The sequence below is a fragment of the Chenopodium quinoa genome, unplaced genomic scaffold (genome assembly GCF_001683475.1).
Source record: "Chenopodium quinoa cultivar QQ74 unplaced genomic scaffold, ASM168347v1, whole genome shotgun sequence".
Taxonomy (NCBI): domain Eukaryota; kingdom Viridiplantae; phylum Streptophyta; class Magnoliopsida; order Caryophyllales; family Amaranthaceae; genus Chenopodium; species Chenopodium quinoa.
In genome coordinates this window covers 1,443,233-1,515,321 of record NW_018744362.1, presented here as the reverse complement: position 1 = coordinate 1,515,321, position 72,089 = coordinate 1,443,233, and the positions used below count along the sequence as shown (strand labels likewise).

At 41.7% G+C, this 72,089-nt stretch overlaps 1 protein-coding gene across 4 annotated transcripts; it reads right to left on the bottom strand.

Moving 5' to 3' along the window:
* Positions 1 to 41,316: 41,316 nt before the first annotated feature.
* On the bottom strand, positions 41,317 to 70,639 carry LOC110696396. 4 transcript variants are annotated; one of them, XR_002506283.1, is made up of 5 exons: positions 69,758 to 70,639; positions 65,557 to 65,669; positions 65,316 to 65,481; positions 64,988 to 65,233; positions 62,987 to 64,888 (listed from the first exon to the last, which is right to left on the bottom strand). XR_002506283.1 is itself a non-coding variant. In XM_021873683.1 (3 exons), exon 3 carries the CDS (start codon positions 45,155 to 45,157, stop codon positions 44,021 to 44,023), a length of 1,137 nt encoding a protein of 378 aa, XP_021729375.1. In that variant the 5' UTR covers positions 45,158 to 45,458; positions 69,758 to 69,840; positions 69,960 to 70,639; the 3' UTR covers positions 41,317 to 44,020. The 4 variants fall into 4 exon arrangements, 2 of the variants coding, with proteins under 2 accessions (XP_021729375.1, XP_021729374.1); XR_002506282.1 differs by lacking the exons at positions 62,987 to 64,888; positions 64,988 to 65,233; positions 65,316 to 65,481; positions 65,557 to 65,669 and adding exons at positions 41,317 to 43,269; positions 43,372 to 45,458; XM_021873683.1 differs by lacking the exons at positions 62,987 to 64,888; positions 64,988 to 65,233; positions 65,316 to 65,481; positions 65,557 to 65,669 and adding an exon at positions 41,317 to 45,458 and having other exon boundaries at positions 69,758 to 69,840; positions 69,960 to 70,639.
* Between the last annotated feature and the right edge of the window lie 1,450 nt (positions 70,640 to 72,089).

Below are 72,089 nucleotides of genomic sequence, written 5' to 3'. Positions count from 1 at the left end.
TTTTCCACCAACCAACAAAACACAAATCCCCTTGCAAACGCTCTCAAATCGAGAAGCATTTATTGTCTTATTTCCTCATTTAGAAAGAGACTAACTTAATCTTCGGAGGCGGAACACCCCAGCCCCAGCCGGAGTATTCCGTTATTTGTGTAGGTACAGGCAAAGGAAGGAGCATACTAGGAAATTGTAACTCTCCCGTAGGACACATAAAAAACCCCCTAACAATTTCCACTGATTGGTGGGATCTGCGGGGGGCTGATGTCGGTGGGGGTGATGGCCGGTGATTTTGCCGGTGAAGGAAGGGGTTCCGGCGGCTGTGGGGGTCTCCAGCGGTGGAGTGACTGAAAAGAATGGTGTCCTTCCAACAAGTGTATTATTCTGATAGAGGGTTCAAAATTATCAGGAAGCTAATTCTTCAGTGAGATCAAGTGATCGGAATACCTAGGTGGAGGCCGCTTCCGATCTATAATATTAGTGAACAATTAATATTACAGCTTTGTCTTGACTGAACCCTTCGGGTCAAACCCAAACGAACTGCCAATCCGAACCGACGAATCAATCCGAAGGATTTGATGAGTCACTAGAGTATTACGAACACAGACGTCGGATATCGAGCCTAGGGCGTCGAGACCGATCGTCGCAAAATCAACAAGCAACAAGTTCGAGCAAAGCCGTAGCATCACATTGGCCTAGCCATGTGGTTGCTAGGCTAGCTCGAGCTAGCACATCACTATCGCAGCACCATGGGTTTGCGTGCGTGCGTGCATCGCTAGCACAACACCATTGCAGCACCATGGGTGTGCGTGCGTGCGTGCATCGCTAGCACAGCACCATCGTAGCACCATGGCTGTGCGTGTGTGTGTGCTTGACTTCGCATAGCAGCACGCTGTGCTTGCTTGTGTGTGTGTGTGCCTTCGCATGGCAGAACCAAGCACAACGCCCAGCACTGCTATGCGCCCAGCAACATGCGTGGCTCGCTAGCAGCACGCATGTGCTGGGGCATGCTGGCTGGCTGCATAGCCTTGGTGCCTGGCGCCAGCTGGCAGCCTTGGCAGCCAAGCCAGGCTGCCAGCCATGCCTTTGTACTTGTTACCGGTTTGGAGGAGTGGGGACCAAAGCTTGGAGCAAAGCCTTGGGGAGCAAGGCAATGGTCCCCCCCCCCCTTGGTTATGGTCATCACCTAACCTCTCTTCTCCTCATGCCACTTGTTGATTGTTGATTGCATTGTTTTATAATTTATTTTTTATGTAAATAAATTAGTAGAAAATGCACAAGATCCCACATTGATCATGAATGGGGATGCAAGTTGCTATTTTCTATAAAACCCCATGATTGGGCATTTGGAGAACAACTTGAGTGGAAATCAAAAATACATCTCTTATTATTGAGAAAACCTTTAAGTTCGTAAAACTCTAGTTTTATATTTGGTCAAGTCTCGACTAACCCTCGAGACGAAGATCGTTCGGGTCGGGTCGTGGGTACGAGCCGTTGGAGGCCGTCACGCTTGTGAGGCTTTAAGCTTTGAAGTAAGATCTTGGTTTACGAGCGAAGCACGCTTCAAGGGTATTACTTCTTTATCCCTTCTCTTAATTATTGTTTAATTATGTTTATACATGCTTTATTGCTTTAATTATTGGGGCGGGTCTTGGACGGGTTTCTCTTTCGCGTAGCTTTGGACGCTATGAAACCCAATAGTGACAGCCGCTGGTGGTGGGGTTGGTGGCTAGGTTAGGGTTTCAGGTTTTTTTTTATTTTTTTTTAATTTTACTTTTTATTTTTATTTATCTTTTTTTTAAGCCAATATCGTATTGACACGTGTCCCTAGTGGGTCCCACTAACGGTTTCCATCCAAAATTCCGTTAGTGGGTGGTGAAACCAAAATTTTGGGATTTTTGGTGGTGTTATAATAATTTTTTTTTTGAGTGGTGTTATTATCAATATCGGGATTTTTTTTAGTGTTATTTTCTAATTTAGCCTAAAAACAACACTCTAAGTTAATATATCAAATTAAAGTGAAGATCTGAATCAAACAAATAAGAAGGAAAAAAAAACTCATGTTATACAAAACTATACGAATATCAAACGAAAATATTACCAAATATAAAATTAAAATAGAACATAAAATCACTAACAAAACAATGTGAAATCACTAATCTGATTACAAATAACCAATGACGAAAATCGATGAACAAATTAATCAAACAATAAACAACAAATGAAAACCCTAATTTCAAAATTTAAATAATTGAAATAAAAAAAAATCTTGAATAATAATAAAAGAACGAAGAAAATAGAAATTAAAAAAATTACTTGATCTAAAATAATAAACGACGGCGATCGAAGAACAAGATCAAGAATTCGAAATGTGAAGAATGAAGGAAAAATTTGCAAGAGAGAGAATCAGAATGAAGAGAGAGAAAGTTTGAAGAAGAGATAGAAAGAGAAAAAAGAAACTGAGACAATTCTCGATAGTCATTCGATTTTCCAAAAATTACATTTTCACCCTTAATGAAGCCGGTGAAATGATGACCGTTCGATGATGCACGATAAACAGTTCAGATGAGTTCTCTATTTTTCTTATAGCCCTTGGTTTTTCACATGATCTCAATTATATATATATATATATATATATATATATATATATATATATATGTGTGTGTGTGTGTGTGTGTGTGTGTGTGTGTGTATATAACATTTCATAATGTTAAGGGACCATGAAATCTATACTATTATTAAAACCCAAGGATTACATGCTATGATGACCTTATGTCAACATGACATATCACACATAAATCGTTCTTATAATAAACTAAGGCATGTCAGGAGGCTAATTAGCTAATATTATTTAACATACTTTATTGGTATTGGATTATCTCATGCCTTAGTTTATTATCATACTTTGGTTGCAAGATTACTCCCTTCGTATTTCATTACTTGCTCCACTTTTCTTTTGCGGCCGTATTTTATTCTAAATGATGATTATTAATGGAAAACTGTTCATATAACTTCCCTATTTTTTTTTCTTAACTCTTTAGTAATTGCATAATAATAAAATCTAATTAGCAAGCCGCATCAATGGAGATTCATTGGATACTCATAATCTAGTTTCAATAAGCATCACACAATTTTACGTACATAGCTAAATTTCATCATTTATTATTTTATTTTGTAATGTAAAATGAATACAATTTACATGTTATTAATCTTATTCTTTTGTTTCTCTAACTCATATGTCCATTAAAAGAAATAAGATGCCAAAAGTTTTTATTTTGGTACTTTTTCATCAATCTTTTGTATTGGCTTGAGTTTTTAATTAGTATGTGCCTATAATCTATAATTTTCATTCATAATATTTAGGTAATATAGTTTCAATTACTTTTATGAGTTAGTGCTTTTAATTTACATGTCTTATTTATACTATGACAGTAGTAAGTTTCAATTATTCTGATCTCTTACATTGAAAATAATAATTTTTTTTTATGGCACATTGCACATTCAATTGATTTGGGACATCGTCCAAGCCAATAACTAGTTTATATATCAATGTTTTTTTTTTTCTTAAGCTAAAACTTATTTTGTTTATCTAGCATGATTTTTAAAAGAGTTCATGTTTCAAATATTGTATTCTCTGTGGTCAATTGGTCAACATCACTTTGATAGATTTTTGTTTAAATATTAATTTATGATCATTCATTTATTAATAGATGTTCACTTATAATTTGATTAATGTTTATAATCACATTGATAGATTTTAGTTTATATTTATCTTACATTCATTTTCTCATTGAAAATTGAAAATCATGCTCATATGAATTTTTAAAACTTGTACATTCTAATATTGGAAGATGATCATTCTCTTATAGTTCGTCATTTTTTATTTGCATGAATGCTCATTACCATATTCTAAACTGTTTATTTTTGTTTGTAGTGTGTTCACAATTATTACTTTTTTTTTCAATTTTGATGTCTTATTTTACATTATCAATAATTAAGGTAATGTATAGAATGGCGTCGAGATTATAATTTGGGATTTGTTAAACATCGCCCACAAATTACTACATAAAGCCCACAAAATTCACTTGGTTTGCCAAAATTTCCCTTGACCTTAAAAAAAAAACACTCACACTTTCATCACTCACACTCTCATCACTCACACTCTCATTGCTCATCTTCTTTCAACCTCTCTAAAAAAAAAAAAAATTCAAATAACGGCAATGTCGAGGCGGCAAGGCAAGGAATTGGCGGCGGCGACGGAGGGAAGGATGTCCCAAGGAGGAAAGGTACATTTTGTTTTTTTTTAAAAAAAGGGAAAAACCGGCGTGAACGCGGTGGGGCGCCCTGGCTGGACGCCCAGCCAGCGGTGGTGGCGCCAGATGCAGACGCCGCCACCAGTTGGCTGGCGCCTGGGCTGGACGCCACAGCCACGGTTGTGGCGTTTATTCTAGGCGCCGCAGCCGTGGCTGTGGCGTCTAGCCCAGGCGCCAGCCAACTGGTGGCGGCGTCTGCAGCTGGCGCCACCACCGCTGGCTGGGCGTCCAGCCAGGGCGCCCCCCCCCCCATTTTTTTTTTTATTTTTTTTTATTTTTTTGAAAAATTGTTTTTAATTTTTTTTTTTTTTTGTAATATAATTTTGAATTGTTTTTATATTTTGTTGTTTATTTTTATAAATTTTTTCAATTTCGTTGTATTTTTTCTACGTTTATATGTTGTTTACAATTATTTGTATGTTTTTAGTTTATTTGATTTGCGATGATGATTATTTATCGTATAAATTTTTGTATGTTTATATATTTTAAAATTTTGTGTAGAATTCACTGGGTCGTCATGGTGCGGGGAAGAATATAGAGCTTCTTAGTAGAAGTTATTCAGTGGAGAGGTCGGGGCATAGACATGTCAGATCCCGTGGTATTTCGGCCTCAGTTCGTAGAGAACGGATCCACCGTCGGGATGAGGATGACGATGACGATGATGATGCTGAGGAGGGTGACCAGGAGGAGGAGCAGGAGGAGGGCGCAGATGAGGATGAGGATGTGGACGATGACAGTGGACCGTATGATGATTACGGTCCATTCAGTCAGAGGGTTGATGACATGTACGAGACGCATATGGTGGAGGTGCGTAAGGGTAGGGGTGGTAGGTTTGTTAGTAGATCTGGCACATCATCTGCGTCCACTGTATCTGGGGCAAGCAGGAAACGGTCGAGGGCCGGTAATGATTCTTGGGTTGTTAGGAGTGAGGTGCCCGGTGGGCCTGTTGACGGGAGTGTGATTCCTAGCTTTCTAGGACACATAGCTGCCCGTATTTGGGAGGACCAGGAGAGGCCTTCAGTTACGGGGTTGTTGAAATGTCATACCCGGGAAAAGACTTGTAGCTTTTTGCGTACATGGGCTGAGGCCTGGCCGGCGGAGAGCGAGATGTTCGAGCGACTGGAGGGCACTGGGGTGAAGCACGTTCCTGCCACCATGCACGATAAGATTGACAGTACGCTGATCACGGCTTTCATTGAGCGATGGCAGCCGGATACAAACTCTTTCCACCTTCCGTTCGGTGAGATGACGATCATGTTACATGATGTCGAGGCCATTCTGGGGATTCGTGTTGAGGGTAAACGACTTTGTGCTGTGGCTGATGCGGATCAGGCAGATTCGCTGGCGGAGTTGTTGGCGGTGGACAGGGCTGCACTATACACCGAGGCGCTAGGTGTTTGGGAACACGGAGGTGTGAAGATCGCATCCGTGTTGCAGTGGTGTTTGTACCCGAGTGCACGTAGGACGCCCGACGCACAGCTGAGTGCTTATGTTTTTCTACTCCTCGGATGTACCTTGTTTCCGGATAAGAGCGGCGGAAACAAGCTCATGCCACACGACATCGTAGAGGCGTGTGACCCCGACAGTGTAGGCCAGTTTTCCTGGGGATCGGCTACGTTGGCGTATTTGTATCGCCAACTAGGATTTGCGAGTCGGGCTGATGCGGTAGGTATCACTGGGTGTCTGACTCTATTGCAGACCTGGATATACGAGTACTTTCCTGCATTGCGACCACATCGTGACCCAGTTCCTATTGATGAGGGGATGCCGCGTGCTTGTGCGTGGAGTCCGCGCTCGGAGAAGAAGTCCGTTGACCGCCTCCGATCGATACGGTTATTGCTGGACAGGCTGTCCCCCTTAGAGGTAACGTTTATTTATAGAGTCTACATTTTATTATTTGCACATATTATATTCATGTTATTAAATTTTATATGTTGTTATTGTACAGGTGAACTGGATGCCTTTCGGCCCGAACCCTAGTGTTAGGGTACCCAGGAACCTGTACACGGGACTCATTCAGTATCGTGACATCGTCGAGGCGTACATGCCCCAGCGTTGTCTTCGCCGGCTTGGATTTGTCCAAGTTGTCCTTCCTCCCCTGGCGTGCCCGATGAAGGCGGTCCGACCTGCATCGTCGAGGGACTACGTTGTGGAATGGCCGGATATCATGACCGGGACGTGGGACCAGTTTCCGATGGTGGCCCGCTTATGGACTGCGGAGTTGCAGCGGCCGCCCTCTGGGGTTACTCCCATGTGTGACCATTACTACATGGAATGGTTCAACCGGTATTCGCACCCGAGGTTGATCGCTGATCTCGACCACAGCGATGATGATTATGTGCCACCGCCTACTACCACGGAAGCGGTATGTCTTTTATTATATTTATCGTTGTCTTTTAATTAAGTTTTATTTGTTGTTATTGTATTTCATCTTCTGTTTTTTGTTGTATGCAGTGGATGGGAAAGATAATGCAAGACAGTTAAGAAGGCAGGAGTACGACATGATGATCGCAGGTATCCTTCCTTGTACGGAAACTGATCAACATCGTTTCTTCCTATTCACCATATAATTAATTATAGACAGTTAAGAAGGCAGGAGTAACACTTTAAAACTATGTGCAATAAAAACAACCAAAACGTACCAGTTCTCAGGGGCATATTCACAGACGATGAAGATTGACTACGACTAGATGACGATGTCCGACCACGAGAACGACCACGACCAAGACCACGGATATACTCAAACGCACTCCTGTTCCGCCGTTGTCGACCTCGAGGACAGTCAACTCCTTCGGGTTCCTCATAATCTAAGTTAGACGGGTGGAACATGTCATGAAGTACATGAGTAGCGTCACGAATAATAGAAGGATGGCTGGAGGAAACTCGGTCGTACATAGAACGGAACTGCTCCAACTCCTCCTGTTCACGGTCGACCGTTTGATTGTCTGCATGCTCACCAATAACAAGCGTCCTCCAGAATGAATGGACCTGATCAACATGTAACGACGCCCTTTCTTCTGTAATAACGCGGTGAATGGTGCATGCGCAAGGTAATCCATGAGTTACTGAAATAGTACACCCACACCAAGTATACACTTCGTCAGCCAAGTCCCTCACCCTGTTCAGCTCAGTGAGAATCAACCCCAAGCAGTAGTGCGACACACGACCTTGGAGAATCTTAAATATAAAATGGCTATACATCGTACCATGTCGTCGTCTGGAGTCCTCTAGAGAGTTCCTGATGTCGTTCTTCTGAGTTTCAATTGACTTGTTCAGTCTAGCGAACAGTGTATCCAAAGCAGCGGTCGATGAATCAATCCAGTCCTTGGTAGCTCTATGAGCGCTCTCAACTCTACATGTTATAGTGTTCCCAAAATGAAGTACCTGGTTTGTCCAATATTTGACAAACTTTTCCCTGTGAGGGACCCATTGATGCATCACATAGTCCACCAGTGCCGGACACCACTGGTACGAATCCCTGAAGTTAGCCAATGCTCGCTCATACGCTTCCTCTGTGGTAGCCTGTAGGATCTTCCGCCACTTACCATTCACCAATCTCTCTGCCATTTCCAAATTCTTCTTGAAAAGGTTGTAGGCTTTCACTTTCACGCAGTTGTTGATGTGCCATGTGCACAATAAGTGGTTCGATTCGGGAAACAGCTCTGCTATGGGGGCAAAGAGACCTCCCTCACAGTCGCTGACGATGGCTGCTGGATGAACATTAGGCCCGATGTAGTTTCTCAGCTTCTCCAACACCCAATAATAACTTGGAGCTGTCTCATCCCTGATGATTGCATGACCAATCAGAAAGTTCTGGTTCGTTGGAGCCATCCCAACCATCTCAACCAGAGGGAACTTGTACTTGTTTGTCTTGTACGTTGAGTCGATCAAAATCACAAATGGCCAAGACTTGATCATATCAGCACAATCAGGATGCACAAGGAAAAGATGAGTCACCTCCGCTGTATCTTCATCAGAATCAAACCAGAACAGGTAACCACGTGATTGTGCCTGGTGTAGCAGCTGCTGTATAGGGTTCCTTCCCTCTGACCGTTCAAACCTGAGTTGCTGTCTGACGTTGTAGATGTGTCTTCGGTTTGGATGGTCTTCTGGAAATTTCTCTAACACAGATGCTAATATTTTAGCAGGCTTCACTTGAGCATCACTCATTTCTTTCACAACTAGTTTCGCAGCAGGACGTAAGCCGCTCAGTCGTCGATGGCCCCTCTTCATATACTATCATCTCATGGTTGTGATACCCCCATTTAGAGTAACCTCTCACTTCCCAACCGTCACGACTCCGTAGTTGTCGAACCTTTACTCTAAACTCACACCCACAACCTTTCCGCTTTGTGTCAAACCGAGTGGCTGTACGAAAATCTCTTTCTTCTCTTTTGCGATAACGGTCACATCTCAAAATGCGATCCATTCTACCATCCCGTTGAGATTTATGAGTTGCTACTACCAAGCAAAATCAAGCTGCAATTGCAACCTGTTTTTCCCAATCAATCGCCTGTTGAGCTTCTTCGAATGGACCATCATGTCCAAATATCCCACTGTAATCATTTCCGTCTCCACCATATTCCTACATCAATTATATATTACAATAAATACATTTAACGGATAATACATTTAATTTCTATATTTCCACAGAATTAACACAAAAAAAAACATAATTATATATAATCAAACTTAATTTTTATAAAAACCCAATTCGAATTTTCAAACTAAATTTAAAAATATACCATTTCGAATTTTCAAATTTAATTTTAAAAAAACCTATTTCGAATTTTCAAATTTAATTTACAAAAAACCCATTTCGAATTTTTTTAAAAAATCATTTTCGATTTTTTTTTTTACAAAAAAATTAAATAAAAAACAACAACAAAATCAAAAAAGAAAAAAAAAATTAATTATTAAAGGTGGCGTCTGCCAGGGCAGCCACAGCCACTGGACTGGCGCCTGGCAGGGCCGCCTCACCCAGTGGAGTGGCGTCTGCCCAGGACGCCAGTCTGGTGGTCTGGGCGTCTGGGCTGGACGCCATTCTGGTGGTTCTGGCGTCCGGCTTGGACGTCCAGGCTACGGTTTGGGCGTCCACCCTAGGCGCCGGAGCCACTCCGACGGTAAACCGTGAATTTTAACGGTGACTTACCTCGTTTTCCGTCGACGACGACGTACCTCCGGCGTCCCCCACATCTCCGGCCTGCCATCCGGTCTCCCCCGGCGAGCCAGTACGGCTCCACATTTTTTACACCGAGATTATTTCAATTTTAGAAAAAGGGCATAATGGTCAAATCATATCATATTTGTGGGCTTTATATGGTAAATTGCGGGCGATGTTTAGCGTTTCACTATAATTTTCAATGAAAACACGCAACAACATTGGATTGTGGGTGAAAACGGAGGAAAACTAGACATTACTAGATGTGTATTGTTTTAAATTAATCAAGCATATGTACATTTGGGAAGTTAAAGATATTTCCTTTTAAGCCTAAGAAATAATGGGTATGTAATAATTTAGAATGGTATTGTAATTGTACTTGAATTAATTTTGTATAATATTGAAAGATATTTTTCAAACAAAATCTTTTGTAAATTAATTAAACAACTATAGTAATTAATACAAAAAAAAAATCTAGAAACACAAGTACAAAAATATAATTATTTGAATATTTCACGTCGTATTAGCATCATTGAACACCTAATAACTATTCCAAAAAAATGAACATTTGATAATGTAGAAGTGAACATTTTTTATTTTTTTTTGGTAAATAGAAATTTATTACCAAGAGAAAAGGTTACAACTTACAAGAGAGCTAAGCTGAAACCACACAACACCAAAAGATCCTAAATGACCACACAAATGACCACCAAACACCATAAGCCCCTCAAAGGGACAACCAACACCCAAGGAGCAAAGGGACACTCTGGCCACCTTCTAGGAAGAGTTCTAGGCTGCCAAAAGCTCCAATCTCTCTTACTTCCAAACTTAACTGGTGTTACCTTCTAGGAAGGGCCCACCAGAAAAGACAGGAAGCAAAAGAGAGGAGGACAACAAGACATATGCTGCAAACTGGCAAGCACCAAACCAACATAAAACCAAACTAGCCTCAAAATAAGCAGACATTGACTAAGAGGTGAGCTTACTAAGGACTAGAACAACAGCCAAAACAAAAAGACTACCAGACCCTACTATAAAATGAGCAAACTTCTATCAGCAGCAGGGCATCTGCAAGCAACAACAAATTAAATAGGACATCTCTAAACACCACATCAGCAGGCTTGCAGCCACCAGTGAAGATCAAAGCATTTCTCTAGAGCCATATGCTGTAAATGGCTTCAGCAAAACACATACCAATAAGCCTATATTTAGGTCCTGACTTCCTGCAGACCTTAGCAATCCATTGAACTTCAACATCAAAAGAACAAACAGATCTTCTATAACCAAATAAGTTCAACACTTTCTGCCATATACTCTTAGCAAAGGGGCAGCTGAAAAACAAGTGTTGAACAATTTCCAACTCTTGAGAACATAGAAAGGAAATAGGGTCACACTAGACGTTCCAAGAATATAACCTATCCTTAATGATTAGTCTATTTCTCAGAGCAAGCCAAGTGATGAAATGACTTTTTGGAGAAGCAGAATTGTTATAGATTATCCTTTTCCATGCAACTCTGGGCACTTGTATAACAGTTTTCTAATAAACCCTTTTAATTTTCAATTTACCACCATGCATGACTGTAGCCCATCCTCCAATCTTCTTAACAATATCTCTACATTTCAGAATTTTTTTCAGTACCCAGGAACTCATGAAATAGTACACATGAACCCACTTCACCAATAAGTTGTCAGCCTTATGAGCAAGACCCCAGAGTAATCTAGTAATAGCAGTAAGGTTCCATTTAGGTAAGGAGATGAGGTTCCAACCACCACTAACCTTAGGAAGGCAGACCCGAGACCAAGAAACAAGAGATTTCTTAGAGAGATTAGCCTTCCCTGTCCAAAGAAAGGCTCTAAATCTAGCTTCAATCTCCTTTAGAATCCTCTTGGGTAGCACAAAGATTTGAACCCAATATGTCTGAACTCCAAACAACACACTCTTCACCAATTGCAGCCTACCAACATAAGAAAGAAGCCTGGCTGACCACCCATCAATTCTTGAAGTAACCTTCTTAACAAGGGGCTTACATTGACTAATAGTAAGCTTTTTAGATGAGAGGGGAACACCTAGGTATCTAAAAGGGATAGAACTAGTAGTAACCCCAAGTAAACTTCTTAGATCATATTGTTCATCAGCAGTGAGCCCACCAAAATACACTTCACTTTTGTCAAGATTTGCTGCTAAACCCGAGGCTTGAGAGAATTTAGTGAAAGCTTGAAAGAGTAAGGTTACAGACTCAGTATCAGCTCTGGAAAACATTAGCAAGTCATCTGCAAACATCAGATGAGTCAAATGGAGTTTCTCACATCTTGGATGATAACTGAAGTCATGATTTAAGTGAAGATCAGCAAGGCATCTAGTGAGATACTCCATCCCTGTTGCAAAGAGGAAGGGAGACATGGGATCACCCTGTCTAAGACATTTTTTAGCAGGAAAAGGCTTAGAAGGAATTCCATTAATGAGAATAGCAAAGGAGACAAAAGTCAGGCATCCCATAATTCAGGCTACAAATTGAACAGGAAAGCCAAGCTCATCCATAACAGCTTCAAGAAAACACCATTCCACAGAGTCATAAGCTTTTTTGAGATTAATCTTCAGCATACACCTAGGAGTGATAAACTTATAACTATACCCTTTGATGAGCTCAGTTACTAAAAGAATATGATCACCAATATGCTTACTAGGAATAAACCCAGCCTGAGCATCATTAATAATTTCATTCAGCACCCAAGCAAGCCTAGCAGTCAAGATCTTAGAAACCAACTTATATTGGACAGTACATCAGGCAATAGGCCTAAACTCCTTGGCATGAATAGGAACTAGGGTGACAGTAGTGCAGTTCTATTGCTTTAACATTTTTCCTATAGCAAAGAACTCCATAACTCCAACATAGATCTCAAGTTTAACAATATCCCAGGTCTTCTTAAAGAAAAAGGAGTTGAAACCATCAATTCCAGAAGCTTTAGAGTTGTCAATACCTTTAAGAGCCAAATCAATTTCCTCAGTAGATACAGGAGCAATAAGAAGCTGTTGTGTCTCTCTAGAGAGCTGTCTTCCTCTTTTCATAGTTGAAAGATCAATTACAGGAAGGGAGTCCACTTTAGACCCAAGGAGCTTTTTGTAGAAATTGGTAATTTTTACTCCAATATCATTAGGAGTTTTAAGGAGTTCTCTTTGATCATTGCAGATAGAATCAATTTTATTCCTTCCTTGCCTATGCTTCATCACAGAGAAGAAGTACTTATTGTTACCGTCCCTAAGCTGGATCCAGTCAACCCTAGACTTCTGTCTATAGATGCTTTCTTGGATGTTAGACCAATATTTAATCTGTTTAATAGCTTCTATCTCCTGAGAAATAAGAGCTTCATTATTCAGGTCTGCAGAAATCTGGCTCTGGATGTTGGGAAGATGATCCTAAGCTGCATCAATCCCCACAGAAATGTCACCAAATTTCTAAGTGTTCAAAATTTTCAAATCTTGCTTAACCTTCTTAAGCTTTAAACAAACATTCTCCATAACATTCTCTGCTCCAAACTCTTGCCATGACCTTGTAACAATATCAGCAAAACAGTCATGGTCTGCAAGAAAGTTAAGAAATATAAAAGGTCTACCCTTCTCTAGTTGAGAATGACAAATATCAAACATAATAGGACTATGATCAGAAAGAGAAGGAGGCAGATATATAGCTTCAACATGCCCATAACAGTCAACCCACTCTTGATTCACCAAACCCCTGTCAATCCTAGCGTAAGTTTAGGGACCGACACGAGCTTTGTTACACTAAGAGAAAAAGGAGCCTTTACTCTTGATCTCAGTCAGAGCCAAATCATCAATACAGTTCTGAAAATCCCTAGTCTCATAGTCAGTAACAACAACTCCATTTATCCTGTCTTCAGATGAAAGAACAGAGTTGAAATCACCTGTACACAACCAAGGATGAGAGACACCAATAATACTTTAAAGGCCATTCCAAAGCTGCATCCTATCATGAATAGTATGCAACCCATACACAAAAGTAACAAACAGTTGAAACTACCGATCCTTAGAAGTAAGCAAACAATGAACAAATTGTTCAGCAAAAGAAAGAATATTGAGGTTTATACAGTCAGCCTTCCACCCTATCTAGATTCTCCTTTAGGGGAACTAGAATAATTACAGTGCCAGGACCAAGCTGCCCCAAACTTTCTCTACACCAAGGCACTCTTATGCTGTTTAACTTTAGTTTCAAAGATACTAATAATATCACATTTAGAGTTGGAAAGAAGCTTCTTGATGTCAGCTACTTTCCGAGGGTCATTAAGACCCCTAATGTTCCATGAAAGGATAATCATGACCCAAGAGGGGGATTACCTTCACCCCTGATAGGTAAGAGATTAGTAGTATAAGACCCTTCATCAAAATTAGCAATTAGAGCTACATAGGGATTAGAATTTGCCACACCAGGCACAATTTGAGAACTGCTATGACTTCTATGCTTTCTTCCAACAATTCTCCAATCCCTGTTAGAATTGTGCTGTTGAACAGTTGGGGCAGGAGTGATAGTAGCAGCACCATGAACAACATTATCTCCAGCAGCAGCAAGAGCAGGAACAGGAACATCAGCAGCCACAGGTTGAGCTTTAGGAACCCAAACCCTAGCCTGCTGTTTCTCAGTCTGCTTCTTCTTCTAAGGTTTAGCAGGTTTATCACAATCATGGCCAACCTTGCTGCACTTCTTATAGAATGGAAGAGCCCATTCAAACACTATTTTTTTCTCAACTAAACCCCTGCAGGGCTCTCAACCCAAACACTAGTGGGAAGGGGTTTAGTAGCATCAACTTCAATAAGGAGTCTAGCAAAAGAAACCCTCATCTGCTTAAATGTGCATTCATCTGCACAAATGGGAACACCAATGACATTGCCAAGTCTGCTCAAGGTCTCAACACCCCAGCAATTTAGAGGAAGGTTTGGGAATTTAACCTAAAAAGGTATCTCAGCACTTCATCATGAAAGTTAAATTTCTTACACCATTGTTTGACAATTTCAGGTCTACCATTAAACATGTGAGGACCAAAATTTAATATGGTACTCATATCAGCAAAATTTTGCAATTTAACCAAAAAATAACCATTATCATGCCAGTATATATCAGGTTTAATCGTATTGCTCCAATTATAAGAAATGTACCTGTGAATTGCAGCAATGGTTGGGTAAAACCCTAGAACATAGAATACAATCACATGTTTCCATTTGTTTCTTCCTTCTTCTAATTTAGAACTCTTTAACTAAGAAATAGTCTTACCATCTTTGATTACTGGAGCAACAAAAGACAGAGTAAATCCTTTGTCAATAAGCTTCCAGTGAGACACCCCTGTCCATGAGTTCTCATTTTGAGCTTAATTAGTCTGATCTGGCTATTCAGGAGGATCACCTGACTTATCTGCAACATTCGCATCAACATTTGATGAAGAATCGGGCTTAGGATCCAATGGAACAGTAACCGGGGAAACCCTAGGTAATGTTTTATTGGAAACCCTCGAAATCGAGCTAAAATTGATTCCATGAGCTTTAGCATCGCTACAAGGAATCAATCCAGCTGATGGATGAACTGTTCCAGGGATTGGAGTAACCAGTTCATCTACTTCATCAATCGCAATTGGGCCTAAAAAAGGTCCCTGAATTCCTTAGATTCTCAAGAAATTTATCAACTAGAGCTATATTTGTTTGTTTAGGAGCAAGTTGGGGGAGAGGAGTAGAATGTTTCTTCTTTCTCGCCATTGTTATTGATCTCAAGGAAAAAAAACCATCAAAATCGGGTAACCATGGAAGGAGAGAGAAGAGAGAAAGTCAATGACCCTCCATTGATTCTGATTCGATTCAAATATTAGTTTTTACAGAACTGAAAATTTACACTGATGAAAATAAACTTTTTATAGGTAATTTAAAAAGAAACTGTAAAACAACCAAGATGACATCATTAGGAGGGTGTGGGGGTGCATGCAGCTGTGCCTACTCCAGGGTATAAACAAAAATTTGTATGAACAAACAGCTTAGGCTGCCCCTATTCTCAAGGATAAGTTAGTAAAAAAGCGGTAGTCCACGACGCACAAAAAAGAAAGTTTTTTCTATTAATTGGGCTAAATATGCTGAAAAAAAATTAAAGTTAGTAGGATTGACATGAAAGCCTATCTAGCAAGTCCGTTTCGTTGACAGCCAACACGAGTTCACTAATGCTCAACAATTTTTAAAGCACAAGAGTAAACACTTGTTTACCGATGCTCGGTAATTTATAGAGAATAAAATAATGAAGTTCGAGGGAAGCTTTGGACACGACATCCACGCCATCCATGCTCGATGCGTCTTTCCAAAATAGTTTTTTTTGTAAGACAAGTGCATATTGGGAAATCAAGCCAAAGGAATACCCCTACTCCTTCTTTGTCACTCAGCCAACCTATGCCTACTGGGCATCAACAAATGTCGATGGTTCCTGTTGAGATATATATTGCTCTTTATCAACAAGTCAAATACCATATCTTGTTTTAAAATATTAAGGGGATACCCCTATTGCTACTGGTTTCAGAATTGATAACCTACCTAACATAACATAACAAAACAGTAAAGAAGTTATCCACAATGAAGTTTTAGAAAAGTTGGATTGCTAAAGAAACAAACAAACATATGACAAAAGACACAAATGGTTTCCATTAATTGAAAGATAAATTAAAGTTAGGACTACAATTAGTACGTTGAAAGAAAGGTTACCTCCATAATTATACAATTGGAATAAACGATTGATATGATGTTCAATACATGCTACATAAACTATCATATCATATCGATTGGCTACTAAGCTAAGGAAAAACTAAGAAAGCTGTAAAGAAATGAAACACTTTGTGTTGATTGATTTGTTGATGTTTAACTTCCACACTCACTCTTTTTATAGGAAAATAAATTACAGTTTTTTTTTCCATAAAATCCCCATAACCGTTGGTTGGTTATAACTCTTGGCGCCAACTCTATTTGAATTTAAACATTTTATCTGCTCAATTCGACCTTGTTTTACCTCTTGGGCCTTCTCTTTGAAATTTTGCATTTATCTAGCTTTTTTTTTGTCGCTGAACCGTATAGACCATGTAAAATGATATTTCTTTTAAATTCAACTTTGTTGGTCAAATACTATAGTCAACACAAGTTAAAGAAATTTTAATTTTGGGTGTAACGGTTCCACAAAATACATATAGTCCCTACAGGCCAATGTATAATCATATAGATCATTTGCAGGCGGCACAACCGCAACTCTTAGACTGGCAGTTAAGGTTGATAAACTTATAAGATCGCCCAATGGCGTTTACTAAGGAATACTAGAGGTCTTTTTATATATAAAAAAAAAAGTGGCACAAAAGGTCCTCTTATGTAATTTTTTTGTTGTAAAGGTCCTTTTATAAAAATAAAAAATAAAATAAAAATAAAAAAGTGGTGCAAAAGGTTCTTTTATCAGACTTGGGTTCTGGAGACTCCGACCATTGATTTTTTTTTTTGGCCAAAAAAAGTCACGTGACCAATTGAAATTCGTTTTTCCCCTTTTGCCTTTATTAAACCCTAATTTCTTCATCTTTGATCTCTATGCAAACCCTATTATGTGAAGGAAAATCATCAAATTCCAATTTTAGTCCCTCACATTAAAATTGAAGGCAATTCAAGGCAAATCGAACCACGTAAAGTGAAAACCCCTTTGTTAATTACATGAAATAGGGTTCTTATATAGGTTGAAGATGAAGATTTTAGGGGTTAATAAAGGGAAAAGGAAGGAAAATTGGGGAGAAAATAATTATAAAAAAACAAATGAAGTGGTCACATGCAATACACGTGACTTTTTTTGGTCGGAAAAAAAGTCAATGTCGGAATTCGGTCAAATGACTCTCGCCACAACCCAAGTCCCATAAAAGGACCTTTTGTGCCACCTTTTTTATTTTTATTTTTTATAGCACTTTTACAACAAAAACCCCTATATAAAAGGACCTTTCTCACAAATTTTTCTAAAAAATATAATAGATACTAGATCTAAAAGTTTACAAATGGATTTTTATTACCCTTCCCATCATTTTCATCTTTATTTTTTTTTTTCGGCTCAATTAACTAAACTCTACAAATTGGAGTAACGCGTTGAAATAAAGCTTGACCTTAGTTAAGAATTAGTGGCGACTAGGGGTGTCAATTTGGGTAAATAGTTCGAGTTTGGGTTGAGTTTATCAGTTTCGGGTTATAACGGATTGAAAAGATTAGCGGGTCGGTTTGGGTCGGTTTTGAAAATCATTGGGTTAGTTCGGTTTGGTTTTTTTTTTTTAATTTTTTATTACGGTTTCTATTTGGGTCGGGTTGTAGTTGGTTCGAGTCATAATCAGTTTGGGTTTAGCTAGTTTAAAGTTGGTTTCGGTTCAAAAACAGTTCGGGTAATCGGATCGGGTTGTAATCAGTTCTGGTCTTAATCAGTTTGGGTTAAAATGGGTTTAAGTTCAAAGCAGATCGGGTTAAATCGGGTCCTATCATTATCGGTTCAGGTCATAATCGGTTTGGATTGTACTTGGTTGGTTTGAAAATAGGTTTACCCTATTTAAAGCGGGTTTCAGTCCAAATTATATTGGGTTAAAATCAAGTCGGATCATTATCGAACCGAATTAGTCAGATAATGGGTGGGAATGGGCCATGTTATAATCAAGTTAAGTCATAAAAAAGTTAGGTTTATCGAGTAGTGGGTTGAAAAGGATCAGACCATAAACTATTAAGTTACGGGTTGTAAACGACTCAGTCATAATAGGTTACCGGTCGTAGACGGTTCAGTCTCAACGGGTTACGGGTCGTAAACAGTTCTGTCTCAACAGGTTACTAGTTGGAAATGGTTCGGTCACAATGGTTCGATCACAACAGGTTACAGGTTATAAATGGTTCGGTCACAACGGGTTACGGGCTGGATCGATTCAAGTTTATCGGATTTTTGACGGGTTTAAATGATTTTCGGTTTATAATGGTTTGGGTTACTTTTGGGTTCAGACGTGATCGATTCAGGTTGTTGTCAGTTTTTGGTTGTAACAGTTTGGCTTGATAACGGGTCGGGTTAGTAACGGTTCGCACAAATTCGGTTCAATTCAGTTTCAGGTTAGAAAAAATTGGGTCGGTCAGTTTTCAGTTTCCAAAAAAAAAAGGTTTTTTATGGTTCAGTTTCTTTTCAGATCGGTTCGAAACAGTCGGATTTAACGGTTCGGGTTAGAAACTGACAACTGGTGACGCTCCTTTTCTTGTCTATAATAATTAGTGGCGACACTCCTTTTCTTGTTTAGTGGTGACACTCTTTTTCTTATTTATAATCTATAGATGATTACTTGTTTAATTTTTTTTTATCTCGCTAGTAATCAAATTAAAATATAGTTCTATTATATATGTATAATTCTCGTCCCCTAGTGGATGTTGTTAGGATCTTTCATTTGGTTTGTACGTGTCAAATGATGGAAGAGGAAAAATCTTACTTCTTTGAAATCTAACACAAATTCGCGAGAGGATGTTGCAGATTGGGTAAATGAGATGAATATTCTCTTTTTCTTCCCTTTAAGAAGGATATAAAGGGGTTTGGATGGTTTTGAACTTTTATTAGGGTTGCATAGATTATTAGTATGCACTTTTGTACAAAGCATAAGTGGTGAATCCTGCACTAAATTTGGATGAGTTTGCACTAAAGTTGGCATCTCTTTAATTAATATTGATTGTTATACTTTGTGGATCTCTATATATTCACGTGAATGAGTATTATATAAATAATTTATCATAATCAAGTGAATGATATATAAATATTCAATAGTGATATATGCAATATATAACAAAATTGTTTTAGTTATATATTGCCTATATCACTATTGAATACTTGTAAAATAAAATATTAACAATGTATTAGAAAATGTAACGAACTTTTAGTTGAAAATAAATTTAAGATGAAAATTATTTTTTGAGAAAATATTCTATATGTTAACAAATGAAATGATGTGTTAGTCAATTTCAAGATATTAAATGTTATTATTTTTAAAATGAACCTATAAATCTATCTAAAAATAATAATTACATAAAGTCATTAAAGAAATAACAAATACATGAAACCACATTATGTATAAAAGTAACCTGCAGCTTAAGTCACTACAAATTGAAAAAACAAACCATAAGTAATTCAACTTAAACCTAAATTATTCACAAACTTACCAAAAAATTTGACTGAACTTACAGGCGATGTGGTTCCACCACTTTTTTTAAGTGATTGAACGTTTAGATGAAATATTTTTCAATTCGTTGTTAAAATAGTTTTCCAATGTCTACACTTAATCACTAGAAAAGGTTGAGTGTTATCTTGATTTCTAATTACATTCTCACACTTAACAGTTTCTTATCAGAGGAACATAGTGTGTGCAACATATTGAAATTCTTAATCAGAAGTGGAGACAGGCTCAAAAAAGATTTGATGACTAGATCATTAAAATCACTTTCTAGTGTTTCGCGACACAAATCACCAAATAATACAACTTCAGAGGTTACTGTGAACTTAAAAAAACCAATAGTATAAAACATGTTAGGAACAAAATATAAGATTATCATAATTCCATGACAGCATGTATTAAATTCATAACATGTAAAAAATTGTAATACTTCGTATTTTTATGTATTTTATAAATTATTTAATTATTTAAAAAATGTATTTTTAAGGGCTCAATTATTTTAATTAAATATCGTAAATGGCTTAAGTATTTTAATTGTAAAGTTTTATAAAAGTAAAATATATTTGGACTTGTTTAAATCATCGTATGTAAACTATTCCTACATACTCCTATTGGACCTACCCTATGTTATTTACCTAAGCCCAATTCCTTTATTTGAACCCTTGTAGGTCAAATATTTTATAACTAAAGCCCACTTATTTATTAAGCCCAAACCTACCATCTATTACTTACTCTATAAATATCCCTCCAAATCCTAAAAATTTGCCACACAAAGAGGCTCAAAATCAGATCTTGCAAAGTAAGTACTCCTTTTCTCTATTTTCTTTTCCTTTTTCTTTTTCTTTTTCTTTTCTTTTCTTTCTTCCTTCTTTTCTATTTCTTTCCTCCTTTCATGCGTGGATTTTCACGCATGGACTACCATGCTCACCCACCTTATTCTCTTGCTGCCACATCACCACCAATGACCTTTTTTCCATCCACCTGAGCGCTGCCGACGAGTAGTCTGGCTAGCCACCATGTCCACCACCGTGAGCCCACACCTCTCTCGTCCTTGTTTAATTAATTATTTATATAATTATATGCTTTGGGGTTTTGATTTTCACTATTGAAATATGGCTAGTATATTTTACAATTTTATGTTTTTATGATTAAAGAGTATAAATTTCATATTACAAGTATTTTAATTTCTTATTTCATAAATTATTAAAAAGTTGGGGTTTTAATTATAAGAGATTTGATTTTTTAGGGTTCTAACTCGCAATTAATTTGGGGGTTTTGTATACCCATTAATTGTAAGTGATATTAAAGCTTAAAGACTATATTTTTATGGAGTATTAATGACTTTTTATTTAAATTAAAATGCTGGAATTTTGTTTTAAACACTACTTTTGTGTTTTTAAAAAAGCATTAATACCGTTTTTTAATCCCAACTTTTACCAATTTAATTTCATTAATCCCAACTTTGGATTATTCTTCAATAATCCCAACTTTAAGGTGGCCTATCATTCTTCATACCCAACGGTAACTAAACCTATTATATCAGGTCATTTGACACATGTCAAGTCCTGATTGGTCTAAAAATTAAAAAACAATAAAACAAAAAAACAAAAACAAAAAAATAAAAAGCCACAAAACACCACCAGCCCTCCTCCCTTTCCACCACCGGCCCGCCTTAACCCCACCATTGCCCAGCCCGTCGCTGCATTCCTTGCCGGCCAGCGTCGCCGATTTCCCCCTACCTCGAAACACTATCCACGCAACACCAACCAAACCCCTCCCCCACTCCCAGAAACTCCAAACCGCTCCTCCACCACCCCAAAACCTTAGCGGCTAGGGTTTTCAATGGTGGGGGAAGGGTGTTTGGGGGTTTTCGAAAGTGGGGAAGGTGGTTTTAAGGCATATCGAGTGTTTCAGGGAGATTTGATGGTGGGGAAGGTGTTTTCAAGGCGTTTTGAGAGTCGGAAAACGAGGGAAGGAAGGCGATGAGTTGGTGGGTTGCATCACCGGCGTGGAGGAAGAGGGGAAACGGGCGCTTGGGGAGTGGGAATGGTTGGTGTTGCGTGGTTGTGCTCAAATGGATGGTTGTGCTCAAATGGATTACATAGTAATTGTTTTGTAATTCTAACTCAATTTTCAAGAAAAGATTTGTAGATTGATATGATCACGATATGAGATGTAATTATATTATCAAATTGACACACATTGACTTAAGGAATTTGAATATTAGACACTTGTCTCAGACAAGTGGGAGATTGAAGGATTTATGTCTTCGTCAAGTGCAATTACTAGTTATTTCAAGGGTCGTTATTATGGAGATAATTAGTTCATTCTTGGGGTCATCATTATCTGTTGCTAGATATGATAAATGATCTTTGGGCTAGTCAAATAGTCCAAAGCCCAATATAATGGATCCTATAAAGTCACACATAAGGGTCATGGATTGGACAAAGAATGAAGCCCATTCAAGGGCCTCATGAGGTAATGACAAGCCACATAAGAAGTAAGGCTAGAGTAGTTTGGGCTTGGTTTGGACTCTAATTATACATGTGATGTATAAATACCAGCCTTGCCTAGGGTTTGCATACAACACTTAAGCAGTCCATTGAGAATTGATATGCAAGTAACCAAAACCCTAAAGTCTCTCACATGCCTCTCTCTCTCTCTCCCCTTGTTCGTACGTCCGTACGGACCACCCAAGCAAAGTGGTTGCTCGCGGTGGTGGTGGTGGTGGTGGTTCGTGGCTTGTTCGTTTCTTCCCCTCTCTATAGAAGGTGGCTCGAAGTGTTCGTGCTTGACTAACTTGCATTAGTAGAGGTTCAATCCTAGCCCGTGGACCAAGTAGAGGAGCAACACTTGGGGCTCTTATTCTACTAATCGTTCGTGGTCGATCGCTTATGGAAATCACGCATTAAAGGTATGAATTATGAATATAATTCATGCAATTCCGCTTATAGTACCTAAAACCCTATAATTGTATACCAAGTGTTTATTAATAAAGCATGCAATACGTAAATTATTATATGTGAGCTTTCAAGATTGTATGATTGAACACCGAACTTAATTTCCTACAAGAACTATATTATATTGTTTCGGGAAGGGTTTTCTATTGGTAGTTTGCTTTATTGTTCTTATTTGAGATGTATTTTGGAAGAAATAATGAGATGCACATCCTTACATAATTGTGATTATTGTGTTTTGGGATAGTTTGTTGCTGTGACACCTTGCCTAGTTATTAAGAATGAGTACTTGAGTTTTGTTCACTTGTTTGTGGAGACACCAAGGTAGAAAACTAAAGAGATTGATGTTAATGGTTAAAGAACTTGTAATCGGGAGCATTTGAGATTTTGTACCCATTATGAGGGATATGTTTTGTCTTTAAGCACGAGTTTGAGTTGAGAACGAGATTAAGCAAGAGTCCATCAAAGATAAACATAAGAATTGTGTAGAGATGAGCAATGATGAAAGTTATTATATGAGCTAAGGGATACTTAATTCGAATCGATTGGAGTTTGAAATTGTGAACTTAATGATTTATAATTTCTTATGATCATGAAAACGTATCTATTTTGGGATGGAGAATTGAGCATATATTTTAATATATGGTTGGAGTCTTGAGAAGTTATGATTTTGTTAGAATATTGAGGACTGTTGTCGTGTTGAACCTCAAGAATATTTTCATATGTTATTTAGAGTTATGAGTATTTATTATTTAACCTTGAGTTATGGGAATGATTATTTTACTTCAAAAGGTCATTATATATAGCAATGCTACCATTTTGGGAGAAACTCTTGAATTTATTCACCTACTTTTTTGGAGTTGTTTAACAACCTTACTATTTATCCTAAGTGCTATTCATTTCTTCCTTCCTTTCTAGTAGCAGTCCATGGGGATTTTTTTTAATTTTTAATTGTTTATTTTGTTTAATTATATGAACTATGGTTGTTTATCAATCAAGGTTTTATGCATTCGAATTATTGAATGAGGATATAAATATTTTACCTCAAACCTTAATTCGAATTAATTGTTGATTGCTTCTTGATTAAGTTTAAGTTTAGTAGAACAAGGAGATGCTAACTATTTTGACATAACCTGTATAACAACCAATTTTATCATCAAAGCAAGTATGGTGACAAGAAATAATTCCAGTAATGAAAATGATCTAAGCAAGGTAGTAAAACAGTCTTGATAGCTTGCCAAGAATGATATAATCACCAATAATCCCATGGTAGAAATGTGTAATAAGATAGTGAAAACCACCGATATGTACCAAAGGGAACTTGATTCCAAGTTTTTTTGAAATTAAGTTAAAGAGGTATGTAAGTTATTTAAAGGCAGTGGATGCCTTGAGAAATTGAGAGTGAATAGAAGCTTGTATGGTAAGTAAATTTGAAGTAAATTTTACCATGTCAATGGGAACGAATAAGTTGTGAATACACCAAATCTTATTTGAGAGACGTTTGGGATAACAAACCCGAAATAATATTTCCAGTCCTTCATGCAGATATAAGGAAAAGTAGTAAAGTTTATAGTTGAAATGGTTGTCTGTTTTGGAGTTGTACTCCAAGTTACCAAGATCTCTAGGTTTTCAAGGAAGTGGTACTGCTTAGAAGCCCAAGGAAATAAGTTGAGGGATGGTGAACTATGAGCTTCAACGGTAGTTGATAAGACATAAAGTTTAAGGACTTTGATTGTTTTGTAAGAAAGAGTAATCAATTCATGTATTTGTTGAAAGAAAAGTGGGACTAAGATTAAAGATAAGAAATCAAAACAAGAAAGAAGATAGGTAAAAAGGCCAACATTATGGCTAAGGGAGTTTTAAGGAACTGTTTTAAGGTGAGAGAAGCATGTAGATGACATAATTAGCTCTTGATAGTTAATGATTTCGAACTATGAAGATGTAGTACACTTGTAATTATTGAGACTATTGAACTATGAATATGAGAATGTCGTAAAGAGGTGAAATTCATGACAAGATTTAATGAGTTTGATTTGAGAAACCTTGATATAAATTAAGTATGGATTGTTTATGAGGTAATTGTATTTGAGATTAATTGTGAGTCACTAAAGATTTATTCAAGGAGTATAAGAGGAAAGGTGATGGGTTATATGGAGGAGAAATGTAAGCAAAGGATGAGAGGTTAAGTGAAGTTTGAGGTAAGATAAGGACACTGTTGTGTGTGGAGAAAGGATAATATAGTATTGCTTAGAGGAGTTAAAGGGTACAATTGCAAGGTCATTGAAAAATGGTTACATCGCCTTGGTGGGGGGGGGGGGGCACATGTAATTGTTAAAGAGGAAGGATAAAAATGTTTGTAAAGTGCTTATGGGGAATTAATAAAGGTGACGATAAAAAGTAACTATCTTTTTATTTGTAGTGATGATTTGTTTGATCAAACATAAGGAGCAACAATATTTTCGTGGTTAGACTTGAGGATAGGAACTACTAAGTAAGAATATCCAAAAGAGGACATTTTGAAATTGGCGTTTACGACAAGATTTGGACGGTTTGAGTTTTTATTTTTGCCTTTTGGGTTAATGAAGCACTTAAGGAATCAAATGTTTTCATTAAAGATATTTTGGTAAATTCTAAGTATGGAAAGGAAGGGACAATGTGAACACTTGTAATAAACTTTGTTGATGTTGAGAGAGAAGTGAATGCACGCAAAGGTTTCCTAAGAGTGAGTTGTGATTGAAGAAAGGGCCTTGGGAGACCTTGTGGCAAAGTATAGAGGTAATTGTTGGTGTAGCAAGGATAGAAATTGTGAATTGTGGACTATGTTATAAATTAATTGACATTTGAGGTTTTTTAAGTTAGACAAGGTGATGTAGAAGGTTTGTGACGGATTTTCAAGGATTATTCACAATTTAATGCCTTGGCGGAGAGTAATTGGAAGTTCATGGAGAGTAATAAGTGTGAAATAATTTGTATGAAAACATAATTATATTGAGTGAAGTGTTGTAGTATATTCTTACACATAAGGATTTGAATGTGTAATAAAAGAAATTATTAGAGTTGATAAAGGACTATGGGAAAGACATCTAATATCATGGAAAGGAAGGCAATGAAATGGATGGATGCACTAGTGATACTCAAAAAAGTGAATGGGAATTAAGGAAGTTAACCTCCTCGAAATTGTTAGAAAAAGATAAGTAGAGAACATGTTGTGCAACTAGAGTATGCGGTCAACAATATTTGAGGAGATGAAGGAAAATCAAGTAAAGAATGCAAATTTCGATTGAATTCGTGAGAGGATGATTGATTTTAATATTCATAGAGATAAAAGCATGAATATACATTGTAAGAGTAAAAGTTTGAAAGGAAAACTAATGGAGGAAAGGCACAATACACCATATTAAAAAAAAAGGACAAGTTGTATAAGGATTTGGTAAAGGAGTATTGATGATTTAGAATGAAAGTGATATCATTTGGATTGTGGTGGATAGATTGTCTAAGTCTACGATGTTTAAAAATCAATGGAGGAGACTTAGTGGATGGAGCAACTTGCGAAGGATTACATCAAATTCGTTGCGAGACTACATGGAGTTCCTATGAATATCATGTTAGGTAGAGATTTCAAGTTTCTTTCAAGATCCTGGAAGGTATACAGGAGAACATTGGTAATACATTAAAGACGATTACAACATCCACCAAGCGTTAAATGGACAAACAAAAAGGAATATTTGACATTGGAGGTCATGCAGAGAGCATGTGTATTCAATTTCAAAAAGGATGTAAAGATAGCTTGGAGTGAAAACAAACACTAAGTCACCATACAAGCAAACATTGGGATGACAACATTTTGAATTTTTGTATAGGAAGAACCATGCATGAAAGTTCACTATGTCGAGGAACATAAGTAAGATGACCGTTTTAAGGACTTAAACGAGTAAAGTTATAGAGAAGCAAGTGAAAAGTACCCAAGAATGAATTTGAGTGGTGCAAGTTAAACAAGGGACAAGTGTTATACGAGAAATAAAGGATGACCCAAAGTGTATAGAAATATATAAGTTTACGTAGAATTGGTAAATTGACGAATAACTAAGCCTTATCATTGGACCTTGTAAGGTACAAGACATTTTTCACAAGTCATTGTAAAAGAAACTATTGAGTTTAACCAAGTTGCTACGAGACAAAGGGTATGAGTTGTAAAGGAAACTATTGAGTTTAACCAAGTTGATCTACAAGAAAGCTAAACTAATCAAGGTTTGGGATAGCAAAGCGCTTATTACTTTTATTAAAGGATTGGTAAAAGATGGTTTAGGTGGAAATTAATTATTTTTAGTATGATGAGTAAAGGATTGAAAATATTATTAGTATTCACAACAAGGAATGAGTATAAAGAAGTATTATGATTTTACCAAGGATGGAATGAGAAAGAGATACCCTAATTCTAAAATTGAGTTAAGTGGAGTTACGGGGACGTAACTCATTTTCTTTAAGGGGGGTAGAATTACGCACTTTTTCCTTAATTTTGGCGGTAGAATTAAGTGCTTTTTCCTTAATTTTGGCATTTTAAGTGCTTTTTTTTTTTCAGTTTTACACTGATTTTGCTATTAAGTTTGATTATCTTACACACAAGGATGTGTAACTTTATTAGCAAGGAGGAATCTTACACTACTGGTAGCGTTGAGTTGTTAGCTAGTTTGATAGTTTATACATTATTTTGTGTAAGTTTGTTAGTAAAGTTGTTATTTTACGCACTAGGTTGTGTAAGTTGTTGGAAAGTTTGTTATTATACACATAAGTTTGTGTAGAAATAATTAAGAGAAATAGAAAGTATGTGTCACAAAAAGTACATCAACTAAAAGTATCAAGGAAATTTTTTAATTTTTTTTTAAGTATTTATTCATCTATAAGCAAGTTTTTAAAATTTTTGTACCTAAGTTTCGGGGACGAAACTTCTTTTAAGGGGGTAGACTATAATACTCTGTATTTTAATGTATTTTATAAATTATTTCAGTATTTATAAAATGTATTTTTTAAGGGCTCAATCATTTTAATTAAATATTGTAAAGGGCTAAAGTATTTTTATTATAAAGTTTTATAAAAGTAAAATATATTTTGGGCTAAACGTTTATTAATTATTTAGACTCGTTTAAATCATCATATGTAAACTATTCCTACATACTCCTATTGGACCTACCCTATTAATTTAATTAAGCCCAATTCCTTTATTTGAACCCTTGTAGGTCAAATGTTTCATAACTAAAGCCCACTTATTTATTAAACCCAAACCTACCGTCTTACTCTATAAATATCCCCCAAAATCCCAAAAATTTGCCACAAAAAGGCTCAAAATAAGATCTTGCAAAGTTAGTACTCCTTTTCTCTATTTTCTTTTCCATTTTCTCTTTCTTTCATTTCTTTCTTCCTTCTTTCCCTTATTTTATTTTACTTTCCTCCTTTCATGCGTGGGTTTTCACGCATGGACTACCATGCTCACCCACCTTATTCTCTTGCTGCCACATCACCATAGGTGACCTTTCGTCCGTCCACCCGAGCGCCGCCAACGAGCAGTTCGGCTTGCCACTATGTCCACCACCATGATTCCACTCCTCTCTCCTTCTGGTTTAATTAATTATTATATAATTATATGCTTTGGGTTTTATATTTTAATTATTGAAATAGGACTAGTAAGTTTTACAATTTTTTGTTTTAATGATTAAAGAGTATAAATTTCATATTACAAAGTATTTTAATTTCTGATTTTATAAAGTATTAAAAAATGGGGTTTTTATTATAGAAAAAATTGATACTAATAATCTCACCTTTTGATTATTATCTAATAATCCTACCTTTATATGAGATTTTCTTTTAATGGTCCCTTGTGAGTGATTACCTGCACAATAGGTAAATTTTTTTAAAATTTTAATTTAATTGACACGTGTTATTACATGATTGGTCAAAAAATTTTAAAAAAAATTAAAAAAGCTTTAAAAAAAAAGTAAAAAAGTTTAAAAAAAAAGAAAAAAAATACCAAGCAACCTCAACCCCACACCCCATCCCAACTTCTGGCAGCCATCCTTTTCCACCATCGCCATCCTCCGGCAGCCCCTTCCCCACCCCCACCACCACCACCACCGGAATCTTCCTCTCTCCACGACCCACCCAACGAAAACACCCCACTCCCCGGAATCCACCACGACACCCTAAACCCAGCCTCGAAAACCACCCCTTCCCCTATACCCCACCTCGAAAACCATTCCTCTGCCCTTCCCCAGCGTAAAAAAAATATTCAACAATACCAAATATTCTCCAAATTCAATAATTCGGACCCTTTTATCATCAAATCAAGGACACCTAACTTAGAAAAATTAAAAAAATGAAAACATATAAATTAATATGAAGAAATTGAATAATCTGGAATCAAATACAAAAAAAAAATAAATAAGAAAAAAAATTAACCTTGAGATAAGTGAGGAGATTATTGCAGCGAAATTGCTGGCGGCTACGCGAGGAGAGAGAAAGAGGTCGGAAGTCCAGAAAAGAGGGGTTGGGTTTAGGATTTCTTGGTGGAATCCGTGGGGAGGGGGGGCGTTGTCGTTGGGTGACTCGTAGAGAGGGGAAGATTCCGGTGGTGGTGGGGGTGGGTAAGGGGGCTGCCGGAGGATGGAGGGGGTGGGAACGGACGTTTTCTGGACTGCCGGAGGATGGAGTAGCGTGGGGGTATTTTTTTTTCTTTTATTATTTTATTTTTTAGTTTTTTTAATTTTTTTTAATTTTCATCAATTTTCAACCAATCACAAAGTGACACGTAGCATATTCACCTAACAAATCCGACTACCAACCGGTGAGGGACCAATGGAAGAAAATCGCCTATTAAGATGGGATTATTAGATAATAATCAAAAGGTGGGATTATTAATGGCGAACCGGTCAAAGGTAGGATTATTAGAATTAATTTTTCCTTAATTATAAAGGAGTTGATTTTTTAGGGTTCTAACTTGCAATTAATTTAGAGGTTTTGATACCTATTAATTGTAAGTGATAATAAAACTTAAAGACAATATTTTTATGGTGTATTAATGAGTTTTTATTTATATTAAATTTCCGGGATTTTATTTGAAGCACTACTTTTGTGTTTTTATTAAAAGGGTTCAATTACCCATAAGTAGAGAAGATTTTAATTGGTTTCAATGGAATTTCAAGATTTATTTGAAGGGTTTAAACCTTAAAAAGTGTGCTGGAATTTTTATATAAACACTACAATGAAGTTTTTACTTTGTGGTTTTAATTACCCACTTAAAGAAAGAGTTTTAAAGGTTCAAAACCATTATTTCAGCTTAATAGAGAGGTTTTAAAGTGTTTAAAAGTTGCTGAAAATTTGTGTAATCAAGGGATTAATTGATTCATGTACATGGTATTGTAGGAGACTTTAAGTTTGAGAAATTTCTAGCATTATGGCTAGTTGGAAAGACGATCTAAGATATGTATGCGTATAGGATGTGTTAATTATGCGTAGTGGCTTGTTTGGAAGTTAACTTTGGTATCAAGTATGAGATTAGTATCGTGTTAAGTTGTTGTTGTGATACTTGGAATGATTGATTGATTGATTATTAAGCATGTGAGTATGTTGATCGAAATTATTATCATGAGCTTGATACAAGTTGAAAGAGGTTCAATCATGTATATTATTTATTACTCATTATCAAGAAGGCATGAATTTATTAAGCAAGGCTTATATATGTTTAAAAGAGCTAAAGTTATATTTATTGAGCATGATTCATGATTTTATTCTCACCCATATTATTTGAGTTGAGTCAAGAAAGTTAGTTTATTTATTTACTCACCCACATAAGTCGAGGTTGAGTCAAGGAAGTTAGTTTTTACTTACATAAGCTGAGATTGACTCAAGGAAGTTTAAAAGTGCACTTTATGCACTAAGGTAGTAATCGTGCATTTTTGTGCACAAAACTAGGCAAGGAACCTTAATTAAAATAAATAGTATGTGCTCACTAATTGATTCAAGAGTGAAATGGAAGTATGTGTTGATAATTTTAGTGTTTGTTCTTAATATTGATTGGTTGGAGTCATCACAAGTTAAATTGTTGAATCACGTAAAGTGTAAGAGGATACGCATTCAAACTCTTGGAACGTATATACCTTGAGTATGAACACATGGGGGGAGTTATGTAACTTTATATTTGATCATAGTTTCTATAGGGGTACAGGACGGTGTACTTTCTTTTATTATTAATGCGCTGGAATTCCATCAGAAGTGTGACATTGTAAGTGCCAATTGAGGTAGCTCTGATCCCTAATTGGGAGCTCAATATTTTATTGGGCTCTTTTTAAAGAAGGAAACTCATTCAATGCGTTATCCAAAATTATATATTAATAAATTAAAGTAGAGTCATGAGTAAAAGGTAAGTTGACTTGTGTTGAATGGCAAGCATGTTTTATTTATTTATTTATTGTTATGATATTCATGTTAGTGTGATTGTTCCTATTAGTGCATATGTACTCAACTTTTGCTAATTCGTACTTTGTTGTTTTTGTTTGGCTTTTCTTTTTATTGGCCCTACTATGACCCATTATATATGGCGAGTAGTGGGGTTGAAATAAAGAGAAGTACAAGTAGAAGGAGCATATCAAGCATGATGGGCGAAGAGGGTTATATGTTTCATTGCTTTGTTTATTTCTTATTGTATTAGATTATTTATTTCATTGTTGACACTAACATATAATCATAGTTGTAATATTTTAATTTGTTTTAAAGGGCCTTTAATGGTTCCAATTTATTGGTTTAATGTAAGTTAGTTTTGAAGGTTTTTTTTTTGTTTTGTTAAAATTTATTTTAATTGAGTTTTCGAAAGTTAGTCTTCCGCTGTGTGACTTTGAAAATAGCCTTAGCCGTTATCACGGTGGCGGTAATATTTTGGAGATTTCCTAGAATGAGTTTTATTTAGAGTAAAAAGAGTATTTTTAAAAGGTGGAAATTTCTAGAGTATTACAAAATACTCCATAGTAAATCAATTTCTTGTTTTAATGTATTAGTTAAGTGCCCTATGATTTTTGCAGAATTCATCAAACTTGATTTGTAGAAAGCTTAAGACACAATAGGATGGGGGTTTATAATTCCCAAAATAGAGGCTTTGTAATTCCCAAAATAATTTATTGAGCTTGTCATGATTTGTGTTTCTCTTTGATGATTAACGGTTCACTTCATGGATATTTTTCTTCGAAAAGAGGTCTAAGACAGGGTGATCTTCTCTCCCCTCTCTTATTTGTACTGTGCATTGAATATTTGTCTCGAATTTCGAAGATTGTGAGCAAAACAAAGGATTTTATATTAGCTTTCACTGTAGATGGGTTTGCCTCATCTATTTTTTGCTAATGACTTGATATTATGCTGTAATGGAGAGATGAATGAAGGAATTACATCTTCATCAAGTGCAATTACTAGATATATAATGGATCGAATTATGGAGATAATTAAATTTGTTTTTTTTTAGGGTCGTCGTTATATCATATATAAAGGTACTAATGATCTTTGGGCTAGTAAAATAGGCCAAAGGGCCCATTACAAAGGATCATATAAGGTCACACTATGTGCAAAATTTTCCCTACACCCTTATGTAGGAAATGCTGCCTAAACCCCCCTCCCCAGTTTAATTTTTTTTTTTTTGACATCAACCCTCCCCAGTTTAATTTTTTTTTTTTTTTTGACATCAACCCTCCCCAGTTTACAATGGCATCATTTTGTTAGTTTTTAGCTTCTTTTAGTTTCGAATTACTTATAATATGTTCATTTGTGTATTGGTAAATGTTCATTTTTTATCCAAAAATTTTCATTATAGTTTATAAAAGTCAATTTTTTTTTAAAAAAAAAATGATAATAAACAAAATATAAAATATAATTGATAGATCACTACAAGAAAATTACCTTTTTGTAGCGATTATTCTAGCTTTTGGTATCGATTGTATTTACTACCAAAAGCTTTCCCAACGAATAGTTATTCGATACAATATTCGTCGTTACCATAACCTTTAGTAGTGTTTTTCGTTATCGCTAGGGTTGTCCTTAATAATCGATACGAAAAACATGGTTACATTGAAGGTAATATTTTTTTAGGTAGCATATAGCAACATTAATTGATCTGGGGCATCGCCCGTGCCAATAACTAGTTTATATATTCATTATGCCTTTTTCCTAAAGAAAAAACTTATTTTGTTTATCTAGCATGATTTTCAAAAGAGTTCTTGCTTTAAATATTGTCTTACAGTGGTCAACAGCACTTTGATAGATTTTTATTGAAATATTCATTTATGATCATTCATTATTAATAGATGTTGATTTAGAATTTGATTAATGTTCATTTTAAAACTTGTTCATTGAAAATCATGTTCATATGAATTTTAAAACTTGTAAATTCTTATATTGGAAGATGATCATTCTCTTATAATTATTTGTCATTTTTAATTGGAAAATTTAACTTGAATAATCAAACCTTTGCCCCATTCTCTCAAAATGATCCAACCTTTTGATTAATCTTGAATAATCCTAAGTTTACCAATTATTATCTCCTAGCAAACCTATTTTACATGCAACCGGCTGAATAAGTCAACATTAGTTTTTTTTGGTTTTTTCCTTTTTTTTCTCTCCTATTCTCTTCTCCTTCTTCCTCCTTAGTTCCAATTTTTCCAACTGACATCAATGGAGAGCCCTAATCCACCTCCTTTAAACACCATCACCACACAACAACCTCCCCCCAACCACCCCCTCACCCTCCCCGGTCTGCCGCCGCTCCCACCACCGACCACCAATGACACTAAATTTCCCTACCTCCGTGCAACCCCCTTCACTCCCTTCCCCACCCCTAAAACCATCGTTACTTCCTAATAGCCGGATAATAGGTCGTTACTACTACCCAAAATCAAATCAAACAATTTGTATTCCTACACTTACACTACCGAGATAACGATAAGTAAAGGGTCGAACCACTTAGGAAACGGGGGAATTGAACGATTAAAGTGAAATCATGAATTTATTGCAAGGTAAAAAAAGGGCATTTTGAATTTTTGTTGTTTTCTATGAGGAATTAAAGCTACCACAATTAATAAAAGCAGCTAAATAAAAAGTGATTAGGGGATTTTTTCCTACCAATCATCATCTGACAAGTGGACCAATCAGGCCCTGCCATGTGTCCGCCACATGGGCCAATAGAAGCCTGCCACTTGTCAGGAGCTGATTTGTCCACCATGGACCACTTGCGTCTCCGTATGCCAAGTAGGCCACCTAGGCCCAATTTCCAAGGGAAGCCCAGTCAGCCCTAGGTTAACCTAAAAACCTAGGGCTTGACACGTTTTCCAAGGTTATAAATACTTTAATTAATCCTCATTAAAGGGGATTGAGCAATTAATTACTCTCGCCTAGAGAAGCCAAAACACATTAATCACCTTTACTTTTCCGCATTAATTACTCCTAAAACAAGTACTAACTTGATCGTCGGAGGCGGAGCTCCCACCACCCGGAGTTTCCGTTGTTTTGCAAGTACAGGCGCACGGTTCCAGTCCCGAAATTGTAACTCTCCCGCAGAACATAAGAAAACCCCGAAACATTTTGGCGTCGTCTGTGGGGAGGGTACTTTCGAGATGGCCTCAAAGTCTGAACCGAATCCAGAAGAGAGGCGTCCAGTGGATGACCCTCAAGTCTACTTAGACCAAGATATTGAGAATGAGGTCAAGGTTGAAGCACACACGACCTCAGACGGGACCCTAAGGGCCCGACGCACCTGTCACACCGAAAGGAAAGAACGAGTAGATTACCAAGATGGACCCAGCAATCTAGCCGGCCAACCGCCTGATCAACAACAGGCGGCTGAAGGATTCGCTCCCATTACAAGGAACGAACTCATGACTTTCATGAGGGGGTTCAAGGGTGAGATCCAAGAGTTGATAAATAAGAAGACGCCTGCTCCCTCCAAGGAGCAGTCGGCTAGAAAATCTTCTCAGTCTGGAAGGAGAAAGCATGTACAGGGTCGAGAGGCGACCCCCCACCCTAACTCTAGGAAGTGGGAGCCGCCTGTGATTGACTTAACAAAGTACTGCTTCCCCTCACCAGGAAAAATAAAGCCCATTCGTCATATACAAGCGGACGGGTCAAAGAAAACATGCTCAGATGCTCGGCTGTTGCTAGAGTAGAAGAAGAATGACCGACTGTCAGAGTCGGCCTCTACTTCGGACTTTCAAGATAGTCTGCATAATACCTCCATGAGGTATACTCAATAAAATTATGAGAGTCAGACAGGCGGTACCTCCTGTCGGTCTGGAATTCATAAAGATCAAACGGTACCAAACATGCCATACGTACCGCAACAACAATACTTTTTGCGGCCTTCTTTGTTTAGAGGGCAGGCGGCAAAAAATGTCCAACCTTTAGACTGGAAACTACGATTGCTGAGACTTGGAGAACAACCGTCCGCCTTCTCCAAGGAAATTACAAAGGCCGCCCAGCCGGCCAAAGTTAAGAATGTGTTAGTAGGCGCCTATGATGGCACTACTAACCCTGAAGATCATTTAATGGCGTTCACCGACCTAATGTACCTCCAAGGGTTGGATGATCCCACTTGGTGCAAGTGTTTCCCAGCAACTCTCAAAGGAATCGCACAACAATGGTTCGGCAACCTGCCGACTAGTTGTGTGAATAATTTCAGGATGCTTGCTTACTTGTTCACCTCCAATTTTGCTATGAACATTCCTACAAAGAAGAAGACCCTTGATTTAGGGACCATTCAGCAGGGTGAGAAGGAAGGACTCCTGTTTAGGGTAAAATTACCCCTAAGACACGTGGCCCTATAAAGGCTTGCCACTTGTCAAGCTTGCAATGGTCCGCAAAGGCCTAATCCTTTTGCGACTCGTGTCATTGCACCCAAATTGAGGTACAGCTCTCCCATACTATAAATAGTAGGGGCAGACCTCATTTATGGGGAGCGACAAAAAAATTCCAACATCCAACCAAACACAAATCCCATTGTAAACGCTCTCCAATCGAGAAGCACTTATTGTTCTTATTTCCTCTTCAGAAAGATTCTAACTTAATCTTCGGAGGTGGAACTCCCACCCCCCAGCCGGAGTCTCCGTTATTTGTGCAGGTACAGGCGAAGGAAGGAGCATACTAGGAAATTGTAACTCTCCCGTAGGACACATAAAAACCCCCAAACATCTGGCGCCGTCTTTGGGGAGGGTACTTTCTAGATGACTTCAGAACCTGTACTGCCGGGTAAAGGTAGCCAACCTGCTGGTGAGGTTGAGGTCCACTCGGACCAAGATACAGCCGACAACTACGAGGTTGAAGTTAAAACAGCTGCCGATGGTTCTTTTAGAATCCAGCATACTCATTCCAAAGACAAAAGGGAACGGGCAAAGCAGCAGGCAGGCCCAAGCCATCCCATCAGGGGACCGCTTGGATTAACTCCTGCTTCAAAAGGGGCCACCCTAGTCTCCAGGGATGAACTCATGAGCATGATGATGAGTTTTAAAGGGGAAATCAAAGGCCTTCTAGATAACACAGCCAGCCCCCGTAAGGGTCAGGCGGAAGAAAGGCGTCTTGGAAAAATGACGGCCAAGACAGTGAAAGGTAGAGCATCTACCCCACACCCGAAGTCAAAGGTGTCGGATAGGCCCATTGATTTTTCAAAAATTCACACTCCCATGGATGGAGCCAGAAAACCCGTCCGGCACATACAACCGGATGGAACGAAGAAAGTCTATTCTGATGCTTGGACGCTTATTTAGGATAAAAAGACTCAGCAGCGCTCCGAGTCGGCATCAACGTCGACCTTTCGAGACAGCTTACATGTCACATCAGGGAGGCACTCGAGAACAAACAATGATAGTCGGACGAGCGAGGTTTCCGCTCGACCCGGCCCTCATATCATCCAATCGACATTACATGGGACACCATACACGCCTTTTGGATCTCCTTCTTCTCAGCCGAGTCTTTTCAGGGGGCAGCAGCAGCCGCATGTCCAGCCTTTGGACTGGCAGCTCCTACTACTGAACCTTGGGGGACATCCAACGGCGTTCTCTAGGGAAATCACCGAGATGGCCCAGCCGTCAAATATTAAAAATGTGTTGGTTGGTGCCTATGACGGTACCACCAACTCGGAAGATCACCTCATGGCATACACCAACCTGATGTATTTGCAGGGTTTGGAGATGCCTTATGGTGCAGGTGCTTCCCGACAACGTTTAAAGGGATTGCTCAACGTTGGTTTGGTAACTTACCTGCCGGATGCATCAATAACTTCGAAACGTTGGCCTACTAGTTCACGTCCAACTTCTCTATGAATATCCCTGCTAAGAAAACAAGCCTTGATCTGGGGGCAATACAGCAGGGAGATAAGGAAGGGCTCCGGTCATACGTCAAGCGGTTTAACCTGATGAGGATCCAAATCCAGGGGTTGTCTGATAATGTTGCCTATACTGACTTCTTCAAAGGCCTAAAAGACGGGCCAACTTTTAAGTTTGACTTGGTTAGGAAGAGGGTCTCTACTCTTCACGAGGCATTAATGAAGGCGGAGGCCTACATCCAAGCAATGGAACTCTGCGCTGTTAAACTTCCAGCGGATTACAAAAGATCCGATAAAAGAGAGAGCCGGCCTACCCAGCCGACCAAAAGGGAGGAAAAGAAGCGGAAAGAGGTCTGGGCGGCAGAGCCACCTGGACAACAATTCCAAAAGAGAAAGAGGTCGGATCCGTATGTTCCAAAATTCGAATTCACATAGGATTGCGCATCCATTCTAAAGGAAGTTAAAAACCGGCTGAGTCTTGAAAAACCGGCACCAATGAAGAGTCCCGTGAGCAGTCGGGATAAGAGAAAATATTATCTGTTCCATGAAGAAATAGGCCATGATACTGAGGGCTGTTTCTGCCTCAGGCGGCTCTTTGACCGTCTTGCTGATGAGGTGCTCTAAAAACCTATCTTTCTAAATCAAAGGGTCCTCCCAACCAGGCCAAAGGGCCACCTTCAAAGACACCGGCAAATCAATCAGATACAGATGAGGATACCATCCTAACCATGGCCGGTGGATTTGCAGGTGGCGGGCCTACCATCCGGGGCACTAAGGATAACATTAGGAAGCTGGTCAACTTAGTGGATGAAGGCCAGTCAATTAAAAATTCATTCCCGGAGGTCCATATCTCCGAAAAGGATAGAGGAGAGGTCAGGCGGCCCCACGATGACCCAATAGTCATCGAATGTAAATTCGCCAATCAACGAGTTGGCCAGATCTTAATTGATACCGGGAGCTCATCCGACCTCAGAAGCTACCGGTACTTGGAAAAACTCAAGTATAAGCCAAGTACAATGCATCCAGCCCCATATCCTCTTGTTGGTTTTAGGGGAGGAGTAGTACATCCGGTGAGTATGGTTGACCTACCCATCCGGTTAGGAGAGAAGGGGAAGCCCGACACATGGTTGTCAAGTTTCTTGTTGTAGGGGAACTGACGGCCTACAATCTGATCATTGGCCGCCCAACCCTTAATGTTTCAAAGGCTGTGATCATCCCGTCTCTAATGTTGATTAAATTTGAGAGGGATGATTGCACAGTCGGCTCCTTGAGTGGGAACCAAAAGACGGCGAGAGAGTGTTACCTCTCGGACGTCAAACCCACATTGGTCACAGACGGCCAAGACAAGGAAGTAGTTGAACTTGACGAGTGTGATCAAGAGTTACCGGCTACTAAGGCAGCCAGTAAAAAGAGAAAGGCGGACCAGCTACTGGCCCCCGTCAAAGAAAAACAATAGCAATCACTGTTAGGGGAGAGGTTAGACGACCTCCGCCCCCAGCCGGCAGGGGAAATCATTGACATTGTCCTAGAAGACAGCCGACCAGACATAACCGTCTAAGTTGGTACGGTTGCATTTGACAACTTAGGAACCGATTGCTGAGAGAGTTCAGAGATGTGTTTGCCTTTGAAGTAGAAGAAACACCGGGAGTGTGTCCGGATCTTGCTATTCATAAACTCGCTGTGGATCCTAAGAAGAAGCCGGTCAGGCAAAAGAAAAGGAACCATGGCGAGGAAAGGTCCCAGGCGGCAGCAGCTGAGGTCAAGAAACTCTTAGATGCCGGGTTCATTCGGCAATGCTTCTACCCGGATTTGGTAGCCAATGTTGTCCTTGTGAAAAAGCCGAATGGTACCTGACGGATGTGTGTAGATTACACGGACTTAAACAAAGCTTGTCCGAAAGATAGTTACCCGCTTCCAAAGATCGACCACCTGGTCGACTCTACAGCCGGTCACACTTTGATGAGTTTTATGGATTCCTATTCCGGCTTCCATCAGATACCCTTGTGGAAGAAAGATCAAGAAAAGACGAATTTCATCACAGATCAAGGGTTATACTATTACACGATGATGTCGTTTGGGTTGAAAAATGCGCCTGCTACCTTCCAACGAATGATAAACTCTGTCTTTTATGATCAGATTGGGAGAAACGTAGAGGCATACATTGATGACATTATAGTCAAGTCCAAGTTGCAGGCGGATCATCTAGCAGACCTCCGAGAAACCTTCACCACCCTCAGACGGCATAAAGTCATGCTTAACCCAAAAAAGTGCGTCTTTGGTGTTGAGTCTAGGAAGTTTCTCGGATTTTTGATTGACCAGAGAGGCATAAAGGCCAATCCTGACAAAGTAAAGGTGATGATTGACATGCAGTTGCCTCATACCGTCAGGGAGGCTCAAAAGCTTACCGATTGCCTGGCGGCATTGGGAAGATTCCTCAATCGGTCAGGAGACAACTGCCTCTAGTTTTTTCAAGCAATAAAAAAGAGTTCAAGATTTGAATGGGGTGAAGAGGCTGAGGCGGCATTTCAGAGGCTGAAACAACACTTGCATTCTTTGCTAAGATTAGTGAGTCCCCTACCCCAGGAGGCTCTCTATATGTACTTAGCCGTCTCAGATCATTCCCTAAGTTTCGTTCTCCTTGCTGAGAGAGACGACAACCAGCTCCCGGTCTACTTCATAAGCCATGTCCTTCGGAACGCTGAACTTCGCTATCCCATGATTGAAAAATTTGGTCTAGCCTTGTACAAAGAATTCAAGCGGCTGAAACCTTATTTTCTGGTTCATCCGGTGACCATCTATATTGATCAGCCGCTCAAACGGCCTATCACCACTTTAGAGTCATCCGACAGAATGATTAAATGGGCCGTGGAGATTCAAAGCCTGGAAATCACTTTTGAACCTAGGCGGGCAGTGAAGGGTCAAGCTTTTTCCGACTTCATTGTTGAAATGACAAGGCCGGTATAGCCAGATAATACTGATCAATTTTGGAAAGTATACGTAGACGGGAGCTCTACTATGCACAGTTGTGGGGCAGGCGTAATTTGTCATTCCCCAGAGGGGGACAAATACGAGTATGCTCTACTGTTCAAGTTTCAAGCTTCAAATAATGAAGCAGAGTACGAGGCCCTACTAGCCGGTATCCGCATGTGTAAGGCAGCCGGGGCAAGGAGGGTGGACGTCTGCTTTGATTCTCAACTCATCGTTAACCAATACCATGGTGACTATGAAGCCACCCATCCGGTCATGATTAAGTATCTTCAGGCGGTTAAGGAAGAAGCCGGGGCATTTGACGAATTCAATTTAAGTCAAGTACTCAGGTCTGAGAATAATCAGGCGGATGCATTACCAAAACTGGCGTCATCCGCCACTTGTGATATGCCTAGGTCAGTCTTCTAGGAAGTCATGGAAAAGAAAAGCATTGAACATGATCCCATTGGAATTCTAGATCGAAGCGCTACTTGGATGGATACCATCCGGGACTACTTGGTAGACGACACTTTGCCGGGTGCATCTTTAGAAGCGGCTGCCCTCAAGAGACGAGCATTAAGTTTTGTCATGCATAAGGGTGAACTCTTCCGAAAGGGTTGCCTACAGCCGTTATTCAAGTGTGTAACCCCAGAAAGGGGAAAGGAAGTGCTAGAAGACCTTCATGCCGGCTTCTGTGGATCACACATTGGCGGCAAGATTCTTGCAAAGAGGGCCAGGCAGCAAGGATACTTTTTGCCAACTCTTAAGGCAGATGCACTAGATCTGGTAAAGAGATGTGACAAATGCCAGAGGTTTGGCCGGCTAATCCGTCAGCCGGCTACTAATCTAACGGCTATCTATAGTCCTATTCCGTTTTCCAAATGGGGCATGGATATTTTGGGGCCATACACACCTGCCCCAAGCTGCAGAAGATACATTTTAGTAGCCCTTGATTACTTCAAAAAGTGGGTTGAGGTAGAAGCGGTAAAGGGCATCAAAACTAAGGATGTCATCTCCTTCATCTAGAAAAATGTCATCACCCGGTTCGGTGTTCCTTTGTCAATGGTCTTTGATAATGGTCCGCAGTTCGAAACGCCTGTCCTCAAAACTTGGTTGCAAGACCAAGGAATTTCACATTATTTTGCATCCGTAGGTCGTCCCCAGGCAAACGGTCAAGTAGAAGCTTTTAACAAGCTCATCTCAGGCGGAATCAAGAAAAAGATTGAAAAAGCAGGCAGTCTTTGGGCAGAGGAGTTGACCCATGTTCTTTGGTCTATCAGAACGACTGAGAAGGGGTCAACCGGTGAAACCCCATTTCTTATGGCATACGGCACGGAGGCGGTGCTTCCCATTGAATTGTATGAACCAACACTTCGAATCATGCTATATGACGAAGACGCAAATTGGGAGGCCATGCGTCTGGCTTTAGATTCTCTTCCTGAAAAAAGGGGCAATGCCGTCTTATGTCATGAGATCTACCGTCTGAGAATGATGAGAGCTTACAATAAAAGGGTGCGCAAAAGACCCCTTAAAGTAGGAGATTTTGTACTGCGTAAGCTTGAAGCAACCGGTAGGGCGAATGAGCAAGGGAAGTTAACTCCCAATTGGGAAGGACCCTACCGGATTTTTGGAGAAGTTAGAAACGGCACTTACCGCCTGGAAATCCCAGACGGAATGTAGCTGCCTTGTACCTGGAACGTAGATAACTTGAAAAAGTGCTACTACTGAGGAATTTGTAATTTTTGAAAATTGTATTGAAATGTGAAAGTATATAATTTCCATTCATCCAAATTGTATTAGCACCTGTCTAGTGCAAAAACAAAGATGGAAGAACACTTATAAAAAATCACTGCTCCAAAAAGAGCAGTCATCCGGCGACACCTATCCGGGTGAAATTGTCGAAGAGAACAACTCCCTTCCGGGTGATACACTGTTCTGGCGGTCATAAGACTCGAACGACATTACTGACACATCATTGTAGGTAACAAACAACCGTTCAAAATGATCAATTGCACCGAGGATTCAGCCGGCATATACCAAAAAGTGGTCCATGCGGCAAAAATCAAAATCCTAGTAAACACACCAACCGGTTTTTGCAGCAAAGCATTGCACACGGCTAGGTATTTCGGATAAACACATTTAAAAAGAATGATGTTACTTCAAGTATAAAATCTCACGTTAAATAAATATGGGTTAGGAAAACCGGGCCTTATCCAAAGGATACCTAGACGGTTTACCGTTGATAGATAAACAACCATTCTATTTTTTTTGTTTTGTTGTATTAGCTGGTATGAGATAGATGTATAGTTTGATGCCTTATCCGGCAGACAATAGGACGACTGCTTGTTTATCGTTGGAATAAACAAACAGCCATTCTATTTGCGTTCCGTTGTATCAGCCGAAATGAGAACAAAAATACTTGTAGAAATAGTGCAAAACATTAACTGATGCAAGTATATGTAAAAGGAAAAATCGACTGAGTTGGTTAATAGATTAGAATTAATGAATGTTAACCGGACCCATGTCCGGGAAAAGTACAGATACCTACACGGCTCGCAGGCCGGTAAAAGAAGATTGTTTATAATAACAGAAGATGGTTTATGATTGTTGTTGCTGCTGAGATTGCTACTGAGGTTGCTGATCCTCCGGCTGCTGAGTTTGCGCTGTTTGAATTTAAGCCGACTACACAACAGTTTTTCCAGGCTGGTTTTTAGTCTGGGTCTCCTGATGCACCTCATCCGGCTGGCTCTCCGTATTCCGTTCGACCCACTCCTCAAAAAGGGGAGGAGGGTCAGAACCGAGTACCTTAGCCTTGTATACTTGAGAAGCATACAGGTACCGGAGATTGAAGTACTCGAACTCATAGTCCGGATGAATGAGACTCCAAGCCAGCTTCATGCGCTCCTCGCAGTCGGCCTCGTTCTCTTTTATCAGGCGGACTTGCTCCTTTTCCAGCTTTTCTTTATGAGCCGCCTGATTCAAAGAAAGCTCACCCTTCAGCCGGCTGACGTCCTTGCGAAGATCAACATTTTCTTTATCAGCATTTTCCAGAGCTTTAAGATCTGTTTGAAGGTCTTTGACCTTCAACTCAAGCTCATCAACTCTCTTCATTGCAGCCTCCCCAGCCGCAACTGCTTGTCTTAGTGCTTCCTCCTGTTCTAACGCCTTTTGTTTAGTTTCAAAGTCAAATGAAAGAGCATTGGATTGGCAGACGTCAATAAGCTCAGATGCACGTCTCTGAGCGTCTCTTACCTCCTCCTGCTATTTGCGCAAGGGGACATTAATCCCATCCACTCTAAGCATCACCTGTGATATTAACCGAGAAGAGTGTTAGAAAAATAAGGACAAAACATTTGCATCCGGTAAATAAAGTTCATTGCTCAAGCATATGTTATCCGGTTTAATTACCTCAGCAAGGAGAGAAGTGATTCGGTCAATATTGACCGTGTGCACAGCCAGCACAGCGAGAAGAGTGTTAGAAAAATAAGGACAAAACATTTGCATCCGGTAAATGAAGATCATTGCTCAAGCATAGGTCATCCGGTTTAATTACCTCAGCAAGGAGAGAAGTGATTCTGTCAATATTGATCGTGTGCACAGCCGGCACAACCTCTTTTTCAGATCGGGTAAGAGTCTTATTTCTTCCACCACCATTTCGAAGTGGGGAATTGATTGCAGGCTCTTCCCTGCTGTAGTAGGCCAGAAGCAGCCGGGGCAGCCACTTTTGGTGCCTTAGAAGCCGGCTGAGGTATGTTTCCAGCCGGTCTTTTGTGCATACTCGCTAAAGAGCGAGGAATGACTTGGCTCCCGGCCTGAAAGCAGTCAAGTATAATACATCCGGTTAAGAAATCATTTAAGTGTAATACATCTGGCAAAGAAAGTAACAATGCAAAGAAAAATGGCTAAGGAAACGCAGACTACCCCGACATTCTTGGCGGCCAGTGCCGCCTTCTTCTCTTCAATCTGCTTCTTCCTTAGAAGAAGGGCAGATATAGTAGGTTTCTTCTCCGAAGGCACCATTCCTTTATCTACTTCGGCAAAGAGGACAAATACTGGGTTAAAAATCTGATAAACATATGCATCCGGTAAATATTCGGTCATGTGGCAACCTACCCTTAGTAAACATAGTGCTAAGATTACAAAGAGACAAGAAACACTCGTCCTTAAACCAATCCGGATGGAGAACCCATAATTGGGGGACTATAATTTCACTCCCATCATCCAGCCGGGCTGTTGTCTTAAGAAAGAGGACTTTGTCCATTATCTGGTCCCAAGCCTCAGCTTGCACTTTTGGGAGAGCACATTTCCTACCCAGCAAAGCTGGATGCTTATTGTATCTACGCAGCCGGTGGTTAAGTTGGGGGGATGGGGAAAAGACGACATAAAACTTGCTCTTCCAGTTACTCCATTTGGACGGCTTGTCCAAAGTCATCATAAATTCCGGGACCATAGTTAAAGTATACCACGCATTACACCCACCTGGCGCTCTACTGAGATAGTGCATGTGCGCAAAAGCTTCCCAGCTTGGCCTAACATCCTGCAACTCGCAGGCGGCAATGTATCCAAGAATGTTGACCCATGAATTGGGGGTCAACTGCCATACACCCAAGTCATACCCCCTTAGTATGGCTTTTACGCAGTGATGGAGGGGGAACCGGAGGCCGGCTGTGAATGCGGCCTCGTAACAGCCAAAGTAATTGTCGGCGTTGTCCACGTCGTCGGTCCAAACGACGCTTGCCTCTACAGGCGGTACAACCACTTCCCATTTCTCCCCAACCGACTTCTTCTTTAAGAAAGCAGGAAGAGTGGCGTTTAAAGTGACCACATCCCTGGCGGACATAGTCATATCGGTTGGATCCCCCTTAGCCGGCCATTTATAGGCTTCCTCATCAATAGGGGCAGCCTTTTTAGAAGACTCTTCGTCAGAGCCGGACTCTTCATCATGCGATCCCTCACCGGATCCCTCACCGGACTCTTCGGCATTAGAGCCAGAACTACCCAAAATGCTATTACCCGGGGTGCTAGGTATACCCGGGGTGCTAGGTACACCCAGGGAGTCTTGCGGAGTATCCTCGTTTGGAACTCTCTCAGACGGTTCCGCCGTCTGCTCTTCATTTAAAGGGTCAGCCGGATCAACGGCTGCATCATCGGACTTGTAATCAGGATCTATTTCCGTCCATCTAGTCCGGGCCATTCTGTCCTGCACATGAACAGAAACGGTCGGATTCGAAGAAGGTGAAGGTTATCCCAAGCACCCCAGACGACATTCCCAGTCCTAGACTCAGTCGTCCCTGGTGACCGGCTGACCACTGTCGTAGGCTGTGCCGTGTTTATATTGGTGGAGTCCATATCCTAACTCTATATGCACAGCCGGAAAATAAAAGGAAAAAAAATAATAACAAAGGGTTTAGACGGTACCTTAGAATATGAAGCTTGGTATATAAAAATTGGCTTGAAGTCACCTTAGGCAGAGAACTCCACGAATGTGTTTAAAGCTGAAAAGACAAAAGCACAAGTTAGCCGGTTATTCATAAACTCATTCAAAGACACCATAGACGGAATTATCCGCCTGTGTTAGCTAGACGACTGACTAAACAAATGTGCGAAGTTCATCCCAAGATATCCTAGACGGTATTCAGTGGGTAGGTTCAAAAAGACCCCATGCGGTGCAACACCGGATGTGGAGTTATGATTCAAGAAAGCAAGTTGCTCTCAAAAACCCCAGGAGGAGTAAAAGACCGGTTGGGAGATTATTACACATTTGTAAAAGCTAGCTAGATTAAATTGTAAAGTTCACTCCACGATACCCCAGACAGTATCAAGTGAATTGGGTCAGAATTACCCCAGACGGTTTAAAGACTGGATGGGGGCTATGAAAAGTGTTTCGGGGTTTTCTGATGTCCTGCGGGAGAGTTACAATTCCGAGACTGGAACCGGACGCCTGTACCTGCAAAACAACGGAGACTCCTGGTGGTGGGAGCTCCGCCTCCAACGGTCAAGTTAGTACTTGATTAAGGAGTAATTAATGCGGAAATTAAAGTGATTGGGTCTCTCTAGGTGAGAGTGTTTAATGTGTGTAATCTGCGTGTAATCCCCCTTAATGAGGATTAAGGGAGGTATTTATAACCTCGGGAAACGTGCCAATATAGATTTAGGTTAACCTTGGGCTGATTGGGCTTCCCTCGGAAGTTGGGCCTAGGTGACCGGTTATCCCAGGTGTCATGGGAAGGACACGTGTTGTGTCGTAATTGGTCCAAGGTGGACGGATCATTGCTTGACACGTGGCAGGCTCCTATTGGCCCATGTGGCGGACACATGGCGGAACTTGATTGGTCAACTTGTCAGATGGTGATTGGTGGGAGCAAAATCCCCTAATCATTTGCCCCTCACAGGTGGCACGTGACTGGTCACGTGTTACCTGTGACAGGTGTCGCACTGTAACAGGCGACGGCCTGCTACAGGTGTCAATCGGCGAAAGGCCGAGAGATTCTCCCGCCCAAATTATGAATTCTGGAAGTGACCCTTCGCCTTCTCACTTCGCCTATATAAAGGAGTGTTAACTTCGGTCATTTTCACACTTGAAAACTTTGTGAGAGAACATTCGGACCCCTGAACTTGCTCTGACATTTTGGACTCTTTCTGCCTACCGCCTGCTCTGACAAGCCGACTGCAAAGGATTTTCAGAACTTCATCAATCGTCACTCGTTCAGGTAACTGTCGGTTCTCTTACTCTTAATTTTCTCTTTATTCTTTTTTGAAATGGCACCACGGAAGCACACGACACGACCTAGGTTAGTGATCAGCCGGTCACCGGGGACGGCTGAATCTAGGACTAGGAGTGTCGCCTGCCCTTTTCTGGACCCATCTTTGCCCTTTATTCAAAGTCCGACTGTATCTGTGTCTATGCAGAACATGATGGCCAGAACAAAAAAGACTGGCAGGATCTCAAATTCAGACGGCTCCTCCCACAGGGTGCCGATTAGTGAAACATCTGACCAGGCGCCAGATGTGGAAGTGAAACAAAGCGGCTTGAAAGCCGGTAGTTCTGAGGGAGGAGTCAAAGTGACCCCTTCCCATTTTACAGTTGACAATTCTTCATTCTCTCCTGCTCCTTTTAAAGGAGAGGAGGCGGGCCCCTCCGGGAGAGGGGAGGAGTCGTCCTCTTCGGACTCGTCAGAGGACGATTCCGAGTCTAGCTCTTCTGGCCATGCTTCTCTGGACACAGAAGAGAAAAACAGACGCTTGCAAGAGGCGAGGCTTCTCACGCAGTGGAGAAGGGGGACGATTAGGCGGAGCCATCTGCCTCTCACCGAGAGCAAAATACCCCCTACTACTGCACGGTACCTCGGGGCTGGATCACGGCCATGCAAGAGAAAGTGGAGAGCTTTATCGCAAACCACACAATGGGCCCCGGCTTTTTAGTGTTTGTGCCGGATCCAGAAGACACAGTCGTCTGGCCGGCTTGTACCAGTTATGATAGCGCCTGCTTTGGCTGCTACGAGGCGGCCATCAAGGCTGGGCAACGCTTCCCACTACATCCGGCTGTTCAGCGGAACTTGGATGGGTATGAGTTGGGGTTATGGAAGTTAGCCCCGAACTCCTGGGTCAACGTACTCGGCTATGTGGCCGGGTGCGAACTGCACGGGGTGGAGCCGAGCTTCAAGGCTTTCGCTCACATTAACTACCTCAGCCGGACCCCTAAGGCAGGCGGTACCGGCTGGTATCAATTGACGAGCCACAGGTGCTACCTCATGACGAGAGGTAAAGCAAACAAATGGAAGGACTGGCGGAGCACCTTCCTCATCATTGAGAGTTCACACACAGAGCTGAACAAGAGCTTCAAATGGCTCTACGACGAGTACTTTTTGGCCGCCTGTGGCCTCAGCAGTCGGTGCTCAAGAGGTAGCCGGCTTGTCGAATACTCTGTTGTTCCATGCATTTCTTGTTATGACTTATTAACTTTTCTATTTGTTTTTGCAGCGGACGGTATGAGCAAAATTACCGCCTCCAAGACTGCGACAGCCATGTTGCGGGCCTCCATCATGCAACAGTCTTCAACCGACTCCCCTAACAAGGGGGCACCCTTGGTGGGCTTCGAACCTTTCACCCTCTTTTTGGAGTTGTGTTTATGCATATACTGACTTCTTCTTTTTTAGACGGGCGCTCCAAGAGCTTCTTCTTCCCAACAGCCGGACCCCAAGGCCCGGAGGACGACTGTTGCGAGCTCTCCTGGTTCTGCCAGGAAACATGCGGCGGCTGAGAAGCAGTCGGCCACTTCTTCTAAAACTCCAGCTGGGCCGCCTAGAAGTATGAAGTTGTCCTTGTAAATTTTAGACTTGCTCCCTTTTCTACTAGGTCTAATCCGTTTGTTTATGCTTGATGCAGCCGGCCCTCAGGAGCCTGACTTGGTCGAGGTGGCCAAGTCTATGATCAAGGCCGTTCCTCCAGCTGAACGAGAGGCGGTCAGGGGTGTCGGCACCCTTGACCTAGACGGGATTGCAGGGGTCCTTGCTGAGGTATACTTAGCATATGTTTGAGTATTTGAATTCCAGGACGCCTGTTTTCTTTTTTGTTTGGAAACTGACGCCTGTTCCCCTTTTTACTTAGGCCCTGCTCCGAGTGAACGGCCTTCGCAAGCCGCTTGACCGGAAGAACAAAGAGGTAAAGGCTGCAAAAGCTATGGCCGCCTCTGACTGTGATAAGGCAATGTTTCAAATTGCCCAAAATGAAGTTCTGACCATTGATATTCTTTATTATCAGGCGCAGGCTACCGCCGCTATTCGGGCTCAGTTAGAGGCGAACCAGAAGAGGAATAGCGAGCTGGAGGCGACCATCAACAGCCTCAAGGCCGAGCTGAGACCTCTTCGCCAAAAGATGTCCTCATACGAAACCTTGGAGAAATCCTTGGCGAGCATAAAGGTACGCCTGGTGACCCAGGAGAAGATTCTTACTCAGGAGCTCTCGGAAAAGGCCGAGCAAGAAAAGAAAGAGCAGGTCCGGGAGATGATGGAAGACTCTGCTCAAATCCAGCGCATGACATGGGGCCGCCTCTTCCCTAATGCCGACTTTGCCTCATGGGAAAAAACGTACCGCCAGTGTTCTGATACATATAATCAAGAAATCCTGGCGGCTGCTGAGGAAGAGGCGTTGGAGGAGGAGGAGCAGCCGGTAGTGGCGCTTGTGCCGCTTAGGGGTAATGCATCAAAGAAGGATGCAGCTGAAGCCGAGTCTAGCAAGAAGAGTGCTGACCAGGCGGCAACTGCTATTATTGAAGATCTGCCCCCTTCTTAAGCTTTATGTCTTCTTGTCACGGCCTGCGTGCCGTTTGTTTTGTATTTACCCGGCCTGGGGGCCGGGGCTCTGAATATTTTGCCGGTCTTTGATGACCGGCTTCTTTTTAATGAATTTTTTTTTTTGCTTCAAATTTGTTTAAGTATTGAATATTCTGATATCCAATTGTACACTATACCGACTGTTTTACATGGCCGATAGTTGCAGACAGGTACGGATAGTTAGTCACGCCGCCTATGCCCCTGGACGACTGGTTGTCTGTTTCCAGGCTAGACGATCAGTCAACCATTTATCCAATCGGTATTCGAACCATTTTAAAGACTGGATCCCCTTTAGGCAGGCGGTCCTGTCATTTGTAAAATTAACCAAGTAGGAAAGTGGTTTGACCAAGTAAACATGATTGTTACCTAGTCGCCAAGTAACTGAGTAGTAGAGGTATCAAGCGGTTGGTACCGGTTGTTCCCCTTTATTCGCCAATGTTTGTTGGCTTTTAACTCATAGGTTGTTAACCTAGCAGGAGTAGTGGTTGAGAACCCCTGTTTGCTAAATACAGGCGGACGACTCATACCTTTTAGGCTCCATACTAAGTTTGAGAGAGTGACTATGAGTTAACTTTGGAGTTACTCAGTCGCCGTCACTCCTGCTTGAGTAGTAAAGGTACCAGGCGGCGGAGGCCGGCTGAACCTTTTGATTCGTCAATGTTTGTTGGCTTTTAACTCAAGAGGTACCCCCTGCATTTATCCCAAGTAATACAGGCGGTCATCTGACTCAGATGTCAACTGCTACCACTGGTTTGGTTAGTGATAAGAGTTATCCTTGTCTCAAAAACGGCTACGTGGTTGCCCTTGGGGACAGTCGTATAGGTGTCGTGTAATTAGTTTATAGATCAATGTTCCACCCAAAAGGGAGCTGCTCTCTGCGACGAATTTCATCCGGAGGGATGCCGCCGGACGCCTGCTATAATGTTGGGACAGGTCGTATTAGTTTTGAAGATTGGATCAGTTGGCTTGGCGCCTGGTCTGATCATTTGGCTTGTGGCCTTGGTTAGTTCTTGGTGAACGTAGGTGTTAAGTAAGAGGAGGGTAGCCGCCTGTTTAGGCACAGGGTCGGCCAGGCCCTAATCTTTTTTAGCTAAGTATAAGGGGGGTGGCTGTGTGCTTTGGAACCAGTCGGCCCTCTTCTATGGAGAGTAGCCGACTATATGTCCAAACGGCGTGCCCCTATGGTGAGTAAAATACTCGATGGAGAGTAGCCGACTGTAAAGGTACAGGCGGCATGCCCCTCTGAAGATAGAGTAAAATACTCAATGGAGAGTAGCCGACTGTAAAGGTACAGACGGCATGCCCCTCTGAAGATAGAGTAAAATACTCGATGGAGAGTAGCCGACTGTAAAGGTACAGGCGGCATGCCCCTCTGAAGATAGAGTAAAATACTCAATGGAGAGTAGCCGACTGTAAAGGTACAGACGGCATGCCCCTCTAAAGATAGAGTAAAATATTCAATGGAGAGTAGCCGACTGTAAAGGTACAGGCGGCATGCCCCTCTGAAGATAAAGTAAAATACTCAATGTAGAGTAGCCGACTGTAAAGGTACAGACGGCATGCCCCTCTGAAGTAAAATACACAATGGAGAGTAGTCGACTGTTTGTTAGTAGGCGTGCCCCTCTTAGTACAAAATTGAATATTAAGTATGCAAACTTTTATTAAGTAGCCCTTGACTATTTACATCATTCAAAAGAAATATTTCTTAAGATTATCTACATTCCAAGTCCGAGGCAACGGTTGTCCGTCTGGTGTTCCCAGACGGTAGGTACCGTCCCTGACCTCTTCACAGATTCGGTAGGGTCCTTCCCAGTTGGGAGTTAGTTTGGCAGACTCATTAGCCCTACCAACTGCTTCTATTTTTCTAAGTACAAAGTCCCCCACTTTGAGTGGACGCTTGTGTACTTTTTTGTTGTATGATCTAGTCATTCTCAGGCGGTAAATTTCATGGCGCAAGACAGCATTGCCCCTCCTTTCAGGAAGTGAGTCTAATGCCAGGCGCATGGCTTCCCAGTTTGCCTCTTCGTCATATAGCATTACTCGAAGAGTCGGCTCGTAGTGTTCTATTAGAAGAACAACTTTCGCACCATAAGTTAGGAGGAATGGAGTTTCTCCAGTCGCCCCTTTTTCAGTCGTCCTAATGGCCCAGAGAACATGTGGTAATTCATCCGCCCATAGGCCGCCTGCTCGTTCAATCTTTTTCTTGAGACCGTCTGAGATGATTTCATTAAAGGCTTCTACCTGGCCGTTTGCTTGTGGACGGCCGACAGATGCAAAGTAGTGTGCAATTCCTTGGTCACCCAACCAGCTTTTGAGAACAGGCGTCTCAAATTGGGGACCATTATCAAAAACCATAGACATGGGAACCCTGAACCGAGTGATGACATTTTTCCAAATGAATGAAATTACATCCTTCGTCTTGATTCCCTTTACAGCCTCCGCCTCTACCCGTTTAGTGAAGTAGTCGACGGCAACAAGTATGTACCTCCTTCCGCCTGTAGCAGGCATATATGGACCCAGAATATCCATGCCCCACTTAGCAAACGGTAGTGGGCTATGAATGGTAGTGAGGTCAGTAGCCGGACGGTGAATTAGTTTGCCAAACCTTTGGCACTTGTCAAATTTTTTCACCATCACCATCGCATCTGCTTCTAAAGTAGGCCAAAAGTAGCCCTGCCGCCTTGCCCGTTGAGCAAGCTTCCTACCGCCTATATGGGAAGCACAATAACCAGAGTGAAGATCGTCTAGTATCTCTCGTCCCTTTTCTGGAGTAACACACTTTAAGAAGGGTTGAAGGTACCCCCTTTTGTGAAGTTCTCCCTTTATTTTTTCAAAACTAGTTGCTCGTTTTTTCAGTGCTGCCGCCTGTTGATGATCATCCGGCAGGGTACCGTTTGTCAGATATGCCCTGATTGGATCCATCCAGGTTGAGCTTCTGTCTAGGATTCCAATAGGGTCTTCCTCGATGCTTCTCTTCTCCATTACTTCCCAAAAAACAGTCCGAGGAGTATCATAGGAGGCGGATGATGCTAATTTTGAAAGTGCATCCGCCTGGTTGTTTTCTGATCTCGGCACTTGGATCAGATGGAAATCCTCAAGGGAGCCGACTGCTTTTCGGACCGCCTGTAAATACTTGATCATGGCCGGATGGGTTGCTTCGTATTCGCCATTGTACTGACTCACTATCAATTGTGAATCGGAACAGGCGTCTATTTTTCTTGCCCCTGCCACCTTGCACATGCGGATTCCGGCTAGTAAAGCTTCATATTCTGCCTCATTGTTTGAGGCTTGAAAACTGAAGCGTAGAGCATACTCGTACCTGTCGCCCTCTGGCGACTGACATATGACGCCTGCTCCACAACCATTTGAAGTAGAGCTTCCGTCCACATATACCTTCCAGACTTGGTCTGTAACATGAGAGTCCGGAGGACGAGTCATCTCAACAATAAAGTCAGCAAAGGCTTGCCCCTTCACTGCTTTTCTAGGCTCGAAAGTAACTTCGAGGCTCTGAATTTCTATGGCCCATTTGATCATTCGGCCTGACGACTCCATGATGGTCAGTGGCCGCTTGATAGGTTGGTTTGTATACACGACGACTGCATGTGCCAAAAAGTAGGGCTTCAATTTTTTAACAGCCATGAAGAGTGCAAGACCAAATTTCTCCACCAAGGGATACCTCAACTCGGCATTTTTCAGTACGTGACTGACAAAGTAGACCGGGAGCTGACAGCCGTCTCTTTCAGCAAGGAGAACAGTGCTTAACGCATGATCAGAGACGGCCAGGTACATGTAGAGTACTTCTCTGGGCAAAGGCTAACCAGCCTCGGCAAGGAATGCAAGTGAACTTTCAATTTCTGGAAGGCCGCCTCAGCATCCGGCCCCCATTCAAACCTTGCCTTTTTCTTAATTGCCTGGAAAAAGTATAGGCATTTGTCGCCTGATCGGCTTAGAAATCTTCCCAAGGCCGCCAGACTACCTGTTAACTTCTGAACCTCTCGGATGGTACGAGGCAACTGCATGTCGATGACCGCCTGCACCTTCTCAGGGTTCGCCTCTATTCCTCTCTAATTGATAAGGAATCCGAGAAATTTCCCAGACTCAACTCCAAAGACACATTTCTGAAGTTTTGACTTGACAATCATATCATCAATATATGCCTCGACATTTCTCCCAATTTGATCAAAGAACACTGTGTTTATCATTCGCTGGTAAGTGGCCTGGGCATTCTTAAGACCAAACGACATGACCGTGTAACAGTATAACCCCTGATCAGTGACGATCCACGGCATTCTTCGCCATGGTTCCGCTTCTTCTGCCGTACCGGCTTCTTTTTCGGATCCACGGCCAGTTTATGTACCGCCAGATCAGGACTAATGCCTGGCATTTCGTGGACTTCGAATGCAAAGATGTCCTTGTATTCATTCAATAGTTTGTGAAAGTCGTCACCTAGGACTCTCAAAGCAGTCGTCCCAACATTGACTGTTCGGTCAGGACGCGAGTCGTCTAAGATCAGGTCCGTATGCTCACCAGCCGGCTGAGGGCGGAATTCATCCGATCGCTCCTCTGCCAATGATTGCTATTTTCTGTCTTTTCTTGCGGCCCCTGCCTGGGATGCCTTTCTCTTCTTGCCGCCTGCTTCTTGAACAGGCGCACTCTCCTTGACATAGTCAAGGTCTATTTTTCCACCACTCGACCCAGTGGCCATAACAGTGGGCTTGACATCAGAGAGATAGCACTCTCGGGCCATCCTCTGATCTCCCCTTAGGGACCCGACTGTTCCATTATCCCTCTCAAACTTGAGCAACATAAGAGATGGGATTATAACAACCTTGGAATTATTCAGGGTTGGTCGTCCCAGGATCATGTTGTAGGCCGAAAGTTCTTTTAATACCAGGAACCGGACTACCATGTGTCGTCCTTCCCCTTTTTCGCCAAGGCGGATGGGTAAATCCACACGTCCCACTGGGTGGACGACTCCTCCTCCAAACCCTACTAAAGGGTGGGATGCCGGATGTATGCAATCAGTCTGATATTTTAGTTTCGACAGACATTTGCTACTGATGAGATCTGAGCAGCTTCCGGTATCTATGAGGATTCGGCCAACTCTCTGGTTGGCCACTTTACATTCAATAACGATAGGGTCGTCATGCGGCCCTCTTACCCCTCCTAGATCTTCTTCAGTGATGACAATCTCAGGAAATGAATATTTGGAGGGCCGTTCTTGGTGAACGGAATTTACATCTAACCGCCTGATATTGTCTTTGTTGCCCCTAATAGTGGGGCCGCCTCCTGAGAAGCCGCCTGCAATGGTGTAGACGAATGCATCATCTGTATCGGAGCTGTCGGCCTGTTGATTCTTTTTGGTCGACTACTTTTTTGAGGAGTGTTCCCCGTAGATTTCTTGACATAAGTGTCAAGACCTTGCTCAGCCAGACGGTCCAGATACCGCATGAGACTGATGCATTCATTGGTGTGATGACCAACATCTTCATGATAAGCACAGAATTTATCTTGGTTCCGGTTGTTTGCAGAACCCTTCATGGGGACCGGCTTCTCAATTAAGATCCGTCCCTTGATTTCCTTTATGATAAACTGGCTATCCTTGTTAAACGCATACTTTGGGGAGTATGGTTTGAATTCTTTTTTCTTTTTCTGGGCCGGCTGTTTAGAGGAATCAGCCGCCCAGACCTCTTTTCGCTTCTCGTCTTTGTTTGACGACTGTTTTTGTCGTCCTTCCCTTTTTTCGGACCTTTTCCCGTCTGACTGTTTTACCGTACTACAAAGATCAGTCGCCTGTATATAGGCTTCCGCTTCAATCAAGGCCTCTTGAAGAGTCGCCACCCTCTTTCGGACCAAATCAAATTTGAAGGTCGACCCGTCTTTGAGACCTCTGAAAAAGTCAGTATAGGCTACTTCATCCGGTAACCCTTGAATCTGTATTCTCATCAGGTTAAACCGCCTGATGTAAGAACGAAGCCCCTCCTTCTCGCCTTGCTGAATTGTTCCTAAATCAAGGGTCGTCTTCTTCGCAGGGATGTTCATGGCGAAGTTGGAGGTCAATAAGTAAGCAAGCGTCCTGAAGTTATTTACACAACCAGTCGGCAGGTTGCCGAACCATTGTTGTGCGATTCCTTTGAGAGTCGCTGGGAAACACTTGCACCAAGTGGGATCATCCAACCCTTGAAGGTACATCAGGTTGGTGAATGCCATCAGATGGTCTTCTGGGTTAGTAGTGCCATCATAGGCGCCTACTAATACATTTTTCACTTTGGCCGGCTGAGCGGCTTTAGTAATTTCCTTGGAGAAGGCCGACGGCTGTTCACCAAGTCTAAGCAACCGTAGCTGCTAGTCCATAGGTTGGACATTTTTTGCTGCATGTCCACCAAACGGAGGTGGCTGTAAAAAATATTGTTGTTGCGGTACAAACGGTAAGTTTGGTACCGCCTGGTCGCTATGAAAGCCGGACTGACGGGAGGTGCCGCCTGACTGACTCTCATGATACGACTGAGTGTGCCTCATCGAGGTATTTCGCAGACTGTCTTGGAAGTTTGAAGTAGAGATCGACTATGACAATCAGTCACTCTTCTTCTGCTCTAGCAGTAGCCGAGCGTCTGTGTATGTTTTCCTCGACCCGTCCGCCTGAATATGACGAACAGGTTTCCTAGTTCCTGGAGTAGGAAAACGGTATTTTGTGAAATCAAGGGCAGTCGGCTCCCGCTTCCTAGATTTAGGATGAGGAGTCGCCTCTCGCCCTTGAACTGGCTTCCTCTTCTGTGAAGTGGAGGGTTTCTTAGCCGACTGCTCCTTGTCCAGAGCAGGCGGCTTCTTGTTGATCAACTCTTGAATTTCTCCCTTGAAGTCCCTCATGAAAGTCCTGAGTTCGTTCCTTGTGATGGGAGTAGACCCATCAGTCGGCTGCTGCTGAACAGGCGGTGCGCCTGCTGGCTCACTTCCAGTTTGAAGATGTTCCCGTTCCCTCCTTTCGGTATGACGGGTATGTCGGGCCCTTAGGGTCCCGTCTGAAGCTGTGTGAGCTTCAACTTCAAATTCATTCTCAGTATCGTGGTCCGACTGAACTAGTGGGTCGTCCAGGGGACGTCTCTCTTCAGGAGTCGGTACAAACGTGGATGCCATCTCAGAAAGTACTCTCCCCACAGACGGCGCCAAATGTTTCGGGGTTTTCAGATGTCCTGCGGGAGAGTTACAATTCCGAGACTGGAACCGGACGCCTGTACCTGCAAAACAACGGAGACTCCTGGTGGTGGGAGCTCCGCCTCCAACGGTCAAGTTAGTACTTGATTAAGGAGTAATTAATGCGGAAATTAAAATGATTGGGTCTCTCTAGGTGAGAGTGTTTAATGTGTGTAATCTGCGTGTAATCCCCCTTAATGAGGATTAAGGGAGGTATTTATAACCTCGGGAAACGTGCCAATCTAGGTTTAGGTTAACCTTGGGCTGATTGGGCTTCCCTCGGAAGTTGGGCCTAGGTGACCGGTTATCCCAGGTGTCATGGGAAGGACACGTGTCGTGTCGTAATTGGTCCAAGGTGGACGGATCATTGCTTGACACGTGGCAGGCTCCTATTGGCCCATGTGACGGACACATGGCGGAACCTGGTTGGTCCACTTGTCAGATGGTGATTGGTGGGAGCAAAATCCCCTAATAAAAAAGCATTTGTAAAAAAAAAAAAAAAAAAACTAATCAAGTTGAAAGCACCCCAACCGGTATAGGTACCGGTTGTAGACGCTACAAAGACTTGAGGCCATTCAACAATACCCCAGACGGTTAAATACCGGATGAGGTTATGGTAGGAGCAGCTTCAAAGAAGCTTGTTCAAGAAGGCCCCAGACGGTGAATTGGATGCAATTAGAAATTTTTTTGAAAAAATTACTAAGACGGGTGCTCCGGCTAAGGTAGTTCAGTCACTAAAAGGTCATGAAAAGTCAAGGATGATGACCCAAACGGTAATAAACCGGATGGGGATTTGAAATCATTTCTTGGCAAGCTCAGAAGTACCCCAGGCGGTGTTTCATCGGATGGGGGTGCTTTGAATGCCTGGTTGTTTAAAAAATAGAGAAGTCTATTTGGGAATGGTTCAAAGACCCCCCAGGCGGTGTTAAATCGGAAAGGGGTGGTTTGAAAGCATAATTCTTAAAAGTTGAAGACCCCTCAGACGGAGCTATGTCGGCTGAGGGAGAGAATTCAGTACCGGGATATGGGTTAAAGGTCCCCCAGGCGGCATGCAACCCGGATGGGGTAAAGCATTTAAAGTCCTCAATAACAGAAGTTAAAAAGTAAAAAGAAAAAAGAACAGCCGGTACCTTAGAGAAATTGAAGAAAGAATACTCAACCGGTAGTCGGATGTGCTTGATCTAAAAATGCCGGATGTAAGGAAACTAGGGAAATTATGCGGCCGGTATCAGAGCTCTCTCTCTCAGAAATTTTTGAAAATTATGTAAAGTGTGGAGGAGAGAGGGCATGCCTCCTATTTGTAAGAGAAGGGCAGAAGGCGAAATGGTTCCTTCTGCCCTAAATACTTGAAATTTGAAAAAAGGAGGGAAGAAGACGAACAGTCTCCTCCCATGCGTCTGACACCTATCACAGGTGACACATGGACATGCCACGTCACACCTGTGAGGAACAGATGTTTAGGGTAAAAATACCCCTCAGACACGTGGCCCTGTAAAGGCTTGCCACGTGTCAAGCTTGCAACGGTTCGCAAAGGCCCAATCCCTTTGCGACACGTGTCATTGTACCCAAATTGAGGTACAGCTCTCCCTAACTATAAATAGTAGGAGCAGACCTCATTTATGGGGATCGACAAAAAAATTCCAACATCCAACCAAACACAAAACCCATTGCAAACGCTCTCCAATCGAGAAGCACTTATTGTTCTTATTTCCTCTTCAAAAAGATTCTAACTTAATCTTCGGAGGCGGAACTCCCACCCCCCAGCCGGAGTCTCCATTATTTGTGCAGGTACAGGCGAAGGAAGGATCATACTAGGAAATTGTAACTCTCCTGTAGGACACATAAAAAACCCCCAAACAACTCCGTTCCTACATCAGGCGGTTTAACCTGATGAGGATTCAAATACAAGGGCTGCCGGATAAGGTGGCCTACACTGATTTTTTCAGAGGTCTTAAGGATGGGTCGACATTCAAGTTCGACTTAGTCCGAAAGAGGGTTGCGACTCTCCAAGAAGCTCTGATTGAAGCTGAAGCCTATATACAGGCGACTAATCTCTGCAATACTAGAAAACAGTCGGATGGACGGAAGTCTGCCAAAAAGAAAGCCGACCAAAGCAGTCGACAAATAAAGATGAGAAAAAGAGGAAAGAAGTCTGGGCGGCCGACTCCTCTCAACAGCCGGCCCAAAAAAAGAAGAAAGAATTCAAACCATACTCTCCCAAGTATGCGTTCAACAAGGATAGCTAAGCTATCCTCAAAGAAATCAAGAGCCGGATCTCAATCGAGAAGCCGGCCCCCATGAAGGGTTCTACAAGCAATCGAAACCAGGATAAATTCGGCCATTTTCATGAGGACGTTGGTCATGAAACCAATAAATGTATAAGCCTCATGCGCTATCTGGACCGCCTAACTGAAAAGGGCGACCTTGACTCCTATGTCAAGAAGTCCAAGGGGATGCTCCCCAAAAGAACAAGCAGTCGACCAGAAAGAATCATTAGCCAGCCGAAAGTTCTGATACTGATGACGTAGTCGTCTATACCATAGCAGGCGGCTTCTCAGGAGGCGTCCCCACCATCAGGGGCAACAAAGACAATATCAGGTGGCTAGATGTTAATTCCGTTCACTAAGAACAAACCGCCAAGAGTTCATTTCCAGAGACTGTTATCACAGAAGAAGATCTGGGAGGTGTTAAGGGGCCGCATGATGAACCCATTGTCATTGAATGCAAGGTGACCAACCAAAGAGTTAGCCGCATCCTCATAGATACCGGTAGTTCTTCTAATCTCATCAGTAGCAAGTGCTTGGCAAAGCTCAAGTACAAAACTGATTGTATGCATCCGGTATCCCACCCTTTAGTAGGGTTTGGAGGAGGTGTCGTACACCCAGTAGGACGAGTAGATCTACCCGTCCGTCTGGGTGAGAAAGGGGAGGGCCGTCACATGGTTGTTCGGTTCTTAGTGGTTGAGGAACTCTCGGCCTATAACATGATCCTGGGACGACCTACCCTAAACATTTCTAAAGCTGTCATTATACCTTCCCTTATGCTGCTCAAATTTGAGAAGGATGACGGAACAGTTGGCTCCCTAAGGGGAGATCAAAAGATGGCTTGAGAGTGTTACCTCTAGGATATCAAACTGACTGTGGTGGCTGCTGGACCAAGTGGTGAAAGAGCCGACCTTGAACTTATCAAGGAAGATGCGCCTGCTCAAAAGGCAGGCGGCAAGAAGAGAAAGGCTACCCAACTGGGGGCCGAGAGAAAAGAAAAAAGATAGCAATCACTGGCAGAGGAGCGGTCAGACATATTCCGCCCCCAGCCGGCTGGCGAGCACACGGATGTTGTCTTAGACGACTCACATCCTGACCGAACAGTCAAGGTCGGGATGACTGCTCTTGAAGTGTTGGGCGAAGATTTTCACCAACTTTTGAAGGAATTCAAAGATATCTTTGCATTCGAAGTTCATGAAATGCCAGGCATCAGTCCTGACCTGGTTGTGCATAAATTAGTTGTGGATCCGAAAAAGAAGCCGGTCAGGCAAAAGAAGCGGAACCATGGTGAAGAAAGAAGTCAAGCGGCTGCTGCCGAGGTTAAAAAGCTGCTTGATGCAGGGTTCATTCGGCAATGTTACTACCCTGACTGGGTTGTAAATGTGGTATTATTAAAGAAGCCAAATGGTACCTGGCGAATGTGTGTGGACTACACATATTTGAACAAGGCGTGCCCCAAGATAGCTATCCTTTGCCTAAAATTGACAGCCTGGTTGACTCAACAGCCGGCCATGCTTTAATGAGCTTCATGGACGCCTACTCTGGCTTCCATCAGATTCCTTTGTGGAAGAAAGATCAGGAGAAGACAGGTTTCGTCACTGATCAAGGGCTGTTTTGTTACACGGTCATGCCGTTTGGTTTGAAAAACGCCCCGACCACCTTCCAAAGAATGATAAACACGGTCTTCTTTGATCAAATTGGGAGGAATGTCGAGGCATACATAGATGATATGATTGTAAAGTCCAAGCTTCAGACGGACCATCTGGCGGACCTCTTAGAAACATTCACCACACTCAGGCGGCACCATGTCATGCTCAATCCAAAGAAATGTGTGTTTGGAGTTGAGTCTAGGAAGTTCCTCGGATTTCTCATAAATCAAAGAGGTATAGAGGCGAACCCTGAGAAAGTGCAGGCGGTAATTGACATGCAGTCGCCTCGCACAATCCGAGAGGTTCAGAAGTTAACAGGTTGTCTGGCGGCCCTGGGAAGATTTCTTAGTCGGTCAGGCGACAAGTGCCTTTACTTTTTCAGGCAATAAAGAAGAAAGCAAGGTTTGAATGGGGGTCGGATGCTGAGGCGGCCTTCCAAAAGCTGAAAGTTCATCTGCATTCCTTGCCAAGTCTGGTCAGTCCCTTGCCTAAAGAAGTGCTTTACATGTATCTTGCAGTGTAGGACCATGCTCTAAGTGCCGTCCTCCTTGCTGAAAGAGACGGCTGCCAGCTCCCAGTCTACTTTGTCAGCCATGTATTGAAAAATGTCGAGTTGAGGTACCCTCTGGTGGAAAAATTTGGTCTTGCTCTCTTCATGGCCATTAGAAAATTGAAGCAATATTTCTTGGCACAACCAGCCGTCATATACACAGATCAGCCAATCAAGCGGCCACTGACAACCATAGAGTCGTCAGGCCAGGTGATCAAATGGGCGATAGAGATTCAGAGCCTTGAAATCTCATTTGAGCCCAGGAAAGCAATAAAGGGGCAAGCCTTTGCTGATTTTATTGTAGAGATGACTCAGCCCTCTAATTCTCAAATTCCATACCAAGTCTGGAAAGTCTATGTGGACTGGAGTTCCACCATAACTGGTTGTGGAGTAGGCGTCATATGTCAGTCGCCAGAAGGCGACAGGTACGAGTATGCTCTAAGTTTCAACTTCCAAGCCTCGAACAACGAGGCAGAATATGAAGCTTTACTGGCCGGTATCCGCATGTGCAAGGCGGCTGGGGCAAGAAAAATAGACGCCTGCTCTGATTCACAATTGATAGTGAGTCAATATAATGGCGAATACGAAGCAACCCATTCGGCTATGATTAAATATTTGCAGGCGGTACAAAAAGCAGTCGGATCCCTGGAAAAGTTTCATCTGACTCAGGTGCCCCGGTCCGAAAATAATCAGGCGGATGCTCTCTCAAAGTTGGCCTCCTTGGCCTCCTGTGATACTCCAAGAACCGTCTTCTAGGAAGTTATGGAGAAGAGAAGTATCAAAGAAAAACCTATTGGAATTCTAGATCGAAGTTCAACCTGGATGGACCCAATCATGGCATACTAAACAGACCGCACCTTGCCGAATGATCATTACCAGGCGGCTTTACTGAAAAAGCGAGCGTCCAATTTTGAGATACAAAAGGGGGAACTCTTCAAGAAAGGGTACCTTCAACCCCTCTTGAAATGTGTTACCCTAGAGAAAGGACGAGAGATCTTAGAAGATCTGCACTCTAGATACTGCGCCTCTCATGTAGGCGGCAGGTCGCTTACTCAACGAGCAAGGTGGCAGGGTTACTTCTGGCCTACCTTGGAAGCAGACGCCATGGAAATGGTGAAAAAATGTGACAAGTGTCAAAGGTTTAGCAAGTTAATTCATCGTCCGGCCATTGATCTCACTGCCATCCATAGCCCACTACCGTTTGCTAAGTGGGGCATGGATATCCTTTATCCCTACACGCCTGCTACAGGCGGCAGGAAGTACATACTTGTTGCAGTCGACTACTTCACCAAATGGGTTGAGGCCGTCAAAGGAATCAAGACGAAGGATGTGATCTCATTCATCTGAAAAAATGTCAACACTCGGTTAGGGGTGCTCATGTCTATGGTTTTTGATAATGGTCCCTAATTTGAGACGCCTGTTCTGAAAAATTGGCTGGGAGACCAAGGCATCTTGCACTGCTTTGCATCAGTCGGTCGTCCTCAAGAAAACGGCCAAGTGGAAGCTTTCAATAAGATCATCTCAGACGGACTTAAGAAGAAGATTGAACGAGCAGGCGACCTATGGGCAGACGAACTACGACATGTTCTCTAGGCCATTAGGACGACTGAAAAAGGGTTGACTGGAGAAACTCCATTCCTCCTAAATTATGGTGTAGAAGTTGTTCTCCCAATTGAACACTACGAGACAACTCGTCGAGTAATGTTGTATGACGCAGAGGCAAACTGGGAGTCCATGCGCCTGGCATTAGACTCACTTCCAGAAAGAAGGGGCAATGCAGATCTGCGCCATGAAATCTACCGTCTGAGAATGACAAGGTCATATAACAAAAGAGTGCACAGGCGTCCACTCAAAGTGGGGGACTTTGTACTAAGAAAAATGGAAGCAGTCGGTAGGGCTAATGAGTCAGGCAAATTAACTCCCAACTAGGAAGGACCCTACCGAATCTATGAAGAGATTCGGGACGGCACCTACCACCTGGAAACACCAGACGGCCAACCCTTGCCTCGAACTTGGAATGTAGATAATCTCAAGAAGTATTATTTCTGAATGATGTAAATAGCCAAGAGCTAGTAATAAAAGTTTGCTATTTTACTTCATCTATTTTGCGTTCTGAGGGGCATGCCGCCTACTCCATGAGCAGCCGGCTACTCTACGTTTTTTCTTTCAATTGAGGGGCATGCCAAACTAGTAAAACAGTCGGCTACTCTCCATTTTACTCAAATGTGAATTTAATTAAGAGGGGCAAGCTGCCTGTACCTATACAGTCGGCTACTCTCCTATACTTGGTTCGTCAAGAACTATCTAAGGCTTACAGCCAAATGATCAGACCAGGCGCCCAGCAAACTGATCCAATCTTTAAACTAATACGATTTGTCCCAACTTCATAGCAGGCGTCCAGCGGCATCCCTCCGGATGAAATTCGTCGCAGAGAGCAGCTCCCTTTTGGGTGGAACAGTGTTCTATAAAGTAATTACACGGCACCTAGACGACTGTCCCTAAGGACAACCACGTAGCCGTTTTTGATATAAGGATAACTCTAACACTAAACCAAACAAGTGTTAGCAGTTAACATCCGCGTCGGATGACCGTCTTTATTACTTGGGATAAGTACAGCTGGTACCTCTTGAGTAAATAGCCAACAAAAATTGGTGAATCAAGGGGATCAGCCGGCCTCTGCCGCCTGGTGCCTCTACTACTCCAGCATAAAAGATGACGAATGGGTAACCTCAAAGATTACCCATAGGTCACTCTCTCATACTTAGAAAGGATTCAAAAGGTATGACGAGTTCGCCTGCCTAAAGGCGAACCAGAGCTCTCGTACCCCGACCCTACTAAGATGATTTCTTATCAAACCAAACATGTTTGAAAATCTGGTTCGTAGGTCAACTACTTTTTGGCAAGCAAGGACTCAAGAACTATTCCTATCTTGACAAACAGGCTAACTAGTTATCCGCGGCTTGTTCCTTTCTAACTTGAAAAAGTAAAAAACCTAACATATTTCATAAAATATGTTGGGGGTCCGATTGGGTAAATGGCCGACTAATCGCCTAACCTGGAACCAAGACAACCAGTCGTCCAGGGGCATAGGCAGTCGTTACTTTGTACCTGTTCGCAACTTTTGGCTTACAAATTTAGCCAAAACAGTCGGTATGACAGGCAAGCGGATATCAAGGATCCTCGACACTTGGCAAATATTCAAAAATAAAGTAAAAGTCAATGAGCAGAGACGACCAAAAGATGGTCGCTGAATTCATATAAACAGACGGCCATAAAGACCGGCAAAATATTCAAATACCCCGGGCCCCTGGCCGTGTAAAGAGACAAAAATAAACGGTACGCAGGCCGAAGAAAAGTTAAAGATATAAAAGCTTTAAGATTGAGGCAGGGTTTCAGTATTGGCTGCCGGCTGATCAGCAAGGGACGCTTGATTCTGGGAGGCATCCTTCTTACTTGTCTCGGCATCAGGGACAACTTCCTTAGATGCATCCACCTCAATCGGCCGCAGGGCCACATCCTCCACTTCCTCTTCTAAGCTGGACTCGGCCGCCTCGTCCTCCTCAGCCGCCTGCCTCATGATCTGTTGGTTGTACTTTTCAGTACAAGCGTTGAACTTTTTCTCCTAGGCGACATAGTGCGCTTTTGGGAAGAGAGCTGTCCAGGTCGTCCTCATAATTTGGGCCGATTCCTCCATCATGGCTTAAGCTAAAGCCATCTTTTCAGCCTCGGCCTTCGCACTGAGATCTTTTGAGATGGCCGCCTCCTGCTTCTCCAGCGCTCCTTGAGTGTATCAAGAGACGTCTGCAGACCTTCAGCCTTGTGGGAAATGTGTTTAAGGGGCCGCAGCTCATCGTTGAGGCTCTTGACCTTCGCCTCCAGCTCATTATTCTTCTTTTTTGCCGCCTCCAACTCAGTCCGGATAGTGGAAGTGGCCTGCGCCTGATAATTAAGAATATCAGTTGTCAAAATTTCATTTTAGGCAATTTAAAACATTGCCTTATCAACGTCAAAGGCGGTCATAGCTTTAGCAGCCTTTACCTCTTTGTTCTCGGTGCTGATCGGCCTTTGGAGGCCGTGTACTCCCAGCATGGTCTGGAAAAAGGGAAAACAGGCGTCATGAAAAGTCAGCACTTTAAATTTATTCTAAGTCTACCTCAAAAAGGAGACCCAGGATGCCGTCTAGGTCAAGGATGCCGACTCCCTTGACCGCGTCCCGCTCCTCTAGAGGGACGGCCTTAATCATAGACTTGGCTACTTGGACCAAGTCTGGTTCTTGAGGGCCGCCTACATCAAAACAAAGAAAAACATCAGAAACGTGAAGAAAGCAATGAAGAAATAAGTTAAGTCTAGCAAGAGCAGTTTATACTTCTTGGCGGCCGACTAAGGACTTTAGATGGGTTCCCCACACTTTGTGGGGTTATTGGCTGCTTGTTAGCCGACTGTTTCCTGGCAGAGCCAGGCGTACTCCCACCAGTCGTCTTCCGAACCTTCGAGTCCGGCTGTTGGGAGGATGAGGGTTTGGAAGTGCCCGCCTGCGAAAAAAGATGAAATGTCAATACTAATAATACCAGACTTTCATGGCAAAGTTTGAAGGATCATAAACTCACTATGGGCGTCTCCTTGGCAGGAGAATCAGAAGAGGTTCGCTTTTGTTGCATGATGGAGGCTCGCAACATGGCAGCCGCCTTCTTTGAAGCAGAGATTTGGTCCATAGCGTCAACTGCAAATAAGAACCACAAGAGTTAGAAAAAATTCGAAAACAAATCAAAAGAAGGGTACGTATATTCAAGAGGCCGGCTACCTCTGGAGGACCGACTGCTAAGGCCGCAAGCGGCCAAAAAAAACTCATCATAGAGCTATTTGAATTTGGGAACGCAGTGCAAGGGCACCTGCTCTCGTTCCCTTGTAGTAGAGTTGGCCTTAATCTCTACTTTGAACAGCCCTCGGTCCAGGATCTCTTCCCTGGCCTTGAGGGGAGCAAGCGGCATGCTGCGACCGCCTGCTAGAAGAGGTGGATCCCTGTTCCACCTATTGTAGCGCTTGTTCAGCATCTTGTCAGGGCTAGCAATGATGAGGAAGGTGTTTCTCCAATCCTTCCATTTATTTTCTTTACCCCTCGTTATCAGATAGCCTTTGTGGAAGGTTATTTGATACCAGCCGGTATCGCTTGCTTTGGGGGTTCGGCTGAAGTAATTCATATGGGTGAACGCCTCAAAATTCGGCTCCACCCCATGCATTTCACACCCGGCTACATAGCCAAGGATGTTGAACCAGGAATTCGGGGCTAACTGTCATAGCCCCACCTCGTATCCATCGAGGATTTGTTGGACGGCCGGATGCAAGGGAAATCGCAATCTAGCCTTAATGGCCGCCTCGTAGCAGCCAAAGCAGGCGTCCCCGTAGCTAGACCCAGCGGGCCAGACGACCGTATCCTCACCATCCGGCACAAACACTTGGAAATCCGGGTCTATCGTATGGTCCGATAGAAAGGTGTCTATTTGATCTTTCATGGCCTTGATCCGGCCCTTTGGGACATGACAGTAATAAGAAGTGTTGTACTCTCTATGAGAGGCGGATGGTTCCGACAAGCCGTCCCCCTTTTTGGCCGCATGAGAAATTCTCGCCTCATGCAAACGAGCATGCCTTTCCTCTGAGTTTACAGAAAGGTGGCTTGAAGAGCTGGAGTCAGACTCACTACCAGAAGAGTCCGACTCCTCCCCTCTCCCAGAGGGGGCCGACCCCGCTTCTTCTTCAGGGGTCATCTGCTGATTGGCCAGGTCAACAAGGAAGTGGGAAGGGACTACCTTAGCTCCCTACTCAAAGCTCTCGGCATAAGGGCCACCTTGGGTCCCTGCGGTATCAGGCGGCTGATCCGAAAGGTCGCTAATCTGAACCCGGAAAGAGGATCCATCAAAGTTTTCAATCCTCGTTGTTCTTTTTGTCCTTGCCATACTGTCCTGCATAGATACAAAGATAGTTGGATTCCGGGACTTGCACAAAGTTTGATGTACCGCAGGGCACTCGGCACCCCTAGTCCTAGATTCAACCGTCCCCGGTGACTGGCTGATTGCTAACCTAGGCCGTGCCGGATGCTTTTGAGGCCTCATTTTCAAAAAGAAAGAAAATAAAACACAAGAGAGCAGACGGTTACCTGAGTGATGAGTAGAGCAGTCGTCCACGAAAGCAGTCGTCCTGTCAGAAGTAGTCGGCAGGTCAAAAGTTGCAAAGTGTCAGAGCTCAAGTTTAGGAGTCCGAGAGTTCTTAAGAAAAGTTCGCAAATGTGAACAAAAGACTTGGTCAACATGCCCTTATATAGGGCAAAAGGAGAATGCAAAGGGTCGCTTCCAAATTCAAAAAATGAGCGGGAAAAATGCTCAGCCCATCATAGGGTAACACCTGTAACAGGCCGTCGCCTGTTATAGGCCGACACCTGTCACAGGTGACATGTGAACAGTCACGCGCCACCTGTGAGGGGCAAATGATTAGGGGATTTTTCCCTACCAATCATCATCTGACAAGTGGACTAATTAGGCCCTGCCATGTGTCCGCCACATGGGCTAATAGAAGCCTGCCATGTGTCAGGAGCTGATCTGTCCACCATGGACCAGTTGCGTCACGTCACGTGGCCTCTGTATGCCAAGTAGGCCACCTAGGCCCAATTTCCAAGGGAAGCCCAGTCATCCCTAGGTTAACCTAAAAACCTAGGGTTTGACATGTTTTCCAAGGTTATAAATACTTTAATTAATCGTCATTAAAGGGGATTGAGCAATTAATTACTCTCACCTAGAGAAGCCAAAACACATTAATTACCTTTACTTTTCGGCATTGATTACTCCTAAAACAAGTACTAACTTGATCGTCGGAGGCGGAGCTCCCACCACCCGGAGTCTCCATTGTTTTGCAGGTACAGGCGCACGGTTCCAGTCCCGAAATTGTAACTCTCCCGCAGGACATCAGAAAACCCCGAAACAAAAAGAAATCAAACTAAATGAACTAAAATGAAGTTTAAACACTAGAGTAGAGAAAAATGATCAAATCACTAGGGAGAGAGGGTTCCAATCATGATAAACCAAGGAAACAATGAAGATTAACAGGGATAAATGCTATTCAATATTAATTTTACCCAAATAACTCATTCCCATGTAATTATTCAAGCAAGTTGATGAAATAGATAAACACTAAACTAGATCATTCCCATGCATCCAATTTAGAAATCAAGTAAATGGAATTAGAGTGCACATCAATAATTCCAAGCAATTTAAGCACAAAATCATCAACTCAAAGCAATATCCTATCAATCAACACCATTATCCAAGCTAATCATGATCTTCACCCCCTTCCCTAGTAAGAAATCTAAGCTAGAGAAGAGAAATTAGCCATCAAAACTACACTAAGCATGAATTCAATCTTAACCAAACAAAACATAATTCCAAATCCAAGATTATTAATCAAACAAGTAAAATCAAAACAATAGATGAAAATCTACACAATCAAAAGCAATCTAACAAAATAATATGAAGCTTGATTGATGAAGAATTATGAAATACTTGCATTAGATTGAAGGAAAACTTGAAGAAATCTTGATTACAATGATGAAACTTGATGATTAAACCACTTTCTCTCTCTAAAATCTCTATTCTTTCTCTCACTACAAAATTCTAGTAATATTTGGAAAAATTAAATAATTCACAAATTCAAGAAAAAGTCTATTTGTAGCGCTTAAGAAATCCGGAAATAACGAACTAATGCTGCGCTATCTCTAGCTGCATCGCGCCCTATTTCATTTGGGTATGGAAAGGAGACCTCAAGGACCACGCCCGCGGCCTGGATCATCGCGCCCACGGTGACAGATAGAGAGGCCTCTCTCGACTAAGGAGAAGTTGCGGCGCTATAATAGGGGAAGTCAGGTCGTTAGGTAGTCGCGCCCGCGGCTCTATATGCCGCGCCCGTGGTGGTTAGTGGAGAGCCCTCATTCGGGGCGGGGCCAGCCTTCTACATGAACATGCAGGAATCTTCCAAGTCAAGCACCACGCTCGCGGTTACTTGGCCTGTTGTGCACTCGGTACGACTGTCGCGTGTCTACCAAAAGTAAACCTAACTAAAACCTCCTAAATGTAGTAGGGTAAGCTAGGGTCGATCCCACAGAGAATTAGATTATCAAATTATTACTTGTGAATGTTAAAAACCCCTGATTTGAATAAGGAAAATATGATCTAAAAAATAAACTATAAACTAGAAAACAAATAAAGTCAGAGAAATAAACTAATAAAATTAAGATACTATAAAATGAAGAATAATGAAATAGGGAAACGGGAGACGTACTATAGCATTGGAGTATCAATTGATCATTGAATTATATATAATCATGACTATATCTTAATGTTAACTAATGAGCACAAACAAGCATTCAAAACTTCCTTTAATTGCAAATAGACCAAACAAGCTCTTGGAATATTGTCTTACCAACTAATAATCTAGAACAAGATCTCTAGACTCGATTAATTAGTAGTGTTAATAACAAGGGAGTAGTTAACTTATCCCCAAATCTCACAAGCTCGGACTCATGCAACTCAAAGGGTTGATAATCTTAGGCATTATAACAAGCTTTAGTCACCTAATAAATGAAAATAAAACTAATAATTAAATTAATCTACCAAGATGTATACCAGCTAGTATACTAACGCATTCAAGAACAAAAACACTAACTTTCATTTTCATTCTCCAAAGCAAAACTTATACTACTACTAATCCAAGATAAACCAAAGCTGACAATCGAATAAAAAGAGAATGAAAGCATAAATACAGTACCAAATCTTCTAATGAGAATCAGAGTAGACACAAGCTGAACCGAGTCACCTCGACTAGTCCGTTTTTGCTTATCCTCCTGCTCGCTAGGTACCTCGCAAAATTCAGATGAAGCTCATCAATTTGCTGCCCTGAACGTAGCCCAGAAAATCCCTAAAATAAAAATCAGATCCTTTTTCTGTTTCGGAGTAGCTGATCGGAATACCCAAATCAATATCGTAGCAAACCGAGAGCTACAACCACCTCGGTTCCTCTGTCGCCGAAATCAGCTTCCTCCTGAGTTCGCTGTTGCTGGTCTTCTTCTCGCATGCAATTCGGCCTCCCTCCTCTCTGATTCGGTACCCAAAACAACCCAAGTATACGTAAATCTTCAAATCTGAAAATGCCTTCTCCTTCCAATTCGACATCCCAATCTTATCAGCGGGAATCTTTGATCTCGAACGCTCTCATCCTTATCTGATTTCATCTCTATCTTTTCTTGCTTGAAAAATTTATAACCTTCAATCTCGCTCAAGGGATTTACTCTTTGGCTTACCCGCAAGAATAGTGAGAACAATGAAGAGTTTGAGCTGCTCTCCTCTTTCTAATATGTTATGTGACAGATTGTTATACTTCAAGGCCCAACTGTAATAGCTTACACAATAAAACAACATTGGGCTTTAAATAGTTGAGAGTCAACGGGCTTATAAACTTTGCTTCTCTTAACTGGCGTGTCGTAATGTGCAATTTGATGCCAATATTTTCTTTCCTACAAACAATAAAAATAAATAATAGTAACTCGTGTCTAGATAAGAAAATTACGTAATATATCTTTAAACCATCAAATATCAATATAAAATCAAGAGTTTAATAGATATAAATATTATATTTTTACGACCTTATCAGCACCCTCTCCAAACTGCCTTCTCTTCTTCTCCATGGCCAACAAAATTTGTCTTCCTTCTTCCGAGAGCACTAAAAACCTGCAAAACAAAGACAAAAATGTTAGAAAACACAAGAAGAGATAAGAGAAGAAGAAAAACATGCAAGGGAGCAAAGATAATAAAAATAAGGATAAAAATGACTACAGTAGGCAGAAACAAGTGACAAATGAGGGTAAACCCTCCCTAAAGAGGGGTGAAATAGTGGCATAAATGCCACTCATCAAAATCCCACACACTTGCCTCTTGCTTATCCTCAAGCAAGACTTAAAGGGAAAAAGAGAATAGGAAAACACCAAAAGCAAACACTACTATGACGAACATAACATGGCAAGGCTTAGGAAAACAAATCAAACCTTAAGGTGGAAAATGCTCCATTTGGACTCAAAAGGAAGAGACATGCATCAAAGAATACTCACCTTTCTCAATTAGACGAAGGAAATCACATTCTAAGATGCTTATGGTTGAAAGTGACAAAAACTAAGCTAAGCATAGAAAACTAGTTATTTCATTCTACGCCCTAGTCCCAACCAAAACGGGCTACGTTCTCTCTACTAGCTTCAAATCGCCCCTTAGTTAGCTTCTCATGATTTCGCGAAGGAACCGAAAAGGATGTATTTATGTGGAAACATGATAAGGTTATCTCGACGTCTTAACTATGCATACTCTCTCCGTAGGTTTAAAGTCTATCTCACTCCATTGATGTTGACTCAACCCTCAAGGGTCTAAGGGTCTTTTATTAGTTGTAACGTAAGGCTAGGGGTCAAGGCGGGGCAAAAATTTATCAAATTTTGGTGATATTTCCAATGAAGCAAAAGGGTGATCAAACCTCAAAAACAGACTCAAGAAGTCAGCGAACATCAAACAAAAATACCAATAACAGTATCTCCCCCAAGCTTATTCAACACCAACACATAATATATACAAAAACAAAGGAACGCTCCCCCCCCCCCAAGCTTGAACGGAGTATTGTCCTCAATGCTTAAACTAGGGAAGAAAACGAAACCAACCAAAATATTATTGTTGTAAATGGTTGATTTTCAAAATTTTATGGAATTTTTCTTTTTTTGGCTTTTAAATGGTGTCATTGCCTTTTTTTAACTATGGACGGCTTTTTCTTGAATGCGTTTGCTTTATTACACACAATATATACAATTTATTTTCTTGCTTGGTCCAAAGAGCATATTACTTTCTTTCATTCAAATCATCACAAAACAAGCTTTCTAACCAACTTGCTTCACATCACTAAGGGTCAAGGGAAATAAAATGGTCACTAGGTTTTTAATGTGGCTTATAATCAAGAAAGGGAATAGGTTCAAAGGGTTAGCAAGAGGAGAAAATGCAAAATAAAAAAAAAATATGTAACAAAACAAAAAGAAGATAAAGAAAATAAACTATGCCCCTGTCCTCCCCTA

What these genes read in the sequence shown, in the direction of transcription:
- LOC110696396 (XM_021873682.1), bottom strand. Translation starts at nt 45,157, where the DNA reads ATGGCCCGGACTAGATGGACGGAAATAGATCCTGATTACAAGTCCGAT.